A 68,258-nucleotide genomic window follows, 5' to 3' on the forward strand; every position below is an offset into this window, starting at 1 on the left:
CTAAATTGCTGTTTCTTAGCACAAAAGCTCCCCGGGTGGGGGTTTCTGAGCCCCAAATCTCCCTAAATTGCTGGTTTTGAGCCCAAAAGATCCCCAAATAGGTGTTTCTGAGCCCCAAAGCTCCCAAAAAGGCTGTTTTGGAGGCCCAAAAGCTGCCTAAGTGGGTGTTTCTCAGGCTAAGAGCTCCCTAAATTGCTGCTTTGGAGCCAAAAACCTCCCTAAGTCACTGTTTCTGAGCCCAAAATCTCCCTAAGTCGGTCTTTGGAGCCCCAAAGCTCCCTAAATTGCTGGTTCTTACCCCAAAAGCTCCCTAGGTGGGTGTTTCTGAGCCCCAAAGCCCCCAAATTGGTGTTCCTGAGCCCAAAGGCTCCCTAGCTGGGGGGTTCTGAGGCCCAGAAGCCCCATAAATGGGTATTTCTTGGCCCAAAACCTACCTAAATTGCTCCTGCTGAGCTCCAGAGCTCCCTGCATTGTTTTTGCTGAGCTCAAATGCTGCCTCAACAGATGTTTTGGAGGCCAAAAAGCTGATTAAGTGTTTGTTTCTGAGCCCCAGAGCTCCCTACATTGCTGTTTCTTAGCGGAAATCCACCCTACGTTGCTGTTTCTGAGCCCCAAATCTCCCTAAAAGGCTGCTTTGAAGGCCCAAAAGCTGCCTAAGTGGGTGTTTCCTGGGCCAAGAGCTCCATGAATTGCTGGTTTGGAGCCCCAGAGCTCCCTAAAGTGCTGTTTCTCAGCTGAAAACAACCCTAACTTGCTGATTCCGAGCCCAAAATCTCCCTCAATGGGACTTTCTGAGGCCAAAATCTCCCCAGACAGGTGTTTCTGAGCACAGAAGCTCCCTAAAAGGCTGTTTTGGAGGCCCAAAAGCTGCCCAAGTGGGTGTTTCTCAGGCCCAAGACCTCCCTAAATTGCCGCTTTTGGCCCCAGAGCTCCCTAAATTGCTGTTTCTCAGCTGAAAACCACCCGAAGTCGCAGTTTCTGAGCCCAAAAGCTCCCTCAGTGGGTCTTTTGGAGCCCAAAGGCTCCCTAAAAGGCTGTTTTGGAGGCCCAAAAGCTGCCGAAGTGGGTGTTTCTCGGGCCAAGAGCTCCCTAAATTGCTGCTTTTGAGTGAAAAACCTCCCTAAGTCACTGTTTCTGAGCCCAAAATCTCCCTAAATCAACAATTTGGAGCCCACAGCTCCCTAAATTGCTGTTTCTGAGCCCAAAAGGTCCCCAGGTGAGTGTTTTTGAGCCCCAAATCTCATTCAGTTGCTGCTTTTGAGCCCAAAATCTCCCTAAAAGGCTGTTTTGGATGCCCAAAAGCTGCCCAAGTGGGTGTTTCTCAGGCCCAAGACCTCCCTAAATTGCCGCTTTTGGCCCCAGAGCTCCCTACATTGCTCTTTCTCACCTAAAAACCACCCGAAGTCGCAGTTTCTGAGCCCAAAAGCTCCCTCAGTGGGTCTTTCTGAGCCCAAAGGCTCCCTAAAAGGCTGTTTTGGAGGCCCAAAAGCTGCCGAAGTGGGTGTTTCTCGGGCCAAGAGCTCCCTAAATTGCTGCTTTGGAGGCAAAAACCTCCCTAAGTCACTGTTTCTGAGCCCAAAAGCTCCCTATATTGACATTTTGGAGCCCCAGAGCTCCCTAAATTGCTGTTTCTTAGCACAAAAGCTCCCCGGGTGGGGGTTTCTGAGCCCCAAATCTCCCTAAATTGCTGCTTTTGGGCCCCAGAGCTCCCTACACTGCTGTTTATCAGCTGAAAACCACCTTAAGTCGTTGTTTCTGAGCCCAAAAGCTCCCTCAATGGGTCTTTCTGAGCCCAAAAGCTCCCTAAAAGGGTGTTTTGGAGGCCCAAAAGCTGCCGAAGTGGGTGTTTCTCAGGCCAAGCGCTCCCTGAGTCGCTGGTTTGGAGTCCCAAAGCTCCCTACATTGCTGTTTCTTAGCCCAAAAGTTCCCTAGGTGGGTGTTTCTGAGCCTCAAATCTATTTAAATTGCTGCTTTTGAACCCCAAAGCTCCCTAAACTGCTGTTTCTGAGCGGAAATCCACCCTAAGTTGCTGTTTCTGAGCCCAAAATCTCCCTATATTGACATTTTGGAGCCCCAGAGCTCCCTAAATTGCTGTTTCTTAGCACAAAAGCTCCCCGGGTGGGGGTTTCTGAGCCCCAAATCTCCCTAAATTGCTGGTTTTGAGCCCAAAAGATCCCCAAATAGGTGTTTCTGAGCCCCAAAGCTCCCAAAATGGGTGTTTTGGAGGTCCAAAAGCTGCCTAAGTGGGTGTTTCTCAGGCTAAGAGCTCCCTAAATTGCTGCTTTGGAGCCAAAAACCTCCCTAAGTCACTGTTTCTGAGCCCAAAATCTCCCTAAGTCGGTCTTTGGAGCCCCAAAGCTCCCTAAATTGCTGGTTCTTACCCCAAAAGCTCCCTAGGTGGGTGTTTCTGAGCCCCAAAGCCCCCAAATTGGTGTTCCTGAGCCCAAAGGCTCCCTAGCTGGGGGGTTCTGAGGCCCAGAAGCCCCATAAATGGGTATTTCTTGGCCCAAAACCTACCTAAATTGCTCCTGCTGAGCTCCAGAGCTCCCTGCATTGTTTTTGCTGAGCTCAAATGCTGCCTCAACAGATGTTTTGGAGGCCGAAAAGCTGATTAAGTGTTTGTTTCTGAGCCCCAGAGCTCCCTACATTGCTGTTTCTTAGCGGAAATCCACCCTAAGTTGCTGTTTCTGAGCCCAAAATCTCCCAAAAAGGCTGTTTTGGAGGCCCAAAAGCTGCCTAAGTGGGTGTTTCCTGGGCCAAGAGCTCCATGAATTGCTGGTTTGGAGCCCCAGAGCTCCCTAAAGTGCTGTTTCTCAGCTGAAAACAACCCTAACTTGCTGATTCCAAGCCCAAAATCTCCCTCAGTGGGACTTTCTGAGGCCAAAATCTCCCCAAACAGGTGTTTCTGAGCACAAAAGCTCCCTAAAAGGGTGTTTTGGAGGCCCAAAAGCTGCCCAAGTGGGTGTTTCTCAGGCCCAAGACCTCCCTAAATTGCTGCTTTTGGGCCCCAGAGCTCCCTACATTGCTGTTTCTCAGCTGAAAACCACCTTAAGTCGTTGTTTCCGAGCCCAAAAGCTCCCTCAATGGGTCTTTCTGAGCCCAAAACATCCCTAAAAGGGTGTTTTGGAGGCCCAAAAGCTGCCGAAGTGGGTGTTTCCTGGGCCAAGAGCTCCCTAAATTGCTGCTTTTGAGTGAAAAACCTCCCTAAGTCACTGTTTCTGAGCCCAAAATCTCCCTAAATCAACAATTTGGAGCCCACAGCTCCCTAAATTGCTGTTTCTGAGCCCAAAAGGTCCCCAGGTGAGTGTTTTTGAGCCCCAAATCTCATTCAGTTGCTGCTTTTGAGCCCAAAATCTCCCTAAAAGGGTGTTTTGGAGGCCCAAAAGCTGCCTAAGTGGGTGTTTCTCAGGCCAAGCGCTCCCTGAGTCGCTGGTTTGGAGTCCCAAAGCTCCCTACATTGCTGTTTCTTAGCCCAAAAGTTCCCTAGGTGGGTGTTTCTGAGCCTCAAATCTATTTAAATTGCTGCTTTTGAACCCCAAAGCTCCCTAAACTGCTGTTTCTGAGCGGAAATCCACCCTAAGTTGCTGTTTCTGAGCGAAAATCTCCCTAAAAGGGTGTTTTGGAGACCCAAAAGCTGCCTAAGTGGGTGTTTCTCGGGCCAAGAGCTCCCTAAATTGCTGCTTTGGAGCCAAAAACCTCCCTAAGTCACTGTTTCTGAGCCCAAAATCTCCCTATATTGACATTTTGGAGCCCCAGAGCTCCCTAAATTGCTGTTTCTTAGCACAAAAGCTCCCCGGGTGGGGGTTTCTGAGCCCCAAATCTCCCTAAATTGCTGGTTTTGAGCCCAAAAGATCCCCAAATAGGTGTTTCTGAGCCCCAAAGCTCCCAAAATGGGTGTTTTGGAGGTCCAAAAGCTGCCTAAGTGGGTGTTTCTCAGGCTAAGAGCTCCCTAAATTGCTGCTTTGGAGCCAAAAACCTCCCTAAGTCACTGTTTCTGAGCCCAAAATCTACCTAAGTCGGTCTTTGGAGCCCCAAAGCTCCCTAAATTGCTGGTTCTTACCCCAAAAGCTCCCTAGGTGGGTGTTTCTGAGCCCCAAAGCCCCCAAATTGGTGTTCCTGAGCCCAAAGGCTCCCTAGCTGGGGGGTTCTGAGGCCCAGAAGCCCCATAAATGGGTATTTCTTGGCCCAAAACCTACCTAAATTGCTCCTGCTGAGCTCCAGAGCTCCCTGCATTGTTTTTGCTGAGCTCAAATGCTGCCTCAACAGATGTTTTGGAGGCCGAAAAGCTGATTAAGTGTTTGTTTCTGAGCCCCAGAGCTCCCTACATTGCTGTTTCTTAGCGGAAATCCACCCTAAGTTGCTGTTTCTGAGCCCAAAATCTCCCTAAAAGGCTGTTTTGGAGGCCCAAAAGCTGCCTAAGTGGGTGTTTCCTGGGCCAAGAGCTCCATAAGTTGCTGGTTTGGAGCCCCAGAGCTCCCTAAAGTGCTGTTTCTCAGCTGAAAACAACCCTAACTTGCTGATTCCAAGCCCAAAATCTCCCTCAGTGGGACTTTCTGAGGCCAAAATCTCCCCAAACAGGTGTTTCTGAGCACAAAAGCTCCCTAAAAGGGTGTTTTGGAGGCCCAAAAGCTGCCCAAGTGGGTGTTTCTCAGGCCCAAGACCTCCCTAAATTGCTGCTTTTGGGCCCCAGAGCTCCCTACATTGCTGTTTCTCAGCTGAAAACCACCTTAAGTCGTTGTTTCTGAGCCCAAAAGCTCCCTCAATGGGTCTTTCTGAGCCCAAAACATCCCTAAAAGGGTGTTTTGGAGGCCCAAAAGCTGCCGAAGTGGGTGTTTCCTGGGCCAAGAGCTCCCTAAATTGCTGCTTTTGAGTGAAAAACCTCCCTAAGTCACTGTTTCTGAGCCCAAAATCTCCCTAAATCAACAATTTGGAGCCCACAGCTCCCTAAATTGCTGTTTCTGAGCCCAAAAGGTCCCCAGGTGAGTGTTTTTGAGCCCCAAATCTCATTCAGTTGCTGCTTTTGAGCCCAAAATCTCCCTAAAAGGGTGTTTTGGAGGCCCAAAAGCTGCCGAAGTGGGTGTTTCTCAGGCCAAGCGCTCCCTGAGTCGCTGGTTTGGAGTCCCAAAGCTCCCTACATTGCTATTTCTTAGCCCAAAAGTTCCCTAGGTGGGTGTTTCTGAGCCTCAAATCTATTTAAATTGCTGCTTTTGAACCCCAAAGCTCCCTAAACTGCTGTTTCTGAGCGGAAATCCACCCTAAGTTGCTGTTTCTGAGCGAAAATCTCCCTAAAAGGGTGTTTTGGAGACCCAAAAGCTGCCTAAGTGGGTGTTTCTCGGGCCAAGAGCTCCCTAAATTGCTGCTTTGGAGCCAAAAACCTCCCTAAGTCACTGTTTCTGAGCCCAAAATCTCCCTATATTGACATTTTGGAGCCCCAGAGCTCCCTAAATTGCTGTTTCTTAGCACAAAAGCTCCCCGGGTGGGGGTTTCTGAGCCCCAAATCTCCCTAAATTGCTGGTTTTGAGCCCAAAAGATCCCCAAATAGGTGTTTCTGAGCCCCAAAGCTCCCAAAATGGGTGTTTTGGAGGTCCAAAAGCTGCCTAAGTGGGTGTTTCTCAGGCTAAGAGCTCCCTAAATTGCTGCTTTGGAGCCAAAAACCTCCCTAAGTCACTGTTTCTGAGCCCAAAATCTACCTAAGTCGGTCTTTGGAGCCCCAAAGCTCCCTAAATTGCTGGTTCTTACCCCAAAAGCTCCCTAGGTGGGTGTTTCTGAGCCCCAAAGCCCCCAAATTGGTGTTCCTGAGCCCAAAGGCTCCCTAGCTGGGGGGTTCTGAGGCCCAGAAGCCCCATAAATGGGTATTTCTTGGCCCAAAACCTACCTAAATTGCTCCTGCTGAGCTCCAGAGCTCCCTGCATTGTTTTTGCTGAGCTCAAATGCTGCCTCAACAGATGTTTTGGAGGCCGAAAAGCTGATTAAGTGTTTGTTTCTGAGCCCCAGAGCTCCCTACATTGCTGTTTCTTAGCGGAAATCCACCCTAAGTTGCTGTTTCTGAGCCCAAAATCTCCCTAAAAGGCTGTTTTGGAGGCCCAAAAGCTGCCTAAGTGGGTGTTTCCTGGGCCAAGAGCTCCATAAGTTGCTGGTTTGGAGCCCCAGAGCTCCCTAAAGTGCTGTTTCTCAGCTGAAAACAACCCTAACTTGCTGATTCCAAGCCCAAAATCTCCCTCAGTGGGACTTTCTGAGGCCAAAATCTCCCCAAACAGGTGTTTCTGAGCACAAAAGCTCCCTAAAAGGGTGTTTTGGAGGCCCAAAAGCTGCCCAAGTGGGTGTTTCTCAGGCCCAAGACCTCCCTAAATTGCTGCTTTTGGGCCCCAGAGCTCCCTACATTGCTGTTTCTCAGCTGAAAACCACCTTAAGTCGTTGTTTCTGAGCCCAAAAGCTCCCTCAATGGGTCTTTCTGAGCCCAAAACATCCCTAAAAGGGTGTTTTGGAGGCCCAAAAGCTGCCGAAGTGGGTGTTTCCTGGGCCAAGAGCTCCCTAAATTGCTGCTTTTGAGTGAAAAACCTCCCTAAGTCACTGTTTCTGAGCCCAAAATCTCCCTAAATCAACAATTTGGAGCCCACAGCTCCCTAAATTGCTGTTTCTGAGCCCAAAAGGTCCCCAGGTGAGTGTTTTTGAGCCCCAAATCTCATTCAGTTGCTGCTTTTGAGCCCAAAATCTCCCTAAAAGGGTGTTTTGGAGGCCCAAAAGCTGCCGAAGTGGGTGTTTCTCAGGCCAAGCGCTCCCTGAGTCGCTGGTTTGGAGTCCCAAAGCTCCCTACATTGCTATTTCTTAGCCCAAAAGTTCCCTAGGTGGGTGTTTCTGAGCCTCAAATCTATTTAAATTGCTGCTTTTGAACCCCAAAGCTCCCTAAACTGCTGTTTCTGAGCGGAAATCCACCCTAAGTTGCTGTTTCTGAGCGAAAATCTCCCTAAAAGGGTGTTTTGGAGACCCAAAAGCTGCCTAAGTGGGTGTTTCTCGGGCCAAGAGCTCCCTAAATTGCTGCTTTGGAGCCAAAAACCTCCCTAAGTCACTGTTTCTGAGCCCAAAATCTCCCTATATTGACATTTTGGAGCCCCAGAGCTCCCTAAATTGCTGTTTCTTAGCACAAAAGCTCCCCGGGTGGGGGTTTCTGAGCCCCAAATCTCCCTAAATTGCTGGTTTTGAGCCCAAAAGATCCCCAAATAGGTGTTTCTGAGCCCCAAAGCTCCCAAAATGGGTGTTTTGGAGGTCCAAAAGCTGCCTAAGTGGGTGTTTCTCAGGCTAAGAGCTCCCTAAATTGCTGCTTTGGAGCCAAAAACCTCCCTAAGTCACTGTTTCTGAGCCCAAAATCTACCTAAGTCGGTCTTTGGAGCCCCAAAGCTCCCTAAATTGCTGGTTCTTACCCCAAAAGCTCCCTAGGTGGGTGTTTCTGAGCCCCAAAGCCCCCAAATTGGTGTTCCTGAGCCCAAAGGCTCCCTAGCTGGGGGGTTCTGAGGCCCAGAAGCCCCATAAATGGGTATTTCTTGGCCCAAAACCTACCTAAATTGCTCCTGCTGAGCTCCAGAGCTCCCTGCATTGTTTTTGCTGAGCTCAAATGCTGCCTCAACAGATGTTTTGGAGGCCGAAAAGCTGATTAAGTGTTTGTTTCTGAGCCCCAGAGCTCCCTACATTGCTGTTTCTTAGCGGAAATCCACCCTAAGTTGCTGTTTCTGAGCCCAAAATCTCCCTAAAAGGCTGTTTTGGAGGCCCAAAAGCTGCCTAAGTGGGTGTTTCCTGGGCCAAGAGCTCCATAAGTTGCTGGTTTGGAGCCCCAGAGCTCCCTAAAGTGCTGTTTCTCAGCTGAAAACAACCCTAACTTGCTGATTCCAAGCCCAAAATCTCCCTCAGTGGGACTTTCTGAGGCCAAAATCTCCCCAAACAGGTGTTTCTGAGCACAAAAGCTCCCTAAAAGGGTGTTTTGGAGGCCCAAAAGCTGCCCAAGTGGGTGTTTCTCAGGCCCAAGACCTCCCTAAATTGCTGCTTTTGGGCCCCAGAGCTCCCTACATTGCTGTTTCTCAGCTGAAAACCACCTTAAGTCGTTGTTTCCGAGCCCAAAAGCTCCCTCAATGGGTCTTTCTGAGCCCAAAACATCCCTAAAAGGGTGTTTTGGAGGCCCAAAAGCTGCCGAAGCGGGTGTTTCCTGGGCCAAGAGCTCCCTAAATTGCTGCTTTTGAGTGAAAAACCTCCCTAAGTCACTGTTTCTGAGCCCAAAATCTCCCTAAATCAACAATTTGGAGCCCACAGCTCCCTAAATTGCTGTTTCTGAGCCCAAAAGGTCCCCAGGTGAGTGTTTTTGAGCCCCAAATCTCATTCAGTTGCTGCTTTTGAGCCCAAAATCTCCCTAAAAGGGTGTTTTGGAGGCCCAAAAGCTGCCGAAGTGGGTGTTTCTCAGGCCAAGCGCTCCCTGAGTCGCTGGTTTGGAGTCCCAAAGCTCCCTACATTGCTGTTTCTTAGCCCAAAAGTTCCCTAGGTGGGTGTTTCTGAGCCTCAAATCTATTTAAATTGCTGCTTTTGAACCCCAAAGCTCCCTAAACTGCTGTTTCTGAGCGGAAATCCACCCTAAGTTGCTGTTTCTGAGCGAAAATCTCCCTAAAAGGGTGTTTTGGAGACCCAAAAGCTGCCGAAGTGGGTGTTTCTCGGGCCAAGAGCTCCCTAAATTGCTGCTTTGGAGCCAAAAACCTCCCTAAGTCACTGTTTCTGAGCCCAAAATCTCCCTATATTGACATTTTGGAGCCCCAGAGCTCCCTAAATTGCTGTTTCTTAGCACAAAAGCTCCCCGGGTGGGGGTTTCTGAGCCCCAAATCTCCCTAAATTGCTGGTTTTGAGCCCAAAAGATCCCCAAATAGGTGTTTCTGAGCCCCAAAGCTCCCAAAAAGGCTGTTTTGGAGGTCCAAAAGCTGCCTAAGTGGGTGTTTCTCAGGCTAAGAGCTCCCTAAATTGCTGCTTTGGAGCCAAAAACCTCCCTAAGTCACTGTTTCTGAGCCCAAAATCTACCTAAGTCGGTCTTTGGAGCCCCAAAGCTCCCTAAATTGCTGGTTCTTACCCCAAAAGCTCCCTAGGTGGGTGTTTCTGAGCCCCAAAGCCCCCAAATTGGTGTTCCTGAGCCCAAAGGCTCCCTAGCTGGGGGGTTCTGAGGCCCAGAAGCCCCATAAATGGGTATTTCTTGGCCCAAAACCTACCTAAATTGCTCCTGCTGAGCTCCAGAGCTCCCTGCATTGTTTTTGCTGAGCTCAAATGCTGCCTCAACAGATGTTTTGGAGGCCGAAAAGCTGATTAAGTGTTTGTTTCTGAGCCCCAGAGCTCCCTACATTGCTGTTTCTTAGCGGAAATCCACCCTAAGTTGCTGTTTCTGAGCCCCAAATCTCCCTAAAAGGCTGCTTTGAAGGCCCAAAAGCTGCCTAAGTGGGTGTTTCCTGGGCCAAGAGCTCCATGAATTGCTGGTTTGGAGCCCCAGAGCTCCCTAAAGTGCTGTTTCTCAGCTGAAAACAACCCTAACTTGCTGATTCCGAGCCCAAAATCTCCCTCAGTGGGACTTTCTGAGGCCAAAATCTCCCCAAACAGGTGTTTCTGAGCACAAAAGCTCCCTAAAAGGGTGTTTTGGAGGCCCAAAAGCTGCCCAAGTGGGTGTTTCTCAGGCCCAAGACCTCCCTAAATTGCTGCTTTTGGGCCCCAGAGCTCCCTAAATTGCTGTTTCTCAGCTGAAAACCACCTTAAGTCGTTGTTTCCGAGCCCAAAAGCTCCCTCAATGGGTCTTTTGGAGCCCAAAGGCTCCCTAAAAGGCTGTTTTGGAGGCCCAAAAGCTGCCGAAGTGGGTGTTTCCTGGGCCAAGAGCTCCCTAAATTGCTGCTTTTGAGTGAAAAACCTCCCTAAGTCACTGTTTCTGAGCCCAAAATCTCCCTAAATCAACAATTTGGAGCCCACAGCTCCCTAAATTGCTGTTTCTGAGCCCAAAAGGTCCCCAGGTGAGTGTTTTTGAGCCCCAAATCTCATTCAGTTGCTGCTTTTGAGCCCAAAATCTCCCTAAAAGGGTGTTTTGGAGGCCCAAAAGCTGCCGAAGTGGGTGTTTCTCAGGCCAAGCGCTCCCTGAGTCGCTGGTTTGGAGTCCCAAAGCTCCCTACATTGCTGTTTCTTAGCCCAAAAGTTCCCTAGGTGGGTGTTTCTGAGCCCCAGATCTCATTCAATTGCTCGTTTTGAGCCCCAAGGTTCCTGAAATTGCTCTTACTCAGCTGAAAACCACCCTAAGGTGCTGTTTCTGAGCCCAAAAGCTCCCTAAGTTGGTCTTTTGGAGCCCCAAAACTCCCTCCGTTGCTGTTTCTTAGCACAAAATCTTCCTAAGTCGCTCCCTGTCTTGGCTTTTCTGAGCCTCAAAGCTCCAAAATGGATGTTTCTTAGCCACAAAGCTCCCTGCAGAGTTTTTCCTGAGCTCAAAAGCTCCCTAAAAGGCTGTTTTGGAGGCCCAAAAGCTGCCCAAGTGGGTGTTTCTCAGGCCCAAGACCTCCCTAAATTGCTGCTTTTGGGCCCCAGAGCTCCCTACACTGCTGTTTATCAGCTGAAAACCACCTTAAGTCGTTGTTTCTGAGCCCAAAAGCTCCCTCAATGGGTCTTTCTGAGCCCAAAAGCTCCCTAAAAGGGTGTTTTGGAGGCCCAAAAGCTGCCGAAGTGGGTGTTTCTCAGGCCAAGCGCTCCCTGAGTCGCTGGTTTGGAGTCCCAAAGCTCCCTACATTGCTGTTTCTTAGCCCAAAAGTTCCCTAGGTGGGTGTTTCTGAGCCTCAAATCTATTTAAATTGCTGCTTTTGAACCCCAAAGCTCCCTAAACTGCTGTTTCTGAGCGGAAATCCACCCTAAGTTGCTGTTTCTGAGCCCAAAATCTCCCTATATTGACATTTTGGAGCCCCAGAGCTCCCTAAATTGCTGTTTCTTAGCACAAAAGCTCCCCGGGTGGGGGTTTCTGAGCCCCAAATCTCCCTAAATTGCTGGTTTTGAGCCCAAAAGATCCCCAAATAGGTGTTTCTGAGCCCCAAAGCTCCCAAAATGGGTGTTTTGGAGGTCCAAAAGCTGCCTAAGTGGGTGTTTCTCAGGCTAAGAGCTCCCTAAATTGCTGCTTTGGAGCCAAAAACCTCCCTAAGTCACTGTTTCTGAGCCCAAAATCTACCTAAGTCGGTCTTTGGAGCCCCAAAGCTCCCTAAATTGCTGGTTCTTACCCCAAAAGCTCCCTAGGTGGGTGTTTCTGAGCCCCAAAGCCCCCAAATTGGTGTTCCTGAGCCCAAAGGCTCCCTAGCGGGGGGGTTCTGAGGCCCAGAAGCCCCATAAATGGGTATTTCTTGGCCCAAAACCTACCTAAATTGCTCCTGCTGAGCTCCAGAGCTCCCTGCATTGTTTTTGCTGAGCTCAAATGCTGCCTCAACAGATGTTTTGGAGGCCGAAAAGCTGATTAAGTGTTTGTTTCTGAGCCCCAGAGCTCCCTACATTGCTGTTTCTTAGCGGAAATCCACCCTAAGTTGCTGTTTCTGAGCCCAAAATCTCCCTAAAAGGCTGTTTTGGAGGCCCAAAAGCTGCCTAAGTGGGTGTTTCCTGGGCCAAGAGCTCCATAAGTTGCTGGTTTGGAGCCCCAGAGCTCCCTAAAGTGCTGTTATTCAGCTGAAAACAACCCTAACTTGCTGATTCCAAGCCCAAAATCTCCCTCGATGGGACTTTCTGAGGCCAAAATCTCCCCAAACAGGTGTTTCTGAGCACAAAAGCTCCCTAAAAGGGTGTTTTGGAGGCCCAAAAGCTGCCCAAGTGGGTGTTTCTCAGGCCCAAGACCTCCCTAAATTGCTGCTTTTGGGCCCCAGAGCTCCCTACATTGCTGTTTCTCAGCTGAAAACCACCTTAAGTCGTTGTTTCTGAGCCCAAAAGCTCCCTCAATGGGTCTTTCTGAGCCCAAAAGCTCCCTAAAAGGGTGTTTTGGAGGCCCAAAAGCTGCCGAAGTGGGTGTTTCCTGGGCCAAGAGCTCCCTAAATTGCTGCTTTTGAGTGAAAAACCTCCCTAAGTCACTGTTTCTGAGCCCAAAATCTCCCTAAATCAACAATTTGGAGCCCACAGCTCCCTAAATTGCTGTTTCTGAGCCCAAAAGGTCCCCAGGTGAGTGTTTTTGAGCCCCAAATCTCATTCAGTTGCTGCTTTTGAGCCCAAAATCTCCCTAAAAGGGTGTTTTGGAGGCCCAAAAGCTGCCGAAGTGGGTGTTTCTCAGGCCAAGCGCTCCCTGAGTCGCTGGTTTGGAGTCCCAAAGCTCCCTACATTGCTATTTCTTAGCCCAAAAGTTCCCTAGGTGGGTGTTTCTGAGCCTCAAATCTATTTAAATTGCTGCTTTTGAACCCCAAAGCTCCCTAAACTTCTGTTTCTGAGCGGAAATCCACCCTAAGTTGCTGTTTCTGAGCGAAAATCTCCCTAAAAGGGTGTTTTGGAGACCCAAAAGCTGCCGAAGTGGGTGTTTCTCGGGCCAAGAGCTCCCTAAATTGCTGCTTTGGAGCCAAAAACCTCCCTAAGTCACTGTTTCTGAGCCCAAAATCTCCCTATATTGACATTTTGGAGCCCCAGAGCTCCCTAAATTGCTGTTTCTTAGCACAAAAGCTTCCCGGGTGGTGGTTTCTGAGCCCCAAATCTCCCTAAATTGCTGGTTTTGAGCCCAAAAGATCCCCAAATAGGTGTTTCTGAGCCCCAAAGCTCCCAAAAAGGCTGTTTTGGAGGTCCAAAAGCTGCCTAAGTGGGTGTTTCTCAGGCTAAGAGCTCCCTAAATTGCTGCTTTGGAGCCAAAAACCTCCCTAAGTCACTGTTTCTGAGCCCAAAATCTACCTAAGTCGGTCTTTGGAGCCCCAAAGCTCCCTAAATTGCTGGTTCTTACCCCAAAAGCTCCCTAGGTGGGTGTTTCTGAGCCCCAAAGCCCCCAAATTGGTGTTCCTGAGCCCAAAGGCTCCCTAGCTGGGGGGTTCTGAGGCCCAGAAGCCCCATAAATGGGTATTTCTTGGCCCAAAACCTACCTAAATTGCTCCTGCTGAGCTCCAGAGCTCCCTGCATTGTTTTTGCTGAGCTCAAATGCTGCCTCAACAGATGTTTTGGAGGCCGAAAAGCTGATTAAGTGTTTGTTTCTGAGCCCCAGAGCTCCCTACATTGCTGTTTCTTAGCGGAAATCCACCCTAAGTTGCTGTTTCTGAGCCCCAAATCTCCCTAAAAGGCTGCTTTGAAGGCCCAAAAGCTGCCTAAGTGGGTGTTTCCTGGGCCAAGAGCTCCATGAATTGCTGGTTTGGAGCCCCAGAGCTCCCTAAAGTGCTGTTTCTCAGCTGAAAACAACCCTAACTTGCTGATTCCGAGCCCAAAATCTCCCTCAGTGGGACTTTCTGAGGCCAAAATCTCCCCAAACAGGTGTTTCTGAGCACAAAAGCTCCCTAAAAGGGTGTTTTGGAGGCCCAAAAGCTGCCCAAGTGGGTGTTTCTCAGGCCCAAGACCTCCCTAAATTGCTGCTTTTGGGCCCCAGAGCTCCCTAAATTGCTGTTTCTCAGCTGAAAACCACCTTAAGTCGTTGTTTCCGAGCCCAAAAGCTCCCTCAATGGGTCTTTTGGAGCCCAAAACATCCCTAAAAGGGTGTTTTGGAGGCCCAAAAGCTGCCGAAGTGGGTGTTTCCTGGGCCAAGAGCTCCCTAAATTGCTGCTTTTGAGTGAAAAACCTCCCTAAGTCACTGTTTCTGAGCCCAAAATCTCCCTAAATCAACAATTTGGAGCCCACAGCTCCCTAAATTGCTGTTTCTGAGCCCAAAAGGTCCCCAGGTGAGTGTTTTTGAGCCCCAAATCTCATTCAGTTGCTGCTTTTGAGCCCAAAATCTCCCTAAAAGGGTGTTATGGAGGCCCAAAAGCTGCCGAAGTGGGTGTTTCTCAGGCCAAGCGCTCCCTGAGTCGCTGGTTTGGAGTCCCAAAGCTCCCTACATTGCTATTTCTTAGCCCAAAAGTTCCCTAGGTGGGTGTTTCTGAGCCTCAAATCTATTTAAATTGCTGCTTTTGAACCCCAAAGCTCCCTAAACTGCTGTTTCTGAGCGGAAATCCACCCTAAGTTGCTGTTTCTGAGCGAAAATCTCCCTAAAAGGGTGTTTTGGAGACCCAAAAGCTGCCTAAGTGGGTGTTTCTCGGGCCAAGAGCTCCCTAAATTGCTGCTTTGGAGCCAAAAACCTCCCTAAGTCACTGTTTCTGAGCCCAAAATCTCCCTATATTGACATTTTGGAGCCCCAGAGCTCCCTAAATTGCTGTTTCTTAGCACAAAAGCTCCCCGGGTGGGGGTTTCTGAGCCCCAAATCTCCCTAAATTGCTGGTTTTGAGCCCAAAAGATCCCCAAATAGGTGTTTCTGAGCCCCAAAGCTCCCAAAATGGGTGTTTTGGAGGTCCAAAAGCTGCCTAAGTGGGTGTTTCTCAGGCTAAGAGCTCCCTGAGTCGCTGGTTTGGAGTCCCAAAGCTCCCTACATTGCTGTTTCTTAGCCCAAAAGTTCCCTAGGTGGGTGTTTCTGAGCCCCAGATCTCATTCAATTGCTCGTTTTGAGCCCCAAGGTTCCTGAAATTGCTCTTACTCAGCTGAAAACCACCCTAAGGTGCTGTTTCTGAGCCCAAAAGCTCCCTAAGTTGGTCTTTTGGAGCCCCAAAACTCCCTCCGTTGCTGTTTCTTAGCACAAAATCTTCCTAAGTCGCTCCCTGTCTTGGCTTTTCTGAGCCTCAAAGCTCCAAAATGGATGTTTCTTAGCCACAAAGCTCCCTGCAGAGTTTTTCCTGAGCTCAAAAGCTCCCTAAAAGGCTGTTTTGGAGGCCCAAAAGCTGCCCAAGTGGGTGTTTCTCAGGCCCAAGACCTCCCTAAATTGCTGCTTTTGGGCCCCAGAGCTCCCTACACTGCTGTTTATCAGCTGAAAACCACCTTAAGTCGTTGTTTCTGAGCCCAAAAGCTCCCTCAATGGGTCTTTCTGAGCCCAAAAGCTCCCTAAAAGGGTGTTTTGGAGGCCCAAAAGCTGCCGAAGTGGGTGTTTCTCAGGCCAAGCGCTCCCTGAGTCGCTGGTTTGGAGTCCCAAAGCTCCCTACATTGCTGTTTCTTAGCCCAAAAGTTCCCTAGGTGGGTGTTTCTGAGCCTCAAATCTATTTAAATTGCTGCTTTTGAACCCCAAAGCTCCCTAAACTGCTGTTTCTGAGCGGAAATCCACCCTAAGTTGCTGTTTCTGAGCCCAAAATCTCCCTATATTGACATTTTGGAGCCCCAGAGCTCCCTAAATTGCTGTTTCTTAGCACAAAAGCTCCCCGGGTGGGGGTTTCTGAGCCCCAAATCTCCCTAAATTGCTGGTTTTGAGCCCAAAAGATCCCCAAATAGGTGTTTCTGAGCCCCAAAGCTCCCAAAATGGGTGTTTTGGAGGTCCAAAAGCTGCCTAAGTGGGTGTTTCTCAGGCTAAGAGCTCCCTAAATTGCTGCTTTGGAGCCAAAAACCTCCCTAAGTCACTGTTTCTGAGCCCAAAATCTACCTAAGTCGGTCTTTGGAGCCCCAAAGCTCCCTAAATTGCTGGTTCTTACCCCAAAAGCTCCCTAGGTGGGTGTTTCTGAGCCCCAAAGCCCCCAAATTGGTGTTCCTGAGCCCAAAGGCTCCCTAGCGGGGGGGTTCTGAGGCCCAGAAGCCCCATAAATGGGTATTTCTTGGCCCAAAACCTACCTAAATTGCTCCTGCTGAGCTCCAGAGCTCCCTGCATTGTTTTTGCTGAGCTCAAATGCTGCCTCAACAGATGTTTTGGAGGCCGAAAAGCTGATTAAGTGTTTGTTTCTGAGCCCCAGAGCTCCCTACATTGCTGTTTCTTAGCGGAAATCCACCCTAAGTTGCTGTTTCTGAGCCCAAAATCTCCCTAAAAGGCTGTTTTGGAGGCCCAAAAGCTGCCTAAGTGGGTGTTTCCTGGGCCAAGAGCTCCATAAGTTGCTGGTTTGGAGCCCCAGAGCTCCCTAAAGTGCTGTTATTCAGCTGAAAACAACCCTAACTTGCTGATTCCAAGCCCAAAATCTCCCTCGATGGGACTTTCTGAGGCCAAAATCTCCCCAAACAGGTGTTTCTGAGCACAAAAGCTCCCTAAAAGGGTGTTTTGGAGGCCCAAAAGCTGCCCAAGTGGGTGTTTCTCAGGCCCAAGACCTCCCTAAATTGCTGCTTTTGGGCCCCAGAGCTCCCTACATTGCTGTTTCTCAGCTGAAAACCACCTTAAGTCGTTGTTTCCGAGCCCAAAAGCTCCCTCAATGGGTCTTTCTGAGCCCAAAACATCCCTAAAAGGGTGTTTTGGAGGCCCAAAAGCTGCCGAAGTGGGTGTTTCCTGGGCCAAGAGCTCCCTAAATTGCTGCTTTTGAGTGAAAAACCTCCCTAAGTCACTGTTTCTGAGCCCAAAATCTCCCTAAATCAACAATTTGGAGCCCACAGCTCCCTAAATTGCTGTTTCTGAGCCCAAAAGGTCCCCAGGTGAGTGTTTTTGAGCCCCAAATCTCATTCAGTTGCTGCTTTTGAGCCCAAAATCTCCCTAAAAGGGTGTTATGGAGGCCCAAAAGCTGCCGAAGTGGGTGTTTCTCAGGCCAAGCGCTCCCTGAGTCGCTGGTTTGGAGTCCCAAAGCTCCCTACATTGCTATTTCTTAGCCCAAAAGTTCCCTAGGTGGGTGTTTCTGAGCCTCAAATCTATTTAAATTGCTGCTTTTGAACCCCAAAGCTCCCTAAACTGCTGTTTCTGAGCGGAAATCCACCCTAAGTTGCTGTTTCTGAGCGAAAATCTCCCTAAAAGGGTGTTTTGGAGACCCAAAAGCTGCCTAAGTGGGTGTTTCCTGGGCCAAGAGCTCCATAAGTTGCTGGTTTGGAGCCCCAGAGCTCCCTAAAGTGCTGTTTCTCAGCTGAAAACAACCCTAACTTGCTGATTCCAAGCCCAAAATCTCCCTCAGTGGGACTTTCTGAGGCCAAAATCTCCCCAAACAGGTGTTTCTGAGCACAAAAGCTCCCTAAAAGGGTGTTTTGGAGGCCCAAAAGCTGCCCAAGTGGGTGTTTCTCAGGCCCAAGACCTCCCTAAATTGCTGCTTTTGGGCCCCAGAGCTCCCTACATTGCTGTTTCTCAGCTGAAAACCACCTTAAGTCGTTGTTTCTGAGCCCAAAAGCTCCCTCAATGGGTCTTTCTGAGCCCAAAACATCCCTAAAAGGGTGTTTTGGAGGCCCAAAAGCTGCCGAAGTGGGTGTTTCCTGGGCCAAGAGCTCCCTAAATTGCTGCTTTTGAGTGAAAAACCTCCCTAAGTCACTGTTTCTGAGCCCAAAATCTCCCTAAATCAACAATTTGGAGCCCACAGCTCCCTAAATTGCTGTTTCTGAGCCCAAAAGGTCCCCAGGTGAGTGTTTTTGAGCCCCAAATCTCATTCAGTTGCTGCTTTTGAGCCCAAAATCTCCCTAAAAGGGTGTTTTGGAGGCCCAAAAGCTGCCGAAGTGGGTGTTTCTCAGGCCAAGCGCTCCCTGAGTCGCTGGTTTGGAGTCCCAAAGCTCCCTACATTGCTATTTCTTAGCCCAAAAGTTCCCTAGGTGGGTGTTTCTGAGCCTCAAATCTATTTAAATTGCTGCTTTTGAACCCCAAAGCTCCCTAAACTGCTGTTTCTGAGCGGAAATCCACCCTAAGTTGCTGTTTCTGAGCGAAAATCTCCCTAAAAGGGTGTTTTGGAGACCCAAAAGCTGCCTAAGTGGGTGTTTCCTGGGCCAAGAGCTCCATAAGTTGCTGGTTTGGAGCCCCAGAGCTCCCTAAAGTGCTGTTTCTCAGCTGAAAACAACCCTAACTTGCTGATTCCGAGCCCAAAATCTCCCTCAATGGGACTTTCTGAGGCCAAAATCTCCCCAGACAGGTGTTTCTGAGCACAGAAGCTCCCTAAAAGGCTGTTTTGGAGGCCCAAAAGCTGCCCAAATGGGTGTTTCTCAAGCCCAAGACCTCCCTAAATTGCCGCTTTTGGCCCCAGAGCTCCCTACATTGCTGTTTCTCACCTAAAAACCACCCGAAGTCGCAGTTTCTGAGCCCAAAAGCTCCCTCAGTGGGTCTTTTGGAGCCCAAAGGCTCCCTAAAAGGCTGTTTTGGAGGCCCAAAAGCTGCCGAAGTGGGTGTTTCTCGGGCCAAGAGCTCCCTAAATTGCTGCTTTTGAGTGAAAAACCTCCCTAAGTCACTGTTTCTGAGCCCAAAATCTCCCTAAATCAACAATTTGGAGCCCACAGCTCCCTAAATTGCTGTTTCTGAGCCCAAAAGGTCCCCAGGTGAGTGTTTTTGAGCCCCAAATCTCATTCAGTTGCTGCTTTTGAGCCCAAAATCTCCCTAAAAGGGTGTTTTGGAGGCCCAAAAGCTGCCGAAGTGGGTGTTTCTCAGGCCAAGCGCTCCCTGAGTCGCTGGTTTGGAGTCCCAAAGCTCCCTACATTGCTGTTTCTTAGCCCAAAAGTTCCCTAGGTGGGTGTTTCTGAGCCTCAAATCTATTTAAATTGCTGCTTTTGAACCCCAAAGCTCCCTAAACTGCTGTTTCTGAGCGGAAATCCACCCTAAGTTGCTGTTTCTGAGCGAAAATCTCCCTAAAAGGGTGTTTTGGAGACCCAAAAGCTGCCGAAGTGGGTGTTTCTCGGGCCAAGAGCTCCCTAAATTGCTGCTTTGGAGCCAAAAACCTCCCTAAGTCACTGTTTCTGAGCCCAAAATCTCCCTAAGTCGGTCTTTGGAGCCCCAAAGCTCCCTAAATTGCTGGTTCTTACCCCAAAAGCTCCCTAGGTGGGTGTTTCTGAGCCCCAAAGCCCCCAAATTGGTGTTCCTGAGCCCAAAGGCTCCCTAGCTGGGGGGTTCTGAGGCCCAGAAGCCCCATAAATGGGTATTTCTTGGCCCAAAACCTACCTAAATTGCTCCTGCTGAGCTCCAGAGCTCCCTGCATTGTTTTTGCTGAGCTCAAATGCTGCCTCAACAGATGTTTTGGAGGCCGAAAAGCTGATTAAGTGTTTGTTTCTGAGCCCCAGAGCTCCCTACATTGCTGTTTCTTAGCGGAAATCCACCCTAAGTTGCTGTTTCTGAGCCCCAAATCTCCCTAAAAGGCTGCTTTGAAGGCCCAAAAGCTGCCTAAGTGGGTGTTTCCTGGGCCAAGAGCTCCATGAATTGCTGGTTTGGAGCCCCAGAGCTCCCTAAAGTGCTGTTTCTCAGCTGAAAACAACCCTAACTTGCTGATTCCGAGCCCAAAATCTCCCTCAGTGGGACTTTTTGAGGCCAAAATCTCCCCAAACAGGTGTTTCTGAGCACAAAAGCTCCCTAAAAGGGTGTTTTGGAGGCCCAAAAGCTGCCCAAGTGGGTGTTTCTCAGGCCCAAGACCTCCCTAAATTGCTGCTTTTGGGCCCCAGAGCTCCCTAAATTGCTGTTTCTCAGCTGAAAACCACCTTAAGTCGTTGTTTCCGAGCCCAAAAGCTCCCTCAATGGGTCTTTTGGAGCCCAAAGGCTCCCTAAAAGGCTGTTTTGGAGGCCCAAAAGCTGCCGAAGTGGGTGTTTCCTGGGCCAAGAGCTCCCTAAATTGCTGCTTTTGAGTGAAAAACCTCCCTAAGTCACTGTTTCTGAGCCCAAAATCTCCCTAAATCAACAATTTGGAGCCCACAGCTCCCTAAATTGCTGTTTCTGAGCCCAAAAGGTCCCCAGGTGAGTGTTTTTGAGCCCCAAATCTCATTCAGTTGCTGCTTTTGAGCCCAAAATCTCCCTAAAAGGGTGTTTTGGAGGCCCAAAAGCTGCCGAAGTGGGTGTTTCTCAGGCCAAGCGCTCCCTGAGTCGCTGGTTTGGAGTCCCAAAGCTCCCTACATTGCTGTTTCTTAGCCCAAAAGTTCCCTAGGTGGGTGTTTCTGAGCCCCAGATCTCATTCAATTGCTCGTTTTGAGCCCCAAGGTTCCTGAAATTGCTCTTACTCAGCTGAAAACCACCCTAAGGTGCTGTTTCTGAGCCCAAAAGCTCCCTAAGTTGGTCTTTTGGAGCCCCAAAACTCCCTCCGTTGCTGTTTCTTAGCACAAAATCTTCCTAAGTCGCTCCCTGTCTTGGCTTTTCTGAGCCTCAAAGCTCCAAAATGGATGTTTCTTAGCCACAAAGCTCCCTGCAGAGTTTTTCCTGAGCTCAAAAGCTCCCTAAAAGGCTGTTTTGGAGGCCCAAAAGCTGCCCAAGTGGGTGTTTCTCAGGCCCAAGACCTCCCTAAATTGCTGCTTTTGGGCCCCAGAGCTCCCTACACTGCTGTTTATCAGCTGAAAACCACCTTAAGTCGTTGTTTCTGAGCCCAAAAGCTCCCTCAATGGGTCTTTCTGAGCCCAAAAGCTCCCTAAAAGGGTGTTTTGGAGGCCCAAAAGCTGCCGAAGTGGGTGTTTCTCAGGCCAAGCGCTCCCTGAGTCGCTGGTTTGGAGTCCCAAAGCTCCCTACATTGCTGTTTCTTAGCCCAAAAGTTCCCTAGGTGGGTGTTTCTGAGCCTCAAATCTATTTAAATTGCTGCTTTTGAACCCCAAAGCTCCCTAAACTGCTGTTTCTGAGCGGAAATCCACCCTAAGTTGCTGTTTCTGAGCCCAAAATCTCCCTATATTGACATTTTGGAGCCCCAGAGCTCCCTAAATTGCTGTTTCTTAGCACAAAAGCTCCCCGGGTGGGGGTTTCTGAGCCCCAAATCTCCCTAAATTGCTGGTTTTGAGCCCAAAAGATCCCCAAATAGGTGTTTCTGAGCCCCAAAGCTCCCAAAATGGGTGTTTTGGAGGTCCAAAAGCTGCCTAAGTGGGTGTTTCTCAGGCTAAGAGCTCCCTAAATTGCTGCTTTGGAGCCAAAAACCTCCCTAAGTCACTGTTTCTGAGCCCAAAATCTACCTAAGTCGGTCTTTGGAGCCCCAAAGCTCCCTAAATTGCTGGTTCTTACCCCAAAAGCTCCCTAGGTGGGTGTTTCTGAGCCCCAAAGCCCCCAAATTGGTGTTCCTGAGCCCAAAGGCTCCCTAGCGGGGGGGTTCTGAGGCCCAGAAGCCCCATAAATGGGTATTTCTTGGCCCAAAACCTACCTAAATTGCTCCTGCTGAGCTCCAGAGCTCCCTGCATTGTTTTTGCTGAGCTCAAATGCTGCCTCAACAGATGTTTTGGAGGCCGAAAAGCTGATTAAGTGTTTGTTTCTGAGCCCCAGAGCTCCCTACATTGCTGTTTCTTAGCGGAAATCCACCCTAAGTTGCTGTTTCTGAGCCCAAAATCTCCCTAAAAGGCTGTTTTGGAGGCCCAAAAGCTGCCTAAGTGGGTGTTTCCTGGGCCAAGAGCTCCATAAGTTGCTGGTTTGGAGCCCCAGAGCTCCCTAAAGTGCTGTTATTCAGCTGAAAACAACCCTAACTTGCTGATTCCAAGCCCAAAATCTCCCTCGATGGGACTTTCTGAGGCCAAAATCTCCCCAAACAGGTGTTTCTGAGCACAAAAGCTCCCTAAAAGGGTGTTTTGGAGGCCCAAAAGCTGCCCAAGTGGGTGTTTCTCAGGCCCAAGACCTCCCTAAATTGCTGCTTTTGGGCCCCAGAGCTCCCTACATTGCTGTTTCTCAGCTGAAAACCACCTTAAGTCGTTGTTTCTGAGCCCAAAAGCTCCCTCAATGGGTCTTTCTGAGCCCAAAAGCTCCCTAAAAGGGTGTTTTGGAGGCCCAAAAGCTGCCGAAGTGGGTGTTTCTCAGGTCAAGCGCTCCCTGAGTCGCTGGTTTGGAGTCCCAAAGCTCCCTACATTGCTGTTTCTTAGCCCAAAAGTTCCCTAGGTGGGTGTTTCTGAGCCTCAAATCTATTTAAATTGCTGCTTTTGAACCCCAAAGCTCCCTAAACTGCTGTTTCTGAGCGAAAATCCACCCTAAGTTGCTGTTTCTGAGCCCAAAATCTCCCAAAAAGGCTGTTTTGGAGGCCCAAAAGCTGCCTAAGTGGGTGTTTCCTGGGCCAAGAGCTCCATAAGTTGCTGGTTTGGAGCCCCAGAGCTCCCTAAAGTGCTGTTTCTCAGCTGAAAACAACCCTAACTTGCTGATTCCGAGCCCAAAATCTCCCTCAATGGGACTTTCTGAGGCCAAAATCTCCCCAGACAGGTGTTTCTGAGCACAGAAGCTCCCTAAAAGGCTGTTTTGGAGGCCCAAAAGCTGCCCAAGTGGGTGTTTCTCAGGCCCAAGACCTCCCTAAATTGCCGCTTTTGGCCCCAGAGCTCCCTACATTGCTGTTTCTCACCTAAAAACCACCCGAAGTCGCAGTTTCTGAGCCCAAAAGCTCCCTCAGTGGGTCTTTTGGAGCCCAAAGGCTCCCTAAAAGGCTGTTTTGGAGGCCCAAAAGCTGCCGAAGTGGGTGTTTCTCGGGCCAAGAGCTCCCTAAATTGCTGCTTTGGAGCCAAAAACCTCCCTAAGTCACTGTTTCTGAGCCCAAAATCTCCCTATATTGACATTTTGGAGCCCCAGAGCTCCCTAAATTGCTGTTTCTTAGCACAAAAGCTCCCCGGGTGGGGGTTTCTGAGCCCCAAATCTCCCTAAATTGCTGGTTTTGAGCCCAAAAGATCCCCAAATAGGTGTTTCTGAGCCCCAAAGCTCCCAAAATGGGTGTTTTGGAGGTCCAAAAGCTGCCTAAGTGGGTGTTTCTCAGGCTAAGAGCTCCCTAAATTGCTGCTTTGGAGCCAAAAACCTCCCTAAGTCACTGTTTCTGAGCCCAAAATCTACCTAAGTCGGTCTTTGGAGCCCCAAAGCTCCCTAAATTGCTGGTTCTTACCCCAAAAGCTCCCTAGGTGGGTGTTTCTGAGCCCCAAAGCCCCCAAATTGGTGTTCCTGAGCCCAAAGGCTCCCTAGCTGGGGGGTTCTGAGGCCCAGAAGCCCCATAAATGGGTATTTCTTGGCCCAAAACCTACCTAAATTGCTCCTGCTGAGCTCCAGAGCTCCCTGCATTGTTTTTGCTGAGCTCAAATGCTGCCTCAACAGATGTTTTGGAGGCCGAAAAGCTGATTAAGTGTTTGTTTCTGAGCCCCAGAGCTCCCTACATTGCTGTTTCTTAGCGGAAATCCACCCTAAGTTGCTGTTTCTGAGCCCCAAATCTCCCTAAAAGGCTGCTTTGAAGGCCCAAAAGCTGCCTAAGTGGGTGTTTCCTGGGCCAAGAGCTCCATGAATTGCTGGTTTGGAGCCCCAGAGCTCCCTAAAGTGCTGTTTCTCAGCTGAAAACAACCCTAACTTGCTGATTCCGAGCCCAAAATCTCCCTCAGTGGGACTTTTTGAGGCCAAAATCTCCCCAAACAGGTGTTTCTGAGCACAAAAGCTCCCTAAAAGGGTGTTTTGGAGGCCCAAAAGCTGCCCAAGTGGGTGTTTCTCAGGCCCAAGACCTCCCTAAATTGCTGCTTTTGGGCCCCAGAGCTCCCTAAATTGCTGTTTCTCAGCTGAAAACCACCTTAAGTCGTTGTTTCCGAGCCCAAAAGCTCCCTCAATGGGTCTTTTGGAGCCCAAAGGCTCCCTAAAAGGCTGTTTTGGAGGCCCAAAAGCTGCCGAAGTGGGTGTTTCCTGGGCCAAGAGCTCCCTAAATTGCTGCTTTTGAGTGAAAAACCTCCCTAAGTCACTGTTTCTGAGCCCAAAATCTCCCTAAATCAACAATTTGGAGCCCACAGCTCCCTAAATTGCTGTTTCTGAGCCCAAAAGGTCCCCAGGTGAGTGTTTTTGAGCCCCAAATCTCATTCAGTTGCTGCTTTTGAGCCCAAAATCTCCCTAAAAGGGTGTTTTGGAGGCCCAAAAGCTGCCGAAGTGGGTGTTTCTCAGGCCAAGCGCTCCCTGAGTCGCTGGTTTGGAGTCCCAAAGCTCCCTACATTGCTGTTTCTTAGCCCAAAAGTTCCCTAGGTGGGTGTTTCTGAGCCCCAGATCTCATTCAATTGCTCGTTTTGAGCCCCAAGGTTCCTGAAATTGCTCTTACTCAGCTGAAAACCACCCTAAGGTGCTGTTTCTGAGCCCAAAAGCTCCCTAAGTTGGTCTTTTGGAGCCCCAAAACTCCCTCCGTTGCTGTTTCTTAGCACAAAATCTTCCTAAGTCGCTCCCTGTCTTGGCTTTTCTGAGCCTCAAAGCTCCAAAATGGATGTTTCTTAGCCACAAAGCTCCCTGCAGAGTTTTTCCTGAGCTCAAAAGCTCCCTAAAAGGCTGTTTTGGAGGCCCAAAAGCTGCCCAAGTGGGTGTTTCTCAGGCCCAAGACCTCCCTAAATTGCTGCTTTTGGGCCCCAGAGCTCCCTACACTGCTGTTTATCAGCTGAAAACCACCTTAAGTCGTTGTTTCTGAGCCCAAAAGCTCCCTCAATGGGTCTTTCTGAGCCCAAAAGCTCCCTAAAAGGGTGTTTTGGAGGCCCAAAAGCTGCCGAAGTGGGTGTTTCTCAGGCCAAGCGCTCCCTGAGTCGCTGGTTTGGAGTCCCAAAGCTCCCTACATTGCTGTTTCTTAGCCCAAAAGTTCCCTAGGTGGGTGTTTCTGAGCCTCAAATCTATTTAAATTGCTGCTTTTGAACCCCAAAGCTCCCTAAACTGCTGTTTCTGAGCGGAAATCCACCCTAAGTTGCTGTTTCTGAGCCCAAAATCTCCCTATATTGACATTTTGGAGCCCCAGAGCTCCCTAAATTGCTGTTTCTTAGCACAAAAGCTCCCCGGGTGGGGGTTTCTGAGCCCCAAATCTCCCTAAATTGCTGGTTTTGAGCCCAAAAGATCCCCAAATAGGTGTTTCTGAGCCCCAAAGCTCCCAAAATGGGTGTTTTGGAGGTCCAAAAGCTGCCTAAGTGGGTGTTTCTCAGGCTAAGAGCTCCCTAAATTGCTGCTTTGGAGCCAAAAACCTCCCTAAGTCACTGTTTCTGAGCCCAAAATCTACCTAAGTCGGTCTTTGGAGCCCCAAAGCTCCCTAAATTGCTGGTTCTTACCCCAAAAGCTCCCTAGGTGGGTGTTTCTGAGCCCCAAAGCCCCCAAATTGGTGTTCCTGAGCCCAAAGGCTCCCTAGCGGGGGGGTTCTGAGGCCCAGAAGCCCCATAAATGGGTATTTCTTGGCCCAAAACCTACCTAAATTGCTCCTGCTGAGCTCCAGAGCTCCCTGCATTGTTTTTGCTGAGCTCAAATGCTGCCTCAACAGATGTTTTGGAGGCCGAAAAGCTGATTAAGTGTTTGTTTCTGAGCCCCAGAGCTCCCTACATTGCTGTTTCTTAGCGGAAATCCACCCTAAGTTGCTGTTTCTGAGCCCAAAATCTCCCTAAAAGGCTGTTTTGGAGGCCCAAAAGCTGCCTAAGTGGGTGTTTCCTGGGCCAAGAGCTCCATAAGTTGCTGGTTTGGAGCCCCAGAGCTCCCTAAAGTGCTGTTATTCAGCTGAAAACAACCCTAACTTGCTGATTCCAAGCCCAAAATCTCCCTCGATGGGACTTTCTGAGGCCAAAATCTCCCCAAACAGGTGTTTCTGAGCACAAAAGCTCCCTAAAAGGGTGTTTTGGAGGCCCAAAAGCTGCCCAAGTGGGTGTTTCTCAGGCCCAAGACCTCCCTAAATTGCTGCTTTTGGGCCCCAGAGCTCCCTACATTGCTGTTTCTCAGCTGAAAACCACCTTAAGTCGTTGTTTCTGAGCCCAAAAGCTCCCTCAATGGGTCTTTCTGAGCCCAAAAGCTCCCTAAAAGGGTGTTTTGGAGGCCCAAAAGCTGCCGAAGTGGGTGTTTCTCAGGTCAAGCGCTCCCTGAGTCGCTGGTTTGGAGTCCCAAAGCTCCCTACATTGCTGTTTCTTAGCCCAAAAGTTCCCTAGGTGGGTGTTTCTGAGCCTCAAATCTATTTAAATTGCTGCTTTTGAACCCCAAAGCTCCCTAAACTGCTGTTTCTGAGCGAAAATCCACCCTAAGTTGCTGTTTCTGAGCCCAAAATCTCCCAAAAAGGCTGTTTTGGAGGCCCAAAAGCTGCCTAAGTGGGTGTTTCCTGGGCCAAGAGCTCCATAAGTTGCTGGTTTGGAGCCCCAGAGCTCCCTAAAGTGCTGTTTCTCAGCTGAAAACAACCCTAACTTGCTGATTCCGAGCCCAAAATCTCCCTCAATGGGACTTTCTGAGGCCAAAATCTCCCCAGACAGGTGTTTCTGAGCACAGAAGCTCCCTAAAAGGCTGTTTTGGAGGCCCAAAAGCTGCCCAAGTGGGTGTTTCTCAGGCCCAAGACCTCCCTAAATTGCCGCTTTTGGCCCCAGAGCTCCCTACATTGCTGTTTCTCACCTAAAAACCACCCGAAGTCGCAGTTTCTGAGCCCAAAAGCTCCCTCAGTGGGTCTTTTGGAGCCCAAAGGCTCCCTAAAAGGCTGTTTTGGAGGCCCAAAAGCTGCTGAAGTGGGTGTTTCTCGGGCCAAGAGCTCCCTAAATTGCTGCTTTGGAGCCAAAAACCTCCCTAAGTCACTGTTTCTGAGCCCAAAATCTCCCTATATTGACATTTTGGAGCCCCAGAGCTCCCTAAATTGCTGTTTCTTAGCACAAAAGCTCCCCGGGTGGGGGTTTCTGAGCCCCAAATCTCCCTAAATTGCTGGTTTTGAGCCCAAAAGATCCCCAAATAGGTGTTTCTGAGCCCCAAAGCTCCCAAAATGGGTGTTTTGGAGGTCCAAAAGCTGCCTAAGTGGGTGTTTCTCAGGCTAAGAGCTCCCTAAATTGCTGCTTTGGAGCCAAAAACCTCCCTAAGTCACTGTTTCTGAGCCCAAAATCTACCTAAGTCGGTCTTTGGAGCCCCAAAGCTCCCTAAATTGCTGGTTCTTACCCCAAAAGCTCCCTAGGTGGGTGTTTCTGAGCCCCAAAGCCCCCAAATTGGTGTTCCTGAGCCCAAAGGCTCCCTAGCGGGGGGGTTCTGAGGCCCAGAAGCCCCATAAATGGGTATTTCTTGGCCCAAAACCTACCTAAATTGCTCCTGCTGAGCTCCAGAGCTCCCTGCATTGTTTTTGCTGAGCTCAAATGCTGCCTCAACAGATGTTTTGGAGGCCGAAAAGCTGATTAAGTGTTTGTTTCTGAGCCCCAGAGCTCCCTACATTGCTGTTTCTTAGCGGAAATCCACCCTAAGTTGCTGTTTCTGAGCCCAAAATCTCCCTAAAAGGCTGTTTTGGAGGCCCAAAAGCTGCCTAAGTGGGTGTTTCCTGGGCCAAGAGCTCCATAAGTTGCTGGTTTGGAGCCCCAGAGCTCCCTAAAGTGCTGTTATTCAGCTGAAAACAACCCTAACTTGCTGATTCCAAGCCCAAAATCTCCCTCGATGGGACTTTCTGAGGCCAAAATCTCCCCAAACAGGTGTTTCTGAGCACAAAAGCTCCCTAAAAGGGTGTTTTGGAGGCCCAAAAGCTGCCCAAGTGGGTGTTTCTCAGGCCCAAGACCTCCCTAAATTGCTGCTTTTGGGCCCCAGAGCTCCCTAAATTGCTGTTTCTCAGCTGAAAACCACCTTAAGTCGTTGTTTCCGAGCCCAAAAGCTCCCTCAATGGGTCTTTCTGAGCCCAAAACATCCCTAAAAGGGTGTTTTGGAGGCCCAAAAGCTGCCGAAGTGGGTGTTTCCTGGGCCAAGAGCTCCCTAAATTGCTGCTTTTGAGTGAAAAACCTCCCTAAGTCACTGTTTCTGAGCCCAAAATCTCCCTAAATCAACAATTTGGAGCCCACAGCTCCCTAAATTGCTGTTTCTGAGCCCAAAAGGTCCCCAGGTGAGTGTTTTTGAGCCCCAAATCTCATTCAGTTGCTGCTTTTGAGCCCAAAATCTCCCTAAAAGGGTGTTTTGGAGGCCCAAAAGCTGCCGAAGTGGGTGTTTCTCAGGCCAAGCGCTCCCTGAGTCGCTGGTTTGGAGTCCCAAAGCTCCCTACATTGCTGTTTCTTAGCCCAAAAGTTCCCTAGGTGGGTGTTTCTGAGCCTCAAATCTATTTAAATTGCTGCTTTTGAACCCCAAAGCTCCCTAAACTGCTGTTTCTGAGCGGAAATCCACCCTAAGTTGCTGTTTCTGAGCGAAAATCTCCCTAAAAGGGTGTTTTGGAGACCCAAAAGCTGCCTAAGTGGGTGTTTCTCGGGCCAAGAGCTCCCTAAATTGCTGCTTTGGAGCCAAAAACCTCCCTAAGTCACTGTTTCTGAGCCCAAAATCTCCCTATATTGACATTTTGGAGCCCCAGAGCTCCCTAAATTGCTGTTTCTTAGCACAAAAGCTCCCCGGGTGGGGGTTTCTGAGCCCCAAATCTCCCTAAATTGCTGGTTTTGAGCCCAAAAGATCCCCAAATAGGTGTTTCTGAGCCCCAAAGGTCCCAAAATGGGTGTTTTGGAGGTCCAAAAGCTGCCTAAGTGGGTGTTTCTCAGGCTAAGAGCTCCCTAAATTGCTGCTTTGGAGCCAAAAACCTCCCTAAGTCACTGTTTCTGAGCCCAAAATCTACCTAAGTCGGTCTTTGGAGCCCCAAAGCTCCCTAAATTGCTGGTTCTTACCCCAAAAGCTCCCTAGGTGGGTGTTTCTGAGCCCCAAAGCCCCCAAATTGGTGTTCCTGAGCCCAAAGGCTCCCTAGCTGGGGGGTTCTGAGGCCCAGAAGCCCCATAAATGGGTATTTCTTGGCCCAAAACCTACCTAAATTGCTCCTGCTGAGCTCCAGAGCTCCCTGCATTGTTTTTGCTGAGCTCAAATGCTGCCTCAACAGATGTTTTGGAGGCCGAAAAGCTGATTAAGTGTTTGTTTCTGAGCCCCAGAGCTCCCTACATTGCTGTTTCTGAGCGGAAATCCACCCTAAGTTGCTGTTTCTGAGCCCCAAATCTCCCTAAAAGGCTGTTTTGGAGGCCCAAAAGCTGCCTAAGTGGGTGTTTCCTGGGCCAAGAGCTCCATGAATTGCTGGTTTGGAGCCCCAGAGCTCCCTAAAGTGCTGTTTCTCAGCTGAAAACAACCCTAACTTGCTGATTCCGAGCCCAAAATCTCCCTCAGTGGGAATTTTGAGGCCAAAATCTCCCCAAACAGGTGTTTCTGAGCACAAAAGCTCCCTAAAAGGGTGTTTTGGAGACCCAAAAGCTGCCCAAGTGGGTGTTTCTCAGGCCCAAGACCTCCCTAAATTGCTGCTTTTGGGCCCCAGAGCTCCCTAAATTGCTGTTTCTCAGCTGAAAACCACCTTAAGTCGTTGTTTCCGAGCCCAAAAGCTCCCTCAATGGGTCTTTCTGAGCCCAAAACATCCCTAAAAGGGTGTTTTGGAGGCCCAAAAGCTGCCGAAGTGGGTGTTTCCTGGGCCAAGAGCTCCCTAAATTGCTGCTTTTGAGTGAAAAACCTCCCTAAGTCACTGTTTCTGAGCCCAAAATCTCCCTAAATCAACAATTTGGAGCCCACAGCTCCCTAAATTGCTGTTTCTGAGCCCAAAAGGTCCCCAGGTGAGTGTTTTTGAGCCCCAAATCTCATTCAGTTGCTGCTTTTGAGCCCAAAATCTCCCTAAAAGGGTGTTTTGGAGGCCCAAAAGCTGCCGAAGTGGGTGTTTCTCAGGCCAAGCGCTCCCTGAGTCGCTGGTTTGGAGTCCCAAAGCTCCCTACATTGCTGTTTCTTAGCCCAAAAGTTCCCTAGGTGGGTGTTTCTGAGCCCCAGATCTCATTCAATTGCTCGTTTTGAGCCCCAAGGTTCCTGAAATTGCTCTTACTCAGCTGAAAACCACCCTAAGGTGCTGTTTCTGAGCCCAAAAGCTCCCTAAGTTGGTCTTTTGGAGCCCCAAAACTCCCTCCGTTGCTGTTTCTTAGCACAAAATCTTCCTAAGTCGCTCCCTGTCTTGGCTTTTCTGAGCCTCAAAGCTCCAAAATGGATGTTTCTTAGCCACAAAGCTCCCTGCAGAGTTTTTCCTGAGCTCAAAAGCTCCCTAAAAGGCTGTTTTGGAGGCCCAAAAGCTGCCCAAGTGGGTGTTTCTCAGGCCCAAGACCTCCCTAAATTGCTGCTTTTGGGCCCCAGAGCTCCCTACACTGCTGTTTCTCAGCTGAAAACCACCTTAAGTCGTTGTTTCTGAGCCCAAAAGCTCCCTCAATGGGTCTTTCTGAGCCCAAAAGCTCCCTAAAAGGGTGTTTTGGAGGCCCAAAAGCTGCCGAAGTGGGTGTTTCTCAGGCCAAGCGCTCCCTGAGTCGCTGGTTTGGAGTCCCAAAGCTCCCTACATTGCTGTTTCTTAGCCCAAAAGTTCCCTAGGTGGGTGTTTCTGAGCCTCAAATCTATTTAAATTGCTGCTTTTGAACCCCAAAGCTCCCTAAACTGCTGTTTCTGAGCAGAAATCCACCCTAAGTTGCTGTTTCTGAGCCCAAAATCTCCCAAAATGCTGTTTTGGAGGCCCAAAAGCTGCCTAAGTGGGTGTTTCCTGGGCCAAGAGCTCCATAAGTTGCTGGTTTGGAGCCCCAGAGCTCCCTAAAGTGCTGTTTCTCAGCTGAAAACAACCCTAACTTGCTGATTCCGAGCCCAAAATCTCCCTCAATGGGACTTTCTGAGGCCAAAATCTCCCCAGACAGGTGTTTCTGAGCACAGAAGCTCCCTAAAAGGGTGTTTTGGAGGCCCAAAAGCTGCCCAAGTGGGTGTTTCTCAGGCCCAAGACCTCCCTAAATTGCTGCTTTTGGGCCCCAGAGCTCCCTACATTGCTGTTTCTCAGCTGAAAACCACCTTAAGTCGTTGTTTCTGAGCCCAAAAGCTCCCTCAATGGGTCTTTCTGAGCCCAAAACATCCCTAAAAGGGTGTTTTGGAGGCCCAAAAGCTGCCGAAGTGGGTGTTTCCTGGGCCAAGAGCTCCCTAAATTGCTGCTTTTGAGTGAAAAACCTCCCTAAGTCACTGTTTCTGAGCCCAAAATCTCCCTAAATCAACAATTTGGAGCCCACAGCTCCCTAAATTGCTGTTTCTGAGCCCAAAAGGTCCCCAGGTGAGTGTTTTTGAGCCCCAAATCTCATTCAGTTGCTGGTTTTGAGCCCAAAAGATCCCTAAATAGGTGTTTCTGAGCCCCAAAGCTCCCAAAAAGGCTGTTTTGGAGGCCCAAAAGCTGCCAAAGTGGGTGTTTCTCGGGCCAAGAGCTCCCTAAATTGCTGCTTTGGAGCCAAAAACCTCCCTAAGTCACTGTTTCTGAGCCCAAAATCTCCCTAAGTCGGTCTTTTGAGCCCCAAAGCTCCCTAAATTGCTGGTTCTTACCCCAAAAGCTCCCTAGGTGGGTGTTTCTGAGCCCCAAAGCCCCCAAATTGGTGTTCCTGAGCCCAAAGGCTCCCTAGCGGGGGGGTTCTGAGGCCCAGAAGCCCCATAAATGGGTATTTCTTGGCCCAAAACCTACCTAAATTGCTCCTGCTGAGCTCCAGAGCTCCCTGCATTGTTTTTGCTGAGCTCAAATGCTGCCTCAACAGATGTTTTGGAGGCCCAAAAGCTGATTAAGTGCCTGTTTCTGAGCCCCAGAGCTCCCTACATTGCTGTTTCTGAGCCCAAAAGCTCCCTAGGTGGGGGTTTCTGACCCCCAGATATCATTAAATTGCTGCGTTTGAACCCAAAAGCTCCCTCAATGGGTCTTTTTGAGCCCAAAACCTCCATAAACAGGGGTTTCTGAGCCCAAAAGCTCCATAAATGGGTGTTTTGGAGGCCCAAAAGCTGCCTAAGGTGGTGTTGCTCAGGCCAAGAGCTCCCTAAATTGCTCGTTTTGAGCCAAGAACCTCCCTAAACCACTGTTTCCGAGCACAAAAGCTCCCTAAATCGACATTTTGGAGCCCCAGAGCTCCCTACATTGCTCGCTCTTAGTGCAAAAGCTCCCCAGGTGGGTGTTTCTGAGCCCCAGATCTCATTCAATTGCTCGTTTTGAGCCCCAAGGTTCCTGAAATTGCTCTTACTCAGCTGAAAACCACCCTAAGGTGCTGTTTCTGAGCCCAAAAGCTCCCTAAGTTGGTCTTCTGGAGCCCCAAAACTCCCTCCGTTGCTGTTTCTTAGCACACAAGCTTCCTAAGTCGCTCCCTGCCTTGGCTTTTCTGAGCCTCAAAGCTCCAAAATGGATGTTCCTTAGCCACAAAGCTCCCTGCAGAGTTTTTCCTGAGCTCAAAAGCTCCCTAAAAGGCTGTTTTGGAGGCCCAAAAGCTGCCCAAGTGGGTGTTTCTCAGGCCCAAGACCTCCCTAAATTGCTGCTTTTGGGCCCCAGAGCTCCCTACACTGCTGTTTCTCAGCTGAAAACCACCTTAAGTCGTTGTTTCTGAGCCCAAAAGCTCCCTCAATGGGTCTTTCTGAGCCCAAAAGCTCCCTAAAAGGGTGTTTTGGAGGCCCAAAAGCTGCCGAAGTGGGTGTTTCTCAGGCCAAGCGCTCCCTGAGTCGCTGGTTTGGAGTCCCAAAGCTCCCTACATTGCTGTTTCTTAGCCCAAAAGTTCCCTAGGTGGGTGTTTCTGAGCCTCAAATCTATTTAAATTGCTGCTTTTGAACCCCAAAGCTCCCTAAACTGCTGTTTCTGAGCGGAAATCCACCCTAAGTTGCTGTTTCTGAGCCCAAAATCTCCCAAAAAGGCTGTTTTGGAGGCCCAAAAGCTGCCTAAGTGGGTGTTTCTCAGGCCAAGAGCTCCATAAGTTGCTGGTTTGGAGCCCCAGAGCTCCCTAAAGTGCTGTTTCTCAGCTGAAAACAACCCTAACTTGCTGATTCCGAGCCCAAAATCTCCCTCAATGGGACTTTCTGAGGCCAAAATCTCCCCAGACAGGTGTTTCTGAGCACAGAAGCTCCCTAAAAGGCTGTTTTGGAGGCCCAAAAGCTGCCCAAGTGGGTGTTTCTCAGGCCCAAGACCTCCCTAAATTGCCGCTTTTGGCCCCAGAGCTCCCTACATTGCTGTTTCTCACCTAAAAACCACCCGAAGTCGCAGTTTCTGAGCCCAAAAGCTCCCTCAGTGGGTCTTTTGGAGCCCAAAGGCTCCCTAAAAGGCTGTTTTGGAGGCCCAAAAGCTGCCGAAGTGGGTGTTTCTCGGGCCAAGAGCTCCCTAAATTGCTGCTTTTGAGTGAAAAACCTCCCTAAGTCACTGTTTCTGAGCCCAAAATCTCCCTAAATCAACAATTTGGAGCCCACAGCTCCCTAAATTGCTGTTTCTGAGCCCAAAAGGTCCCCAGGTGAGTGTTTTTGAGCCCCAAATCTCATTCAGTTGCTGCTTTTGAGCCCAAAATCTCCCTAAAAGGGTGTTTTGGAGGCCCAAAAGCTGCCGAAGTGGGTGTTTCTCAGGCCAAGCGCTCCCTGAGTCGCTGGTTTGGAGTCCCAAAGCTCCCTACATTGCTGTTTCTTAGCCCAAAAGTTCCCTAGGTGGGTGTTTCTGAGCCTCAAATCTATTTAAATTGCTGCTTTTGAACCCCAAAGCTCCCTAAACTGCTGTTTCTGAGCGGAAATCCACCCTAAGTTGCTGTTTCTGAGCGAAAATCTCCCTAAAAGGGTGTTTTGGAGACCCAAAAGCTGCCTAAGTGGGTGTTTCTCGGGCCAAGAGCTCCCTAAATTGCTGCTTTGGAGCCAAAAACCTCCCTAAGTCACTGTTTCTGAGCCCAAAATCTCCCTATATTGACATTTTGGAGCCCCAGAGCTCCCTAAATTGCTGTTTCTTAGCACAAAAGCTCCCCGGGTGGGGGTTTCTGAGCCCCAAATCTCCCTAAATTGCTGGTTTTGAGCCCAAAAGACCCCCAAATAGGTGTTTCTGAGCCCCAAAGCTCCCAAAATGGGTGTTTTGGAGGTCCAAAAGCTGCCTAAGTGGGTGTTTCTCAGGCTAAGAGCTCCCTAAATTGCTGCTTTGGAGCCAAAAACCTCCCTAAGTCACTGTTTCTGAGCCCAAAATCTCCCTAAGTCGGTCTTTGGAGCCCCAAAGCTCCCTAAATTGCTGGTTCTTACCCCAAAAGCTCCCTAGGTGGGTGTTTCTGAGCCCCAAAGCCCCCAAATTGGTGTTCCTGAGCCCAAAGGCTCCCTAGCTGGGGGGTTCTGAGGCCCAGAAGCCCCATAAATGGGTATTTCTTGGCCCAAAACCTACCTAAATTGCTCCTGCTGAGCTCCAGAGCTCCCTGCATTGTTTTTGCTGAGCTCAAATGCTGCCTCAACAGATGTTTTGGAGGCCCAAAAGCTGATTAAGTGCCTGTTTCTGAGCCCCAGAGCTCCCTACATTGCTGTTTCTGAGCCCAAAAGCTCCCTAGGTGGGGGTTTCTGACCCCCAGATATCATTAAATTGCTGCGTTTGAACCCAAAAGCTCCCTCAATGGGTCTTTTTGAGCCCAAAACCTCCATAAACAGGGGTTTCTGAGCCCAAAAGCTCCATAAATGGGTGTTTTGGAGGCCCAAAAGCTGCCTAAGGTGGTGTTGCTCAGGCCAAGAGCTCCCTAAATTGCTCGTTTTGAGCCAAGAACCTCCCTAAACCACTGTTTCCGAGCACAAAAGCTCCCTAAATCGACATTTTGGAGCCCCAGAGCTCCCTACATTGCTCGCTCTTAGTGCAAAAGCTCCCCAGGTGGGTGTTTCTGAGCCCCAGATCTCATTCAATTGCTCGTTTTGAGCCCCAAGGTTCCTGAAATTGCTCTTACTCAGCTGAAAACCACCCTAAGGTGCTGTTTCTGAGCCCAAAAGCTCCCTAAGTTGGTCTTCTGGAGCCCCAAAACTCCCTCCGTTGCTGTTTCTTAGCACACAAGCTTCCTAAGTCGCTCCCTGCCTTGGCTTTTCTGAGCCTCAAAGCTCCAAAATGGATGTTCCTTAGCCACAAAGCTCCCTGCAGAGTTTTTCCTGAGCTCAAAAGCTCCCTAAAAGGCTGTTTTGGAGGCCCAAAAGCTGCCCAAGTGGGTGTTTCTCAGGCCCAAGACCTCCCTAAATTGCTGCTTTTGGGCCCCAGAGCTCCCTACACTGCTGTTTCTCAGCTGAAAACCACCTTAAGTCGTTGTTTCTGAGCCCAAAAGCTCCCTCAATGGGTCTTTCTGAGCCCAAAAGCTCCCTAAAAGGGTGTTTTGGAGGCCCAAAAGCTGCCGAAGTGGGTGTTTCTCAGGCCAAGCGCTCCCTGAGTCGCTGGTTTGGAGTCCCAAAGCTCCCTACATTGCTGTTTCTTAGCCCAAAAGTTCCCTAGGTGGGTGTTTCTGAGCCTCAAATCTATTTAAATTGCTGCTTTTGAACCCCAAAGCTCCCTAAACTGCTGTTTCTGAGCGGAAATCCACCCTAAGTTGCTGTTTCTGAGCCCAAAATCTCCCAAAAAGGCTGTTTTGGAGGCCCAAAAGCTGCCTAAGTGGGTGTTTCCTGGGCCAAGAGCTCCATAAGTTGCTGGTTTGGAGCCCCAGAGCTCCCTAAAGTGCTGTTTCTCAGCTGAAAACAACCCTAACTTGCTGATTCCGAGCCCAAAATCTCCCTCAATGGGACTTTCTGAGGCCAAAATCTCCCCAGACAGGTGTTTCTGAGCACAGAAGCTCCCTAAAAGGGTGTTTTGGAGGCCCAAAAGCTGCCCAAGTGGGTGTTTCTCAGGCCCAAGACCTCCCTAAATTGCCGCTTTTGGCCCCAGAGCTCCCTACATTGCTGTTTCTCACCTAAAAACCACCCGCAGTCGCAGTTTCTGAGCCCAAAAGCTCCCTCAATGGGTCTTTCGGAGCCCAAAGGCTCCCTAAAAGGCTGTTTTGGAGGCCCCAAAGCTGCCGAAGTGGGTGTTTCTCGGGCCAAGAGCTCCCTAAATTGCTGCTTTGGAGCCAAAAACCTCCCTAAGTCACTGTTTCTGAGCCCAAAAGCTCCCTATATTGACATTTTGGAGCCCCAGAGCTCCCTAAATTGCTGTTTCTTAGCACAAAAGCTCCCCGGGTGGGGGTTTCTGAGCCCCAAATCTCTTTAAATTGCTGGTTTTGAGCCCAAAAGATCCCTAAATAGGTGTTTCTGAGCCCCAAAGCTCCCAAAAAGGCTGTTTTGGAGGCCCAAAAGCTGCCAAAGTGGGTGTTTCTCGGGCCAAGAGCTCCCTAAATTGCTGCTTTGGAGCCAAAAACCTCCCTAAGTCACTGTTTCTGAGCCCAAAATCTCCCTAAGTCGGTCTTTTGAGCCCCAAAGCTCCCTAAATTGCTGGTTCTTACCCCAAAAGCTCCCTAGGTGGGTGTTTCTGAGCCCCAAAGCCCCCAAATTGGTGTTCCTGAGCCCAAAGGCTCCCTAGCGGGGGGGTTCTGAGGCCCCCAAGCCCCATAAATGGGTATTTCTTGGCCCAAAACCTACCTAAATTGCTCCTGCTGAGCTCCAGAGCTCCCTGCATTGTTTTTGCTGAGCTCAAATGCTGCCTCAACAGATGTTTTGGAGGCCCAAAAGCTGATTAAGTGCCTGTTTCTGAGCCCCAGAGCTCCCTACATTGCTGTTTCTGAGCCCAAAAGCTCCCTAGGTGGGGGTTTCTGACCCCCAGATATCATTAAATTGCTGCGTTTGAACCCAAAAGCTCCCTCAATGGGTCTTTTTGAGCCCAAAACCTCCATAAACAGGGGTTTCTGAGCCCAAAAGCTCCATAAATGGGTGTTTTGGAGGCCCAAAAGCTGCCTAAGGTGGTGTTGCTCAGGCCAAGAGCTCCCTAAATTGCTCGTTTTGAGCCAAGAACCTCCCTAAACCACTGTTTCCGAGCACAAAAGCTCCCTAAATCGACATTTTGGAGCCCCAGAGCTCCCTACATTGCTCGCTCTTAGTGCAAAAGCTCCCCAGGTGGGTGTTTCTGAGCCCCAGATCTCATTCAATTGCTCGTTTTGAGCCCCAAGGTTCCTGAAATTGCTCTTACTCAGCTGAAAACCACCCTAAGGTGCTGTTTCTGAGCCCAAAAGCTCCCTAAGTTGGTCTTCTGGAGCCCCAAAACTCCCTCCGTTGCTGTTTCTTAGCACACAAGCTTCCTAAGTCGCTCCCTGCCTTGGCTTTTCTGAGCCTCAAAGCTCCAAAATGGATGTTCCTTAGCCACAAAGCTCCCTGCAGAGTTTTTCCTGAGCTCAAAAGCTCCCTAAAAGGCTGTTTTGGAGGCCCAAAAGCTGCCCAAGTGGGTGTTTCTCAGGCCCAAGACCTCCCTAAATTGCTGCTTTTGGGCCCCAGAGCTCCCTACACTGCTGTTTCTCAGCTGAAAACCACCTTAAGTCGTTGTTTCTGAGCCCAAAAGCTCCCTCAATGGGTCTTTCTGAGCCCAAAAGCTCCCTAAAAGGGTGTTTTGGAGGCCCAAAAGCTGCCGAAGTGGGTGTTTCTCAGGCCAAGCGCTCCCTGAGTCGCTGGTTTGGAGTCCCAAAGCTCCCTACATTGCTGTTTCTTAGCCCAAAAGTTCCCTAGGTGGGTGTTTCTGAGCCTCAAATCTATTTAAATTGCTGCTTTTGAACCCCAAAGCTCCCTAAACTGCTGTTTCTGAGCGGAAATCCACCCTAAGTTGCTGTTTCTGAGCCCAAAATCTCCCAAAAAGGCTGTTTTGGAGGCCCAAAAGCTGCCTAAGTGGGTGTTTCCTGGGCCAAGAGCTCCATAAGTTGCTGGTTTGGAGCCCCAGAGCTCCCTAAAGTGCTGTTTCTCAGCTGAAAACAACCCTAACTTGCTGATTCCGAGCCCAAAATCTCCCTCAATGGGACTTTCTGAGGCCAAAATCTCCCCAGACAGGTGTTTCTGAGCACAGAAGCTCCCTAAAAGGGTGTTTTGGAGGCCCAAAAGCTGCCCAAGTGGGTGTTTCTCAGGCCCAAGACCTCCCTAAATTGCCGCTTTTGGCCCCAGAGCTCCCTACATTGCTGTTTCTCACCTAAAAACCACCCGCAGTCGCAGTTTCTGAGCCCAAAAGCTCCCTCAATGGGTCTTTCGGAGCCCAAAGGCTCCCTAAAAGGCTGTTTTGGAGGCCCCAAAGCTGCCGAAGTGGGTGTTTCTCGGGCCAAGAGCTCCCTAAATTGCTGCTTTGGAGCCAAAAACCTCCCTAAGTCACTGTTTCTGAGCCCAAAAGCTCCCTATATTGACATTTTGGAGCCCCAGAGCTCCCTAAATTGCTGTTTCTTAGCACAAAAGCTCCCCGGGTGGGGGTTTCTGAGCCCCAAATCTCTTTAAATTGCTGGTTTTGAGCCCAAAAGATCCCTAAATAGGTGTTTCTGAGCCCCAAAGCTCCCAAAAAGGCTGTTTTGGAGGCCCAAAAGCTGCCAAAGTGGGTGTTTCTCGGGCCAAGAGCTCCCTAAATTGCTGCTTTGGAGCCAAAAACCTCCCTAAGTCACTGTTTCTGAGCCCAAAATCTCCCTAAGTCGGTCTTTGGAGCCCCAAAGCTCCCTAAATTGCTGGTTCTTACCCCAAAAGCTCCCTAGGTGGGTGTTTCTGAGCCCCAAAGCCCCCAAATTGGTGTTCCTGAGCCCAAAGGCTCCCTAGCGGGGGGGTTCTGAGGCCCCCAAGCCCCATAAATGGGTATTTCTTGGCCCAAAACCTACCTAAATTGCTCCTGCTGAGCTCCAGAGCTCCCTGCATTGTTTTTGCTGAGCTCAAATGCTGCCTCAACAGATGTTTTGGAGGCCCAAAAGCTGATTAAGTGCCTGTTTCTGAGCCCCAGAGCTCCCTACATTGCTGTTTCTGAGCCCAAAAGCTCCCTAGGTGGGGGTTTCTGACCCCCAGATATCATTAAATTGCTGCGTTTGAACCCAAAAGCTCCCTCAATGGGTCTTTTTGAGCCCAAAACCTCCATAAACAGGGGTTTCTGAGCCCAAAAGCTCCATAAATGGGTGTTTTGGAGGCCCAAAAGCTGCCTAAGGTGGTGTTGCTCAGGCCAAGAGCTCCCTAAATTGCTCGTTTTGAGCCAAGAACCTCCCTAAACCACTGTTTCCGAGCACAAAAGCTCCCTAAATCGACATTTTGGAGCCCCAGAGCTCCCTACATTGCTCGCTCTTAGTGCAAAAGCTCCCCAGGTGGGTGTTTCTGAGCCCCAGATCTCATTCAATTGCTCGTTTTGAGCCCCAAGGTTCCTGAAATTGCTCTTACTCAGCTGAAAACCACCCTAAGGTGCTGTTTCTGAGCCCAAAAGCTCCCTAAGTTGGTCTTCTGGAGCCCCAAAACTCCCTCCGTTGCTGTTTCTTAGCACACAAGCTTCCTAAGTCGCTCCCTGCCTTGGCTTTTCTGAGCCTCAAAGCTCCAAAATGGATGTTCCTTAGCCACAAAGCTCCCTGCAGAGTTTTTCCTGAGCTCAAAAGCTCCCTAAAAGGCTGTTTTGGAGGCCCAAAAGCTGCCCAAGTGGGTGTTTCTCAGGCCCAAGACCTCCCTAAATTGCTGCTTTTGGGCCCCAGAGCTCCCTACACTGCTGTTTCTCAGCTGAAAACCACCTTAAGTCGTTGTTTCTGAGCCCAAAAGCTCCCTCAATGGGTCTTTCTGAGCCCAAAAGCTCCCTAAAAGGGTGTTTTGGAGGCCCAAAAGCTGCCGAAGTGGGTGTTTCTCAGGCCAAGCGCTCCCTGAGTCGCTGGTTTGGAGTCCCAAAGCTCCCTACATTGCTGTTTCTTAGCCCAAAAGTTCCCTAGGTGGGTGTTTCTGAGCCTCAAATCTATTTAAATTGCTGCTTTTGAACCCCAAAGCTCCCTAAACTGCTGTTTCTGAGCGGAAATCCACCCTAAGTTGCTGTTTCTGAGCCCAAAATCTCCCAAAAAGGCTGTTTTGGAGGCCCAAAAGCTGCCTAAGTGGGTGTTTCCTGGGCCAAGAGCTCCATAAGTTGCTGGTTTGGAGCCCCAGAGCTCCCTAAAGTGCTGTTTCTCAGCTGAAAACAACCCTAACTTGCTGATTCCGAGCCCAAAATCTCCCTCAATGGGACTTTCTGAGGCCAAAATCTCCCCAGACAGGTGTTTCTGAGCACAGAAGCTCCCTAAAAGGGTGTTTTGGAGGCCCAAAAGCTGCCCAAGTGGGTGTTTCTCAGGCCCAAGACCTCCCTAAATTGCCGCTTTTGGCCCCAGAGCTCCCTACATTGCTGTTTCTCACCTAAAAACCACCCGCAGTCGCAGTTTCTGAGCCCAAAAGCTCCCTCAATGGGTCTTTTGGAGCCCAAAGGCTCCCTAAAAGGCTGTTTTGGAGGCCCCAAAGCTGCCGAAGTGGGTGTTTCTCGGGCCAAGAGCTCCCTAAATTGCTGCTTTGGAGCCAAAAACCTCCCTAAGTCACTGTTTCTGAGCCCAAAAGCTCCCTATATTGACATTTTGGAGCCCCAGAGCTCCCTAAATTGCTGTTTCTTAGCACAAAAGCTCCCCGGGTGGGGGTTTCTGAGCCCCAAATCTCTTTAAATTGCTGGTTTTGAGCCCAAAAGATCCCTAAATAGGTGTTTCTGAGCCCCAAAGCTCCCAAAAAGGCTGTTTTGGAGGCCCAAAAGCTGCCAAAGTGGGTGTTTCTCGGGCCAAGAGCTCCCTAAATTGCTGCTTTGGAGCCAAAAACCTCCCTAAGTCACTGTTTCTGAGCCCAAAATCTCCCTAAGTCGGTCTTTTGAGCCCCAAAGCTCCCTAAATTGCTGGTTCTTACCCCAAAAGCTCCCTAGGTGGGTGTTTCTGAGCCCCAAAGCCCCCAAATTGGTGTTCCTGAGCCCAAAGGCTCCCTAGCGGGGGGGTTCTGAGGCCCCCAAGCCCCATAAATGGGTATTTCTTGGCCCAAAACCTACCTAAATTGCTCCTGCTGAGCTCCAGAGCTCCCTGCATTGTTTTTGCTGAGCTCAAATGCTGCCTCAACAGATGTTTTGGAGGCCCAAAAGCTGATTAAGTGCCTGTTTCTGAGCCCCAGAGCTCCCTACATTGCTGTTTCTGAGCCCAAAAGCTCCCTAGGTGGGGGTTTCTGACCCCCAGATATCATTAAATTGCTGCGTTTGAACCCAAAAGCTCCCTCAATGGGTCTTTTTGAGCCCAAAACCTCCATAAACAGGGGTTTCTGAGCCCAAAAGCTCCATAAATGGGTGTTTTGGAGGCCCAAAAGCTGCCTAAGGTGGTGTTGCTCAGGCCAAGAGCTCCCTAAATTGCTCGTTTTGAGCCAAGAACCTCCCTAAACCACTGTTTCCGAGCACAAAAGCTCCCTAAATCGACATTTTGGAGCCCCAGAGCTCCCTACATTGCTCGCTCTTAGTGCAAAAGCTCCCCAGGTGGGTGTTTCTGAGCCCCAGATCTCATTCAATTGCTCGTTTTGAGCCCCAAGGTTCCTGAAATTGCTCTTACTCAGCTGAAAACCACCCTAAGGTGCTGTTTCTGAGCCCAAAAGCTCCCTAAGTTGGTCTTCTGGAGCCCCAAAACTCCCTCCGTTGCTGTTTCTTAGCACACAAGCTTCCTAAGTCGCTCCCTGCCTTGGCTTTTCTGAGCCTCAAAGCTCCAAAATGGATGTTCCTTAGCCACAAAGCTCCCTGCAGAGTTTTTCCTGAGCTCAAAAGCTCCCTAAAAGGCTGTTTTGGAGGCCCAAAAGCTGCCCAAGTGGGTGTTTCTCAGGCCCAAGACCTCCCTAAATTGCTGCTTTTGGGCCCCAGAGCTCCCTACACTGCTGTTTCTCAGCTGAAAACCACCTTAAGTCGTTGTTTCTGAGCCCAAAAGCTCCCTCAATGGGTCTTTCTGAGCCCAAAAGCTCCCTAAAAGGGTGTTTTGGAGGCCCAAAAGCTGCCGAAGTGGGTGTTTCTCAGGCCAAGCGCTCCCTGAGTCGCTGGTTTGGAGTCCCAAAGCTCCCTACATTGCTGTTTCTTAGCCCAAAAGTTCCCTAGGTGGGTGTTTCTGAGCCTCAAATCTATTTAAATTGCTGCTTTTGAACCCCAAAGCTCCCTAAACTGCTGTTTCTGAGCGGAAATCCACCCTAAGTTGCTGTTTCTGAGCCCAAAATCTCCCAAAAAGGCTGTTTTGGAGGCCCAAAAGCTGCCTAAGTGGGTGTTTCCTGGGCCAAGAGCTCCATAAGTTGCTGGTTTGGAGCCCCAGAGCTCCCTAAAGTGCTGTTTCTCAGCTGAAAACAACCCTAACTTGCTGATTCCGAGCCCAAAATCTCCCTCAATGGGACTTTCTGAGGCCAAAATCTCCCCAGACAGGTGTTTCTGAGCACAGAAGCTCCCTAAAAGGGTGTTTTGGAGGCCCAAAAGCTGCCCAAGTGGGTGTTTCTCAGGCCCAAGACCTCCCTAAATTGCCGCTTTTGGCCCCAGAGCTCCCTACATTGCTGTTTCTCACCTAAAAACCACCCGCAGTCGCAGTTTCTGAGCCCAAAAGCTCCCTCAATGGGTCTTTTGGAGCCCAAAGGCTCCCTAAAAGGCTGTTTTGGAGGCCCCAAAGCTGCCGAAGTGGGTGTTTCTCGGGCCAAGAGCTCCCTAAATTGCTGCTTTGGAGCCAAAAACCTCCCTAAGTCACTGTTTCTGAGCCCAAAAGCTCCCTATATTGACATTTTGGAGCCCCAGAGCTCCCTAAATTGCTGTTTCTTAGCACAAAAGCTCCCCGGGTGGGGGTTTCTGAGCCCCAAATCTCTTTAAATTGCTGGTTTTGAGCCCAAAAGATCCCTAAATAGGTGTTTCTGAGCCCCAAAGCTCCCAAAAAGGCTGTTTTGGAGGCCCAAAAGCTGCCAAAGTGGGTGTTTCTCGGGCCAAGAGCTCCCTAAATTGCTGCTTTGGAGCCAAAAACCTCCCTAAGTCACTGTTTCTGAGCCCAAAATCTCCCTAAGTCGGTCTTTGGAGCCCCAAAGCTCCCTAAATTGCTGGTTCTTACCCCAAAAGCTCCCTAGGTGGGTGTTTCTGAGCCCCAAAGCCCCCAAATTGGTGTTCCTGAGCCCAAAGGCTCCCTAGCGGGGGGGTTCTGAGGCCCAGAAGCCCCATAAATGGGTATTTCTTGGCCCAAAACCTACCTAAATTGCTCCTGCTGAGCTCCAGAGCTCCCTGCATTGTTTTTGCTGAGCTCAAATGCTGCCTCAACAGATGTTTTGGAGGCCCAAAAGCTGATTAAGTGCCTGTTTCTGAGCCCCAGAGCTCCCTACATTGCTGTTTCTGAGCCCAAAAGCTCCCTAGGTGGGGGTTTCTGACCCCCAGATATCATTAAATTGCTGCGTTTGAACCCAAAAGCTCCCTCAATGGGTCTTTTTGAGCCCAAAACCTCCATAAACAGGGGTTTCTGAGCCCAAAAGCTCCATAAATGGGTGTTTTGGAGGCCCAAAAGCTGCCTAAGGTGGTGTTGCTCAGGCCAAGAGCTCCCTAAATTGCTCGTTTTGAGCCAAGAACCTCCCTAAACCACTGTTTCCGAGCACAAAAGCTCCCTAAATCGACATTTTGGAGCCCCAGAGCTCCCTACATTGCTCGCTCTTAGTGCAAAAGCTCCCCAGGTGGGTGTTTCTGAGCCCCAGATCTCATTCAATTGCTCGTTTTGAGCCCCAAGGTTCCTGAAATTGCTCTTACTCAGCTGAAAACCACCCTAAGGTGCTGTTTCTGAGCCCAAAAGCTCCCTAAGTTGGTCTTCTGGAGCCCCAAAACTCCCTCCGTTGCTGTTTCTTAGCACACAAGCTTCCTAAGTCGCTCCCTGCCTTGGCTTTTCTGAGCCTCAAAGCTCCAAAATGGATGTTCCTTAGCCACAAAGCTCCCTGCAGAGTTTTTCCTGAGCTCAAAAGCTCCCTAAAAGGCTGTTTTGGAGGCCCAAAAGCTGCCCAAGTGGGTGTTTCTCAGGCCCAAGACCTCCCTAAATTGCTGCTTTTGGGCCCCAGAGCTCCCTACACTGCTGTTTCTCAGCTGAAAACCACCTTAAGTCGTTGTTTCTGAGCCCAAAAGCTCCCTCAATGGGTCTTTCTGAGCCCAAAAGCTCCCTAAAAGGGTGTTTTGGAGGCCCAAAAGCTGCTGAAGTGGGTGTTTCTCAGGCCAAGCGCTCCCTGAGTCGCTGGTTTGGAGTCCCAAAGCTCCCTACATTGCTGTTTCTTAGCCCAAAAGTTCCCTAGGTGGGTGTTTCTGAGCCTCAAATCTATTTAAATTGCTGCTTTTGAACCCCAAAGCTCCCTAAACTGCTGTTTCTGAGCGGAAATCCACCCTAAGTTGCTGTTTCTGAGCCCAAAATCTCCCAAAAAGGCTGTTTTGGAGGCCCAAAAGCTGCCTAAGTGGGTGTTTCCTGGGCCAAGAGCTCCATAAGTTGCTGGTTTGGAGCCCCAGAGCTCCCTAAAGTGCTGTTTCTCAGCTGAAAACAACCCTAACTTGCTGATTCCGAGCCCAAAATCTCCCTCAATGGGACTTTCTGAGGCCAAAATCTCCCCAGACAGGTGTTTCTGAGCACAGAAGCTCCCTAAAAGGGTGTTTTGGAGGCCCAAAAGCTGCCCAAGTGGGTGTTTCTCAGGCCCAAGACCTCCCTAAATTGCCGCTTTTGGCCCCAGAGCTCCCTACATTGCTGTTTCTCACCTAAAAACCACCCGCAGTCGCAGTTTCTGAGCCCAAAAGCTCCCTCAATGGGTCTTTTGGAGCCCAAAGGCTCCCTAAAAGGCTGTTTTGGAGGCCCCAAAGCTGCCGAAGTGGGTGTTTCTCGGGCCAAGAGCTCCCTAAATTGCTGCTTTGGAGCCAAAAACCTCCCTAAGTCACTGTTTCTGAGCCCAAAAGCTCCCTATATTGACATTTTGGAGCCCCAGAGCTCCCTAAATTGCTGTTTCTTAGCACAAAAGCTCCCCGGGTGGGGGTTTCTGAGCCCCAAATCTCTTTAAATTGCTGGTTTTGAGCCCAAAAGATCCCTAAATAGGTGTTTCTGAGCCCCAAAGCTCCCAAAAAGGCTGTTTTGGAGGCCCAAAAGCTGCCAAAGTGGGTGTTTCTCGGGCCAAGAGCTCCCTAAATTGCTGCTTTGGAGCCAAAAACCTCCCTAAGTCACTGTTTCTGAGCCCAAAATCTCCCTAAGTCGGTCTTTTGAGCCCCAAAGCTCCCTAAATTGCTGGTTCTTACCCCAAAAGCTCCCTAGGTGGGTGTTTCTGAGCCCCAAAGCCCCCAAATTGGTGTTCCTGAGCCCAAAGGCTCCCTAGCGGGGGGGTTCTGAGGCCCAGAAGCCCCATAAATGGGTATTTCTTGGCCCAAAACCTACCTAAATTGCTCCTGCTGAGCTCCAGAGCTCCCTGCATTGTTTTTGCTGAGCTCAAATGCTGCCTCAACAGATGTTTTGGAGGCCCAAAAGCTGATTAAGTGCCTGTTTCTGAGCCCCAGAGCTCCCTACATTGCTGTTTCTGAGCCCAAAAGCTCCCTAGGTGGGGGTTTCTGACCCCCAGATATCATTAAATTGCTGCGTTTGAACCCAAAAGCTCCCTCAATGGGTCTTTTTGAGCCCAAAACCTCCATAAACAGGGGTTTCTGAGCCCAAAAGCTCCATAAATGGGTGTTTTGGAGGCCCAAAAGCTGCCTAAGGTGGTGTTGCTCAGGCCAAGAGCTCCCTAAATTGCTCGTTTTGAGCCAAGAACCTCCCTAAACCACTGTTTCCGAGCACAAAAGCTCCCTAAATCGACATTTTGGAGCCCCAGAGCTCCCTACATTGCTCGCTCTTAGTGCAAAAGCTCCCCAGGTGGGTGTTTCTGAGCCCCAGATCTCATTCAATTGCTCGTTTTGAGCCCCAAGGTTCCTGAAATTGCTCTTACTCAGCTGAAAACCACCCTAAGGTGCTGTTTCTGAGCCCAAAAGCTCCCTAAGTTGGTCTTCTGGAGCCCCAAAACTCCCTCCGTTGCTGTTTCTTAGCACACAAGCTTCCTAAGTCGCTCCCTGCCTTGGCTTTTCTGAGCCTCAAAGCTCCAAAATGGATGTTCCTTAGCCACAAAGCTCCCTGCAGAGTTTTTCCTGAGCTCAAAAGCTCCCTAAAAGGCTGTTTTGGAGGCCCAAAAGCTGCCCAAGTGGGTGTTTCTCAGGCCCAAGACCTCCCTAAATTGCTGCTTTTGGGCCCCAGAGCTCCCTACATTGCTGTTTCTCAGCTGAAAACCACCTTAAGTCGTTGTTTCTGAGCCCAAAAGCTCCCTCAATGCGTCTTTCTGAGCCCAAAATCTCCCTAAATCAACAACTTGGAGCCCACAGCTCCCTACATTGCTGTTTCTTAGCCCAAAAGTTCCGTAGGTGTTGCGGGAGGATATCGGACCTGCACAACTCTATGAGAGTTATAACCAGCAAAGCCGTTTATTTTTCCAATAGTACGTACTTCTGCTCTCGCCAAAGCTCTTACTTCATAATTAGCAAATCAGCAATTAGACAGCTCTCAACCTTTTCTCCTATCAGCATCAGACCCCTCTACCACGCGCTGTGCAGACCAATCACCTCTCGTTCATGCGCTGTTCTCGCGGTAGCAACTTCTCACAGCTCAGCACTTTCCCACAGCTCAGTGTTGCAGCTCTCCGTTGTTTTTCCCTGGCACCTCGGCACAACTCAACAGTCTGGAGGTGGGTGGTGTGATCCACGGGCCAGAGGTTGGAAATGCACAAAGCAGGGTGTTAAAGCCAGGCTTTAACTGTTTTTCAAACCTTGGCATAACTTGGCAAATCCAATAATCCTTTTCAAACCCACCATTTTTTTAAAAAGTATTCTTCTATACTTGGTGCTAAACCCTCTTACAAACAGCTTTGAAACTCCCACATTGTCCATCACAGCTTCCCCTGAAGCCCCGACTCATCAGAGTCGATTTCTCACAGGTTTTTCAGGAGATTTTACTATTCCAGCTATTGCCATCTCAAGGCCACTTCCAACGTGTCTCTCAGCTTATCAAATGGAGGAATTCCAGGCATCAGAACTTTCCATTGTGCTGCCATTTAAATTTAACTTAAGCTGTATGTGATGACCAGGGAAAGGAACGCAGAGAAACCCTTTTTGGGCGTCAGTTCCCTGTAATGAGCAACTCTCCACAAATCTCTGACAGTGAGAACTGTGTTTCAGCCATAACCAGGGCATTTTCTGTGCAAACTGTGCCTCTGCTTTCGAGCTTCCTCACATGGATTACTGACGGCTCCTTCTCATCTGCCGCGCTTCAGCTGTGTCTTCTCTAGAGCCCTTGTGCTTGCAGTGGAACAGGTACAAGCCATAGAAGAGTGGCTCGTTTCTACGTCCAAGGAACAGGGGAACGGTTACATTTTCCACCTGCACAAGTGCCAGTGCCAGCCAGGCCCCGACACGGGCAAGCGCCATGGAGACAGGCGGCCCACTGCCACGTCACCGTGCGGTGGGCTGTGACATCAGCGAGCGATGGAATGTGACCTCATGTCCCTCCCTGCAGGCTCTGCCTGCGCCCGGCCCAGTCTGGCTCCTGCCTGGACTCCTGCCGAGCGTGTCTGCGAGGTCTGGAGGGTCGAGCGAGGCTGCTCCGGGTGCTGGGTGGTGCTCTGGGGGCTGCCGGCGGCAGCTCTCGGTGCCCGTCCCGGAGCCATCCCCTGTGTTTCCCCGGCCCTGCCTGGGTCAGGCAGCCGGGCACCGCCGGGCGCGCTCGCGGCAGCGGAGGTGAGCTGTGCGGGGGAGCGTCCCCCCGGGACGGGCGAAGGGGCTCAGGGAGCCCGAGGGTGTCCTTCGCCAGGGGCCTGGGCATTTCTTCCTCCCCTCGCCGGGAGAGTGAGTGACCGGGGCCTGTCTCCATTTTGCAGCGTGTGATGCCAGCGAGGGGGAGCAGCTCCTCGTCCTCAGCTCTCCCCAGCCTGCCGCAACAAGCCAACATGGCTGAAGAGAGCGAGTGGAGCTGCCCCATCTGCGGCGAGACCCGAGATGGCGCCGCTTATGCGACCCCCTGTCTGCACCGGTTCTGCCTGGGCTGCATTGTGCGGTGGGCCAAGAGGAAAGCGTCGTGCCCCCTTTGCAGGCAGACTGCCAAGTCCGTCGTCTACTCTGTGCGGGCAGAGGAAGATTTTCTGGAGATGACTATCCGGCAGCACTCCTCCCGTCCATCGGTTGCCGGCCACCAGGACGAGCAGCGGGCTGCGGACCCCGTGCCTGTGGGTGGCTTTCTGCCCCGTGTCTGGGCGCGCCTTTTCCGGGACCGCACGGAGATCCAGGAGCCCCTGATGCCCTGGCTGAGGCAGCAGCTCCTGGAGATGTACAGGGAGGGCTGGTGGGTGGCGGATTTGGCGCAGGCCACCATCATCGCACATCTGTGCCGCTACGGGCCGGACGAGGAGGCCTTGGTGCGGAAGCTGCAGCCCTTCCTGGAGCACCGGACGGTGACGTTTGTGCGCCAGCTGGTCGCCGTCGTGGCAGAGCGGTGCAGGGAGCGCTTCATGCGGCAGCTGGAGCCCCGGGACTCCCACGCTGCCGAGGAGCAGGAGCACAGCCCCGCGGCCACCCCTGGCCCTACCGCCGCCCCGGGGGACACTCCTGTCCCTGACCCCAGAGCGCAGGAGGAGCCCCGTGAGGAGCTGGGGCAGGCGGTGGCAGGTCCCTCCGCTGCTGGCCAGGGCACAGACTGCTCACCCGGGGGGCCCCGGCGCCGCCCCAAGAGGAAGGCCAGCTGCTCCCAGGACTCTTCAGCCCACAAGCGGCCACGCCGCCGGCGACGCTAGGGTGGCCAGAAGCCGGCGAAACCAGGGCCGGGCCAGCAGCTGGGGTGCGCGCCAGCCCCCAAGGGGACTTGGAGGTGTTTGTTAGAGCCTCATCATGAAAGAAGGAAAATAAAACAATGAAAACTGCATGAGAAGTCTCAGTCTCTCCTTACACGCAGTGCGGCTGGCATTGCTCTCGTCGCCACCCGTGATGCTTTCTCCTCTTCCTCCTGGGGCTGTGCTCACCTTCCCCCTCATGAGGCTGATGCAACTTCCACAGTGTCTACCACAGCTTGTCCTGAAGCCCCGATTCATCTGTCAGAGGGTGTATTTCTCAGAGGCTCTTCCGGAGATTAGACAGGTTTATCTGTTGCCATCTCAAGTCTTACTTCCATCGGGTCTCAGGTTATTATCAAATCAATGAATTCCAGGCCAACAGAATTTTCCATTTCTCTGCCATTTAAATTTAACTTCAGCTGTCTTTTATTATCTTCTGTGATCCATTAACAATAATCAAGGAAGACTAGTTATGGCATTTAAATATCTTTTCAAATTTAGCCTAAGGCTCTTCCCCTTTTTGAATTCTTCCCTTCAGTAGTTTGTATAGACATCCCGCGAGTGTACAGACTTAATTCTTTCTACAGAGAGATTAACATATTGCTAATCCTCCAGAAACAGGTCTTCAGCATTTTGCAACCATAAGAAATAGTGGTAGGATATTTGAAATGGAGCTTTTGTTCAACAATCCAGCAATAATTCTGGAAATAAACGGTCCTGAGCCTTGGTTGCCTACTCGCGGACAGACCAAAGGCAGGCGGCCGCTCTCTGCCTTGGCTGGAGGACTGTTTCCCTGAAGCACCGCCCCTCCGTCCTGTTCCCAGCTTGCCTCGCCTGCAGTTCGGATGTGCAGAGGGACGGGCTGTGTTGCAGCAGGGCAGCTGGGGCACAGCCAGGAGAGCCTGAGCTGGGGCTGGGCGCTGGGCCTGGAAACATTTCTTTCGTTTCCAAGATGAGAGAGCAGTGATTTATAGCTAATTCATGCATTCAATCTTCCTTAAACATTTGACTAGAAGCATCCCATTTTCTTGGCTGGTCACACTGAAACCAAAACTAACTCTAGAGCTTTGGTGAAGTCACCTTAATCATATATACTCAGGACCAGACCTGCCCTCACAGCACAGCACAGTCTCCAGACATCCCTCTTCTGTCCCAGTTGTACAACACTGGTTTTGACTTTCACAGCTCTGTGACGCTGCATCGTTACGTGGTTTTGTTATAAAGATGGACTCTGCCACATTAGCGTTAAGACTGAGTTTAAGTTCTTACCTCTTGATTTGGCAGGCTGAAGAGGAGCTCTCGATCAAAGCGTCCGGGTCTTCGCAAAGCAGGATCTACGGCATCCGGCCTGTTGGTGGCTCCGATCACCGCAACCTCTCCTCTGCTGACCAAGCCATCCATGAGTGCCAGAAGTGTTGAAACAACAGAGCTAACAGGAAAAGAGCATTTTCATTCACTGGTTTAGTAAATTTTCACAGAATCACAGCATCATCTCGGTTGACAAAGACCTTGAAGGTCACTAAGTCCAACCATTAACCTCACACCGACAGTTCCCAACTCCACCATACCCCTCAGCGCTGGGTCAGCCCAAAATTTTGTTACGTTCTACATGACCTTCTCCAATGATCACTCAGAAAGGACAAGCTTTTAATTGATTTTTTAACAGATTAGTGGCTCATTTGAAGACAGAAAAAAAACAGACTAGGTAACACAAGCCTTGTGCTAATCTCAAGCTTAGCGAATTGTTTTCAATTCTTGTTTAAAAATCATTGGAAATTTAGTAGCATGGAATTACTAGTTTTCAGGATAAATGAATGTGTCACAAAGTTAAATAGGTTGTGGTCTTTTCACAAAGATCAAGCAGCTTCTACGTAGGTACAAAAGATGTACTACCTATAAATTTGGTCTTGCTTACTGGACCGCACAGGAGCGAGACCATCTATCTCATCAAAGAAAATAATCGAAGGTCGCATCTGGTGGGCCTGGAATGAAAACACAGGAATATTGACAGAACTAAACCAGCACTATTTGAAAGGGAAAATGCATGAAAAACGTTATGGTTGGAAAGTCACTGCAACTAGATTTTTCAGACCAGCATCAGGGATCTCTAGTAGTTGGGTGAATGAAGAGGCACGAGTAACAGAAGACAGCAGCCTCTGACAACCCCCGAGACCGGGTGGCAGGACACAAATCACACCAGGCGTTTTTACAGCTCTTTGGCAGCCCCTGAGAACAGAGCCGGGACTTAATTCAACTACAGGTTCTGGAAGCAAGCTGCCATTATGAATTTAAATGACCGTGCTTTTAGCCTGCATCTCCTTCCCTCTGATCTAAAGCCACCATATCTCTTGCCTCTTGGAATCCTTTCTGTGGCTGTTTTTTTGTGTTGGTTTTTTTTTTGTGTGTGTGTTTTTTTTTTCTTTTTTTTTTTTTGTGGTGGAGGGTGGGGGTTTGCTTTGCGAGGTTTTCTTGTTTATTAATCTTTCCCAGTACATCTCAAGATTTCAAGCCCCTAAAAAACCCACTGAAAAAGGAAACACTGGCAATCCCATTTCAGTGGAAGGAGCTGACAAAACACGAAAAGAAGTGAACTGTCCTTAAAAATACTGACCACAGAAAATTACAGTGCCAACTCGGACAGAACACATGGCACATTTCAACCTTACCTGATCAGATAATAAACGAAGCTCTCGTTCGGATTCCCCCACCCATTTGCTCAGGCAGTCAGCACCTTTTCTCATAAAAAAGGCTACTCTCCTGTCACCCTGGCTACATTCTTTAGCCAGTGCACGAGCCACCAGTGTCTTTCCAGTCCCTGGTGGACCACAGAATAGGCAGCCTCTGCAACAACAACAACAAAAAAAAATTAAGTAAGAAAAAAACCCGTTACAACCCCCACCTTAAAACACACAACTCCTCTCTCCTAAACAAAAGACTTCATCTCTACAACAGCAGGAACAGCTCAAGTGTGAGAAAAGACAAAACGGGTGGAAGTTCTGTGTTCTACACAATTCAACAAGGCAGCAAACAACATGAACAAAGAGGATAACACAGATGTACAAAACCTTGAGAAAAGATCACAGTGTCCCAGAAGGACACTTCCAAAACTGCTGACAAACCAACAGGGTGGTTACAGCACGGGGGAGCCAAACAAGAACAACTCCAGTGAAGGATGAGACTGGGCTCTAACATGAATCACCAGTTCATGTTTCAGTGACGCACTGCGTATTCATGCTTGTTTTCACAAGAAGCAAGGTTTGACAGTGAAGCATTTCATTCTCCTTCAAAAAGCTTTGAGTTACCGGATTTGGTCTCCCAGACCATCCTTTGCTGATGATAAACGAGGAGGAAGTCTAAAGCTGGGAGGGTATTCTGCATTTCCAGATAAACTTACTCTTCATCTAAAAAAACCAATACACTGCTCTTTCAAAGAGAATGCCAATGAATAAAGAAGTAAAACACTGAAAGATTTTATTTTCATGATTCGTAATATTTTAAGTTACTGCAAGCAAAGAATTTAAAGTCATATTTCAATATCCATAATCGAGTTTTGATGACCAAGAATATATAAAGCTAACAATTAAATCTCTAATAATTTCATCTTATAACGCAGAACTAATTCAGCTGTGTAAGAAGTGGACACATTCTTATTTTAGCCCAAGCACAAACACCCACTGCAAGGTTCTAGTTGCAAGTCCTATCGGTTGTAAAATGTCTACTTGAGCACTTGGAGAAAAAGAGTCAGTGGGAGAGACAAGTGGACTTCCAAGCAACAAACGACAGGTGACTGCCAGTAGGTAATTCCTTCCTGCTTACAAACTAATCAAGTTGCTTGTATGTAGAACTCAAATTAAAAACAACACAACCCCACCTTTTATAGGCAAGACACCTTTAAAGTGTATTCTCACCACACACTCAATCTTTGAACCCACCTATATTCTGGTTTCTACCCATTTTTAAGAAATTACTTTTTGCTACTGCTAAAAACCCCCATCAACGCTGCTGAAAAGTTTGAAGCATGAAAATGGATCGATACCTCAGTCAAATATTCTCCAGAACACAAGTGAATTATAGTTTTAAACAACATCTGTTACCTTGGTGGTTGGACTTTCAATCTCTCAAAGACTTCTGGGTACAGCAACGGAAAAATGACCATCCCTTTTAAAGATGCGATGTGGTCAGAAAGACCACCCACACCATCACATCGGACCTAAAGAGAAAGTCAACACAACACATTTTTGCGTGTTAAAGAAAGCTGCGTCCTCAGTGAGGTTCCATCAGGAACCACACGTCAGCACAAGGGGAACGTTCTGGGCAATTCTCAAATTGCTCGAGAGAAAACCGTAAACCGAGGTAGTTGTAGGCAGCACGTTACTGAAAGCTTTGATAAACCCTGGAAACACCTCGCTGAGACAATGAACTAAAAATACTCACCGAACAATCTGTCTGCACTGGAGCACCATCAGACAGACTTGCTCCAATGTTCATTTGATTCTTGCGAATTCCCTTTAACTCGTCTTTCCCAAAGTTGAGTGGAAGACACCTGGTTTGAATGAAGGAGAAAGAGAAAGGCGCTTTCTAACTTAGGGTGCAGCTAGAAGGTTTTTGCTTTTATAACGATGGCAAGTGAATGCAGAAAACCATAAACGAATGACCATAAACTTCCTAAATCCTTAAAGATTCCTTCAAATGGGTTTACATTTAATATCCGTGAGTCAATAAAGGAAAATGGTCACTCCAGACATTAAGCCGTTAATTATTTTAACAACTCTTTGCACTTACGAATACCCATGCCAGTACGAATGCAAGAAACAGTTATTCTGCACGGGGAGACCATCAACTGACCTTGACCTGTGTGATGGAAGAACCCCCCAAAACACACTGACATCTTGCAAAGATTTTACATTCAAAAAGTCACAGCCCGAGGGGATACTTATTTCAGTGTGGCTGAAATCTATTTATAAATTATAATTTACTGACATTACATTCTAAAGGCTGCCCCCCACTGCTGGTACTTGCTGAGGACTTTGGGATACACGTGCCAGAAGACACACATGTCTGAAAGACATCAGGCTGAAACTCATCTGTTAGATTGTCCTTAAAATAGTTCTTCTAGAGCATTTGTTATGAAACAAAACCTCGGTCATTTCCTCTATTTATAACATTTTCTGTTACGGTGCTTTTCTTTCTGAAGAAACCCCTGTAAAGGACAGTAATTAAAACATTACATGTTCCTCCCCCCATGCCCGCCTAGAAACCAAACTGCTTATTAAAAATCAATTCTAAAAATCCCATTTTAGAGAGTCCGGTTACAGTTGTCAGTACCAACAGATACGATTAGATATTGCCACTGTTTAGAAAGTGACCAGGTGAAGAGGATAACACTTCACAGGTAGGCAGCTGCAAACCCCTGCCAGACTCTCCAATTTCATTAACTTTCTTAAATCTCTGTTACGGCTGCGCTTCCCACACCTCTCAAGCTGCCCTCCATCATCAGATGAGGATGCGGAATCGCTCTTGTGGGCTGCCCGGCTCCGTCTGCAGACACTGAAACAAGCAAGTAACAAAACTGAGGTACGCCCTAAGTCACATCGAAATCTAAGTGAATTCGATCTCAGAATTTACTTTGAGATCTATGAAGTTTCCAGATCATTGCACTCTTATGAGTCTGATTTCAAGTTACATTACGTGATTTTCCTTGTGACAGCAAAATTTAGTTTTTCTTAGGAAGGTAAAATGTTTAACCAGTTTGCAAAATTTCATCAACAGATCACTCGTTGTGTGCAATCTCTTTCTCTCTCACACACACACACAGACAGAGCTTCACCTGGCATTACGTATCCACCCCAGGAAACAGAAACCTTTTCAACTTATTTAAAAATTTGGCTTCAAAAACCCTTCCTTCCATAACTGTCTGCTTTCAGGGATGCAAAACAAAGTGCTTCCTATCTAGCAAGAGACCCCATTCTCCATGCTCTAACTGGCTCAAAATCTCTTTGTCTTTACTATTGCAATTTATAATCTCATTTAGCATTTTTCTTGTTTAAGGATAGTTTCATACAGAAACATTAACTGATTCCAGAGAGAAACCAGAATCAGTACTTGGGAGATGAAAACAAAAATTAAAACTTCCATACAGGTTCTCCCTCTAACTCAATTATCTTCAATTTTAAGAAAATAATTTGTATCCCTCAAGGTTCAATAGTCTACGATTTTCAGACAGATATTCTGGCTTCAATTCCAGAATAAAAGAATCTCAGTTCCACAATCTCAGCCACAACCTCCACAACCACCTTATCAGTGATAAGGCAGCATCAGTGAAAAGGCAGGAAAACTGCCTTTTAAAAAATCTAACGGCTAATAAAAAGCAGAGCCTCCCCGCCAACATTCGTTGTCTTTATACCCTCAGACCACAGCAATAACCCCACTATTCACCTGTAATTACCACCAGTACAGAAACCCTCGAAAGCTTTATTCAGTGACGTGACTGAGGGCACTATTGATAAAGAAGAACTATCACTATTCGACAGAAGAACTAGACACCAACCTGTTAGTTCTTCCGGAAGCCCCTCGTGACTGACTGTTTCTAAAGGAACGTCTGTCAGGTGAAGACTGGCCCGAAAAAGACATCCTACGTTGTTTTGGTTCTGTTGAAAGCAAAGAATTTACAACACTGCTACAAACAAGTTTAAGAGAAAGCAGGATAGTGGAGGAGGCAGAAAACGGGATGTGTTTCACCCATCTCTAATTTCAAAGAAGTTTCAAGGGATTTGGGGAAGGGGATTTGTTTTTTTTTTTTTAAATCAGTGCACAGTAGAAGTGAAAAAACACCCCCCTGCTTTTTAAGGAGAACTGAAAAACACAAGAGTAAGATTATCAAGCATGTTTAATTACTGTTCTTTGAAGGATACGTAGGTCATTTTTTGACCAAAAATCAACAGTAAGTGTGCCAAAGGGCAAAGAAAGATAACGTGTACATGATCCATGCATTTCATAACATTTACCTGCAGAGTGAAGGTAAGAAGTTGAGCGTGTGTGTATATTTTCATTCCAAAAATATACACATAATGAGTATGTCATTTTAATATGGTACGCACAAAGCAGTCAGAAAACAGGTTGCTTGTTCTTCTCTTAACCGTAATTTCAGGTTAAGTCAGAGGGCAAGTTAAAGTCACAACACGAAGTGATCATTCTGGTTCACAAGACAACACATAAATCCACCAGCCCACACACCAGAGACGCTCGACTATGAAGGTGTCTCTGCACCGGGCAATCTTATGCTCTCGCCAAAGCTCTTACTTCATAATTAGCAAATCAGCAATTAGACAGCTCTCAACCTTTTCTCCTACCAGCATCAGACCCCTCCAACACGCGCTGTGCAGACCAATCACCTCTCGTTCACGCGCTGTTCTCGCGGTAGCAACTTCTCACAGCTCAGCACTTTCCCACAGCTCAGTGTTGCAGCTCTCCGTTGTTTTTCCCTGACACCTCGGCACAACTCGGCAGTTTCTTCTCTTTCTCCCAAGGCCTGTTTCTCACCAAAGCCTTGCTGCTTCTCCGGGGCTGTGCAGAGCTGACAGGCCGATGCCGACCCGCCTGTCTCCCACAGACCTCCACACACAAAGCTCAAGCCCTCCCAAGCCTGTCCCAGCCAGCGTCCCAGGAAGGTGCTGTCAGACCTCTCCGCTCCCCTGACAGCCCCCCGGCCAGCTCCCCGGCACAGGGCACACGCCGGCTGCAGGCCGCCAGCCAGCCTTAGGGACAGGGAGTCACTTCAGGAAAACTCACCTCTTCCCCAAAGACCCGGTTCTGCTCCGAACCCGAGCGACTGCCGCGAGCCCACAGCACCCTGCCTCTCCGCAGCACCTGAGGGGTGCAAACCCCGACCCGGAGCAGACACCAGCCCTGTCCCACCTGCTTCACACGGCATCCCTGCAGCCACAGGCACCTCCTGAAAGGGGGGAACCTGCGACAGCAGTTTTTAAATGTGTTTCCACAAAGACCAGGCAGTTACAGAAAAGAGATTCCACAGGGAGAAAACCAGGGAAAAGGAGGAGGAGGAAGTCGGTCTGCCTGGCTACATGAAATGGGGATGAGAACAAGCAGAGATGCAGGGCACAGCAGAACTGAACAGGAGCTTGAAGGTGACAGGAAGAAAAAACAGGCAAGATGAACTACACAGGTGTTCTGGACAGGAGCCTGGTTTTGGTTAGGTCTCGATTAATTCTTCCCTATCAGTTATTCTGATGATTAATTCCATTTTCACATGGGCATTTTGTCAACATTTAAGCAGATGCACAGGAGACCCCACGAGAAGCCCCAACACTCACCCAGGAACGAGGTGACGATCTGCAGACTGACAGCACATCGGGCGGGACAAGCTGGCAAAGAAACACAGTGGCAACCGGTTACATCACGTTTCCAGCAATCCACAGCCACAGGCAGTGAAAAGCGACTATTTTCTGCAGAGCTGGTGCAGAGCAGAGAGGTGGAGGTGAAGCAGCAGCTGACGGGGGAGGCTGAAGCAGTGCCACCCATGGCAGGAGCTCTGCCGGCTGTTTGCAGGCTCAGAGCAGGTGGTGCTGCCGGATTTCCCAACCAGAAGCACTCCCAGGATCCCAGCACACAGAAACTTGTCCTTTAATTGCTTTTCAATTACTTCTTGTACCTGAACGGTGTGAGATTTCTGCTCTGCCTGCAGACGTCAAGAGATACTTTTCTGAAAGTGGAGCAGGTCGTTCCAACTTGAAACAAACAGGATTTGTCTTTTGGCAAAGGTGCAAATGAGAAGCTCAGCTCAGAAACTGAACTTTGTCCAGAAAGCCAGAGGAGCAGCAGGGCTCTGCAAAGGGGCTGGGCTCCAGCACACCCCCCTGCTCACCCCCCACATGGCTCCCAGCACCTCTGAGCTGGGAAAAGGCAAGAGCCCACCTGGGCCAGCGCTCGCCCTCGGGCTTAATGCAGGTTTGTGATCAGCACCTCTTGGCTCTGGTGACTGGCACCCTCTGAAGCACCACTCTGAGGGGTTTCAGCAGATTGAACCCACCCAGCCCAAATCACCACAGAGAGCAGAAAATATTAAATGTGTCACTTCTTTCACACTAGCAGTAAAAATAAAGGGCTAAAATTCACTTTCCCTGGGGTAACCTGACAGATAAACCCCGCAGACACAACAGGCCCTTACAGACAGCAAAAACCCACCAAGTTCAAGGTAAAAGGACAAGCACAGTCACACATCAGAACGTCTGAACAGCCCCAACTGTGACAACAAACCTTTTCTTTGAAAAAAAATCAGAACCATGAAACAGTTTGGGTTTTTAGACCAAAGCTTCCCCTTCCCCGGCGATCCCACCACCCCCTCCAGGGAAATCGGCCCCAGCCCCTGCGCTCACCCACTGCTAGGCCGGGGACACCACCACTAGTGCTGGGGCTGGGGCTGGTGCCACCTTTGCAGGAGAAAAATTCATTCAGCCATCCAGAACAAAGCGAGTGTTTGAAAAGGAGGAATTCCCACTTGCTGGGTGAACCAAATCTCTGCCTGGAACATCCCTCAGTGCAGACCCCAGAGAGCTGGAGGACCTCCTGCCTAGGCCGCCTCACTGCAGACCATACAGCCCTGGCAGACTGTCGGCAGGAAGTAGGCCCTGTGGGGGCCAGGGGCACCCCCGGGGGAGCTCCAGCACGTTGTCCCTGCCCAGCACCTGCCCACACTCCTGCCTGTGCCGTGAGGGGGGATTGGGGACCTGGGGGGATTATTGGGGGGGTGTTATTGGGGTTCTGTGGGAGTTGTGGGGGTTACTGAGGCCCTGGGGGTTTATTTGGGTCCTAGAGGGAGTGTAATGGAGTCGGGTGAGAGGTGTCCTGGAGGGGTTTGGGAGGGTTATTGGGGTCCTCGGGGAGGGGTCTTGAGTGAGGTGGGGGGATTGGTGACGTCCTGGAGGGGGTTCTGGTGGAGATATTGGGGCCCTGGGGGTGTCTTGAGGGAGGTATTGGGGTCTGGGGGAGGGTCTTGGTGCTTGGGGGGTGTTAATGGGGTCCTGGGGGAGTTGAGGGTGTTATTAGTGTCCTGGGAGGGGGGGGTGGGGGGGTGTGTCTAATGGGCTCCTGGGGCTGGTTTCTGGGGGAGATATTGGGGGGTCAAATGGAGAACTGGGGGGCCAATAGAATCTGTGGGGGCACTAATGAGGTTGGGGGGGGTGTTGGGGGGCTGAGGGTGTTTTGGAGGGACCTGGGGGTGTCAAATGAGGTTTGGGTGGGTTGCAGGGGGGATTTGAGATTCCTGGGGTTCCCAGGGGTACCTGTCCCCCCCCAGCAGGTGCTGCTGCCCCAGGGGTACCCCGAGAGCGTCAGCCCCGACTACCTCCAGTACCAGTGCTGGGATGTCGTGGGGGTGGGGGACGGTGCCTCCACCATCACCAGGGACACCCTCACCTGGGTGCTGTGGGGTGAGTTCCCCAGATCCCAAACCCCCATTTTCACCCCAAAATGGCTCTTGGTCCCCAGATCCTTGTTTGATCCCCAAACCCCCAGTTTTACCCCAAAATTTCTCCATTTGACCCCCAAAGCCATTTTTCCACCCCCAAATCTCCCACTTTGAACCCAAGTGTTCCCACTTTGACCCCCAAATCATCCTCAGCACCCTCAAAACTCTTATATTTCATCCCCCAAATCTATCCTGAAACTCAAACCCCCACAGTTTTACTCCAAACTCTGTTCTAGCAACCCCAGAAGCCTTCCAGTTTCACCCCAAAATCTTCCTTGGACCCCAGAATCCCCCTGTTTTACAGCAATGTGTTCTAGTTTGACTGCCAAATCTCCCACACTCACCCCAAAATCTCTCTTGGATCCATAGAATTCTCCAGTTTAACCCCAGAAATTACTCCAGCGCTCCCAAAACCCCCCAGTTTCATCCCCAAATCCCTCAGTTTGACCCCAAAACATCCCTGTATGCAAAATCCCTTTTTCCCCCCTGTACCCCAAATTCCCCCATGTCACCGCAAATCCCCCCATACCTGCAATTGCCCCTTTTCACCACAAACTCCACCATGGCCCAAATCCCTCAATTTCATCCCAAAACCCATGTTCCCAAAATCCCTCCATTTCACCCCAAAATTCCTGCCATACCCCAAATCCTCCGATTTCATCCCAAAACTTTTCTGTCCAAAATCCACCAATTTCTCCCCAAAACTCCCTTGTCTGTAGGCGATCAGGGAGCTTCGGAGGGGTCTGCAGCACACTTGGGGTGTCTGTTGAGATTTTGGGGTCTCCCCACGCCCCTGGTGACCGTGTCTCCCCTTTCGGTGCCCCCAGGGCAGGAGAAGGAGGGGCCCTTGCTGGAGGGGACCCCACTGTGCCTCAAACCCCGCCGCGCCCACGAGCTCTGGGTGGAGCAGCAGCTCTGCTACAAGGAGATCCCTGAGGCCTGCGTGGTCTCCTGCCAGGCCAAATGCGCCGTGAGTGTCCCCGCGGTGTCCCCAAAATCTCAGGGAGTCTCCAACCCCTTTTTTGGGGACATCCTGGTTTCCCCAACTCAACACTGACCTCTTGGGTTGGTGGCCTCCCTCTCTCCTCCCACCTTTTATGGGTCCCTCTTGCCCCCCCACCATGTCCCCACCCCCCTGCCACGTCACTTGGAGTGTCCCCTTGTCCCTGGGGGGACACCCCCATGTGTCCCCCCCATCAAGCTCTCCAGAGCGTTGCCGCTGACCCTGGTCTCTACCAGGTTTCACATTTCAGCACCTTCATCTGGGAGGGGGTGAGTCCCATGGGTGTTCCCAACACGTAGGGTGACACAGGTGTGTCCCCAAAGGTGGGGTGTCCCTTGTGACAACCCCCCCACATTTTTTGGGGTCCCCCTTTCCCCCAGGTCCATGTCAACATGGTGCAGAACAACCTGGTGCTGCTCATCTACCTCATGGGGATGGTGAAGGCTCTGATGGACAACTCCACCCTCTCCCTGGAGAAATACATGAGTCTGGGGAACACCACCCCCCAGACTGTCCCCTCCCCTGGGACCCCCTGGGGGATGTCACCAGCCTGTCCTGGTCACCCAGGGCTGCTGTAAACCCCTCTGTGTCCCCCTCCGTGTCCTGCCATGTCCCCAGTCTCCACCAGTTCATCCCCATCATAACGACACGCATCGGGAGCCACCAGCTCTCCCAGTGTCCTGATGTGGGGCCATCCCCATGTCCCCCCCGTGTCCCACTGTGTCCCCGTGTGTCATGACAGCATCATGTTTGTCTTTGGGCTTCCTGGGGAAGGACTGCAGCCGGGCGAGACCTGTTGGGGAGCTCAGTCTTCTTTGGGGATGCTCTGTGGGACAGGAGCACAATTGCTTTGAGCTGCCAATATTCCTGGAAGGATTACCCACATCTGCCTTCCATCTGGAATACTGCTTAGTGACACTTGTTTTAAAAATAAAAATAGGGTGCGTATGAATAGCTGCGTGCTAGTATACAGTGAGTAATCTCCTCCTACATGGAGTAAATGTCTTTGTAATTAAAAATCTCCATTCAATGTTACAAAAAGGGGTTCCCTTAAAGATCCAAGTGCTTGCTGATGGGTTCCAGGCTGACAAAATCCCCTCCCAGCTTGCTTAAACATTAAACCCTCTTTCAAGTGCCATTCAGATTATCTAGTGTGATTTCTTCCAATTAGTCATAGTAGTGTAAAGTGTGTATTGTTCTTAAAAACTAGGGTCAGAAGTTCATAAGAAACATCTGTGCCTGGTTTAAATGAGGTAAAGCTGTTGTTGTGTCAGGTGGAGGGTTTCTAATGCCATTTTTTCCTCTCTCAGCGGGAGATGACCGTGCACATCTCACCTCCAGGAGCCAGGATGCCGTGTCCGGGTTCCAGCCCGTGCTGTCTCCAGAGCTTGTGTCCTCGAGGTGAGCAGGGAGGGCGTCACCCCGCAAGGGGTTGGTGTGTTGCAGCAGTCGGTGCTGTGAGGGCTGGCAGGCGACCAGCGCTGTGAGGGCTGGGGGATGGCAGCGGGGTGGCAGCGGCTGTTGGGGTCCCTCATTTGCACAGCCCCGCCCCTGCCCGCTGGGGAATCTCTGGGTCCCTGGGGCAGGTTTTGAACGGTCCCTCCCAGTTGGGTCAATGGACCCAGTGCAGCCAGGAGATGTGGTGGGAGCTGCTCGGCCTGGCAGAAATCCCTCGGTACTTGTGATTCAGAAGAGGCAAAATTTGAACCCCCAGGTCTCCTTAGACGACCTTCAGGAGCTGGGGGCTGCGGGGGGACAGGCTCTCTGTCTCTGGTCCAGTGACTGGTCCCATTGCTCACAGGAAGGGGAGAGCTTTAACAGGTGAATGTGCCATTTCCCTTCTTCTGGGGGTTACAGGAGCTGTTCTGGGGGTGAGGGAGGTGTAAATTCACCGGTTGAGCCAGACTGGGTAGAGCAGAGATGGGCTGTAATTTCTCTGACCTCAGCGGTGTGTCTGTGCTGTAGCTGTAATCGTCTCTGCCTGCACGAGTGGCCTGGGGGCCTATTTTGTTTTAAAGGAGATATAATGAATAAACTCAGTGAATCCAGGGCACGGTCTCTCTGACCAAACGCATAAGCATTTACTTTAGGGTAAGATAAACAGTTCCTTGAACTCACTGGTTATACTGACTAACTCCCCGTTGCCTAAAATGGGACCAGGGCTGGCTGGGACGTGGGCGCCTCCATTAGAGACATCCACGTTGAGGCAGATGAATTCCACCGCAGGCTCCTGTGTTCCTCACCAGGTCTCTGACCACTCTGCTGTTGGCCCTCACTGAAGCCAAGTACAGTCTCTGTCTCATTTATTTGCATCTTTTTTTCTCTGTATGTTTGTTTTTAACAGAAAGGCGATTCTTAGACATTCAGTTGCAGAAGCTTCTGTTTGAAGATCACGCTTGGATCTCCAGGCAGGTCTAATTAGATGCCTTTTCCTCTTCTGTTCATCCCTGATAAGCCCAGGCCCTCTCTGTCCTGTTTCTGAGGACCGCTGCCCGAGGCGCCTGGCATTGCCCGGGGAGATTCTGCATCTCATAACTTCTCTGTAACTTCTGAGAGAGAACAGTGGGATATAAATATCTTGAGCAAAAGATGCTTCAAAGGTTAGGTAAAAATTATGAGTGCAGCACTATTTTTTTTAGTTTGTATTTTTATCTGTTATAAAGTTTGAATTTAAACAAACTTAGTTGAATTGATGTGGAAAACACATTCAAATCACCAAGTATTTCTTTCAAATGAGAATAAGCAAAGTAGCAGTTACAAAGAGTGTTTTGGTTGTAAAGCGTTTTGTATTTTTGAAGCCAAATCTACAAGTTCCTGTTAAATCAAAGTGGCCTAGAAAAGCGATCTTTTAATTCTGTGTCACAAATGTTATGATCCACCCCCTTCTAAAACATTTTTGTCAAAGTTGTGTGGTAGAGACGCAGGCGATCAGTGGTTGGGCTGTGGCCTCTCAGGACACAGATCTCCTTTTGTTCAGAAGACTCTCAGGCTGCAGCAAGCGCCCAGATGTCACAGCAAACACGGATGATCCGAAAGAGAAGTCAGCAAGACACAAAGGAGGAATGGGCAAGAAAAAGGCAGGAGCCTGAATCCCGTCTGTCCTAAATAACGAACTGCTCAGCTCCGGGCTGGCCGCACAGGCCTCCTGCAGTTCAGGGTCTCGGGCACAAATCTTCTGCAGGTCTGTACTTCCCTCCTTCCTCACAAACTAAACATAAACCAGTAAAAGGAGACGCCTGTTCCTTAGTTCAGTGAAGGGAAAAGCAACTTCTCTTGAGGTCTGTTTGCCTCTTTTGGAGGACGGGCCCGAGCCCGAAGGAGAAGAGTGCCCTGACAGCAGCTGCTGGACAGGCTGAGGGCATGCGGGGAGTCTGCTCCCGGGGGAGCTGCGCCACTGTGTGTAGCTCAGTCGCTGTTATTGGGGGTCAGAAGCCAGTTCCCAGCAGGCACACCGTAACTCCCTGCTCTCTCTCTCTGCCCGCTGATTGTCCCGGTACCGCTCCAGATGTGCAGCCAGTGGGACGCCCACCGCTAACAGGAGATTCTCGCCTCAGGACGCCGCAGCCCCGAGCTTCGCCCTGCGCTTGGCCCGTGAGGAGCCGCGGCTCCGGCTGCAAACCCCAGTGAGGGGGGGATGCGGGTGTGGGGCTTGTGCAGGGAGCGCCTGAGCCGCCGGGTGCTGGGCGGGGGCAGACCCGTGCCAGCCAATTCGCCTTTTAGCCCCAAACGCCTGTTGGCAGAGATGCCGGTCTCCTGGGGGCGGTGGGGACGTTGCTCCTGCCTCTGGAAAAGGTGCCTGAGTTCCGGGCGTGAGAAGGGCGCTGGGGTTTAGAGGTCAGGGTTGAGGCAGGTATGGAAGATGGCAATAGCTGTGATCTTTAATCAGAAAAAAAATTTTGTATATTCAAGCTGGTTTTTTTCTCCTCTGCTAATCCAGTATGGAATATGAGCCAAAGCAAGAAGCCGGCGCTGTACACACTGCACACTCTTAAGTCTTTGTTTTAAAATATGTGTGAGGTCAAGCTAGGACATGCTTTGCAATTTGTGTATTTACTGCAGCAAATTTTCTGCTCTTCCTGGCTGTTTCCTGTGGTTTTCAGCTTGCTTTACCTCCACAGAAATAAATACAATCTGTATTATTGATCAATGTTTACAACAGCTTTCTGATTCCCTGGTTAAAGTATTCTGAGCCTAATCCAGCCACATGCGTTGGTGGCTGGGAGAAGGCAAACAGGTCGTCACAGCAAATGTTCCCAGCCAAGTCCTAACGTGGCTTCTGCAGCGGGAGGACGGACGAAAAAAGGATGCTTATGATTCACTGGGATTTGCAAAGAGTCTTTGAGTTCTAATTTCCGTCATGTTTTTACTCTTCCCTTCTTTCCAGGGAGTGAAGCTGATTTCAGCTCTTCAAGAGGCATGCGCAGTATTTTAGCGCCTGAAGTCCATGTGTCTGCTGCTGGAAGCAAAAGATCTTCTTTTTGTCACAGGTAAGCAAAGCAATTTTTCCCGGGTAGTGCACGTGCTGCTAGTGCAGAGATAGACTGCTGTGTGAGGTCTTGCAGCTAAGACATACAGTATCGGTACTGAGAGTTTTAAAACTGTTTGGGTAACACTGTGCTCTCGGTCAGCACTTCCCCTGATGAGAACTGTGATAGGAGAAAGGGAAAAAAATGCTGTGTTTGAAGAACCAAAAATGTTTTCATCAGCTCTTTTCACCTAAAATCCAACCCCCTCGAGGCACACACTGGACTTGTCCATCCTTCTGCATCACCCACCAACTGCACCCAGGTCCTTGGGCAAAAGTAATCCCACGCATGGTTTTACCTTTACGCGAGGCAGGAATAACTCAGACTGTCTGCCCCAGCATATTTTTAATGCGCACTGCAGGGACTTTATCCCCATCTACAGTACGTAGGAGGTTTGACTGAGCAGGGCCAGCCTGCTTGGCAGATCCTCTGGGACTGACTAACCAGGTGGCTTTTGCTAAATGCACATCCCAGTGTCCCCTGTGCCAAAGGGGCTTTAACCGTTTGGTTGCTTGATCGCAGCACATGTCTCACATTCATGGATCACCTGTGCAATAGCATCCACGGTTAAGTCCACCCCTCGGTCACGAGCCCATCTCTGTGTTCCATCTCTTCCCTGAGGGCCTGAGGAGTCAAGGGCCCAGCGAGCCATAAATTGTTCACCCTTATGCTGCCAGTCCAGATCCACTCGAGCCACCTTAATCTTAATCCACCTGTTGGTTGTTCTGATGTTCTTCAGTGGCCCGGCTCTTGGGTACGTGAGCATCTACACGAGGTACTTTCACAGCCAGGTTCTCTACCCCAGCAGCAATATCTCGCCATCATGCAGCAGCCCAGACGGGTTTGCCTCTGCGCTGCCAGTGGCTCCGTTTCCACTGCTGTAACCACCCCACAGCGCATTTGCCACCACCCATGAGTCAGTGCAGAGACAGAGCACTGGCCACCTTTCTCGCTCGGCGATAGCCAAGGCCAGCTGGATGGCTTTCACCTCTGCACACTGACTCGGCAGGCACGGGCCAGGCGCCAGCATGTTGCAGTGAGCTGTGTCTCTCTGGAATTACCCGGGTGACACCATATGTTTTCCCAATATTTTACTAGTTTTTTGGGATACTGCACCTGTTCGGGAGTGAACTTCCAATACACCGGAGGTGCCCACTGTCCTAGGCACTTGCCCATGCTGTCCCACACCCCCAGCCACTCATAATTCTCCATCCTTGGGGTAGATCTCTGGGGGATACTCTTAAATAGTTGCTTAACCCTGAACAAAGCCTGAACCCATGCAGGAACACGCTGGCTCCCAGCGGTAAGACGACCACGTTAGTCTCAGCATTCCGAGGATATTCAAAATTCCCCAAATTCCCAAACACGGTTGTAAGTAGCCTCAGGACCAACAACTTCATCGTGCCATCAATCAGTGTTACACAGTACAGCAAAACAAAAATGTTAATCCAGCTCCCACGGGTGGTGAGCAGCAGCACAGGGACTATATACAGCAAATGATGAGAGGAAATTCTAAGGAGCCAAGTGATCAACATTATGACCAGCAATTGATAAGCCAATATAATGAATGCTTCTAACAAATGGTTATGTCACACTGACCCGATCTGCCGTTATCTCAACCCTTCGAGCCCCACGCTGGGCACCAAAAAGGACTCTCGTGGTTTGAACTCGGTCGGAGCCAAACACACGCAGCCGGTCGCTCCCCCTGCCCCTGTCGGGGGAATGGGGGAAGAGAGTGGAAGGACACAAGGAAAACTCGTAGGTTGAGATTAAAAAAAGCAGTTTAGTGATTGTAGTAAAACAAAATAACAATGGAAAGTACAAATGGGTAATGCACAAGGCGACTGATCACCACCCACTGACCAACAGCCCGCTTCCGGCCAGCAATCCCGACAGAATGAAGATCCCGCCGTCACAAAACACAGCACTGCGGCTGTGCTTCCTCCCAGCTCGAGAAAATGAACTATCCCAGCTGAAACCAGGACACTGTTGTAGCAGATTAAAGCTACTCTGGGAGTGTGGGAGAGAACTGGACACAGGCGAGCAAATGCTTCAGGTGACCACAAAGTAGAGATGGGGCAGTCTGGAGTGTTTCTGTCGGGATCGAAGCAGAAGGTCCGGGGGCCGTGCCAGGGTGTGTGAACCCTCTGGGAGGAGCCGGGGGGTACAGGAAGGTGCTGAGGGGACATGATGGGGGCCTGGGGGAACCCCGAGAGGAGGCGTGGCCCAGTGGCAAGCTGGGTCCCTACCCCCTGCAGCGGAACCCCTGCCCCACCCAGCCTGGGTGACGGGTCACAATGAGACCCCCCTTTGTGACAATCCATTGTGACACCCCTCCGTGTCACCCCACAGCACCGTATCTAAGCAACGCGACCCCGCAGTGTCTGACAAGACGGGGAAGGGACAGGGCAGGAGCACAGCGAGGAGACTCCTGAGCACCGCCCACATCTTTTCCCATCACTCCCTAAAGCTGAACCCCCCCACTGTCCCTCACCCATTTTTGAGGATGGCGGAGAGACCCCCCAGCTGCCCCAGGGTGGTTTGGGAGGAGGTGGGGGCTCCCCAGGAGAGCAGCTCTCCGCCGGAGCCCTGCGAGGTGTCCATGGTCCTGCCGCTGCAGATCGGTGAGTGAGGGGGCTAACGCCAGGACTCCGTTTCCCCCGTTTCAAGCCCTTTTCACCCTTTGGGAGGCTGGTTGGCCAAGATGGCCATTGTCTTACTGACTCTTCCGTGTTTCCATGTAGACGAGACCCTGCCGGAGGAGATTCCAGAGGAACCGGGATGGGATTCTGAGAGCACCTGGTTGCTTTCTACACTCGACAGCAACGAGACAACGGTAACGAGCTCCTCCCTTGCCAGGACCCTTGTCCGTGGCATCGGCTTGTGTGAGCAAAGGGGACCCAGAGGTGGTCGAGCTGATCAGCCAAGCTCAGCATGGCACATCTTGCCCCTGTCCTTTCTCCTGTAGGTGTATGGCGAATACCTCCGGCCTTCTCAGAAGATGGACGTTCTCCTCGTGGCCATTGAGGCCTTGACGGCAGACGATGTCCATGACAGGCAGATGGGCAGCGACGTCGTGGACATGGCCGTGAGGGACCCCGCATCCTGGCTGACGGATGTAAGTGCCCCGTGGCTGGATTGTCCTTCCATGTCAAGACGTGTCAAGTCTTGTTCTTCCCTCCTGCCCTAACCCGGCTCTCTCGGGCACCCAAAGCCATATCAAGGCAGCAGGGAGGGATTGGAAAGGCAGCACCATCCTCACCTGTGTCCCCTCCAGGTGCCAGAAGTCCTGAGATGCATCCACAAAAACATGGAGCAGATCCGCGCGGAGCCGGCCCGGTGCAGCCTGGACTCGCTGCTGCTGCTGCTGACCAAGTGGTGCCCCAGGGAGGTGGTCAGGAGCCTGTTGGGCATCTCTCCAACGTGTGACAGGTACTGGCCCCGACAGCCTTGAGGTCTTGTTCCCACGGGAAGAGTGGCCCAGAGACTCTCGGGATGCCAGACCCACGGAAAACTGCAGGATATCCCCAAGGAGCAGGGCTCTCCATCCCACCACGCTTCTGCATCAGCCAGAGCTGGCCCAAGTGGAGCCCCTGCCCCATGGGGAACAGAACCTCACCCCCCTTTGCCTCCCCAGGCACCCCGAAATGAGGGGGGTGGGCAGGGCTGGGGTCCGGAGGAGCCGAGGCAGCTCTGCTGACCAAGTTGGCTCTGGCTCCGCAGCGCTGCCGTGGCCATGTGGGAGGTGATGATCTCAATGTCCTGGGCTTTGGGGAGAGTCGTGTCAGAGCTGCTCGACGTGCTGCAGGACTGGCAGCTGCGCAGGGTGTTCAGCTCTGC

At 50.2% G+C, this 68,258-nt stretch overlaps 1 protein-coding gene across 1 annotated transcript; it reads right to left on the minus strand.

Moving 5' to 3' along the window:
• Positions 1-49,393: 49,393 nt before the first annotated feature.
• On the minus strand, positions 49,394-53,650 carry LOC141937032 (ATPase family AAA domain-containing protein 2-like). Its single transcript, XM_074854442.1, has 8 exons — positions 53,635-53,650; positions 53,392-53,464; positions 52,841-52,949; positions 52,501-52,616; positions 51,073-51,247; positions 50,300-50,388; positions 49,676-49,835; positions 49,394-49,447 (listed from the first exon to the last, which is right to left on the minus strand). Exons 1-8 carry the CDS (start codon positions 53,648-53,650, stop codon positions 49,394-49,396), a joined length of 792 nt encoding a protein of 263 aa, XP_074710543.1.
• Positions 53,651-68,258: the final 14,608 nt, after the last annotated feature.

The sequence above is a fragment of the Strix uralensis genome, chromosome 36 (genome assembly GCF_047716275.1).
Source record: "Strix uralensis isolate ZFMK-TIS-50842 chromosome 36, bStrUra1, whole genome shotgun sequence".
Taxonomy (NCBI): domain Eukaryota; kingdom Metazoa; phylum Chordata; class Aves; order Strigiformes; family Strigidae; genus Strix; species Strix uralensis.

Excerpts from the sequence above, each read along its gene's own strand:
- LOC141937032 (XM_074854442.1), bottom strand. Across the intron at positions 51,248-52,500 it reads TTGAAAGTCCAACCACCAAG|AGGCTGCCTATTCTGTGGTC; the intron begins GTAACAGATGTT and ends TTGTTGTTGCAG. Across the intron at positions 49,836-50,299 it reads AAGCAAGACCAAATTTATAG|CTCTGTTGTTTCAACACTTC; the intron begins GTAGTACATCTT and ends TTTTCCTGTTAG.